The following is a 72,089-nucleotide window of genomic DNA, read 5'->3' as shown; positions in this document are numbered from 1 at the left end:
ACGTTGCAAGTCACATGACCACAGTTGTAGATATAAAGGCAGCATAACAACCTTTGGGCGCCTCCATAGCCAGGTGGGAAGGAGCAGCAGTGCATAGCACACGCTTCTTGATTAGACCGGGGTTCGAGCCCGTCACCACCAAATACGGAGGATGCGGAAAGGTCAGGGAACGACCACCGCATATCTCGGAGCAATATGGCCTTAGTTGCTAATGCTCCTAAAAACAAATTAACAAACAACAACAAACAACAACCTTTATAGTATCAGTTAAGCGTACAAACCGTAGCAAGAATGGGGAAAAGGAGTCATCTAACGGACTTTGAGCATGGCATGGTAGTAGGTGCAAAACGTGCTGGACAAAGCATCTCTGAAACGGCAGTTCTCCTGAACTTTTCACGCACCACAGTTCCAAGGGTGTATCGAGAATGATGCAACGAACAGAAAACTTCCTCCCAACGGCACTCCTGTGAAAGAAAATCTCTTGTTGATGAGAGAGGTCAAAGGAGAATGACTAAAATTGTACAAGCCAACAGACGGGCCACAATGTCGCACATCAAGTCAGAATACAACGTTGGTGCGCAGAACAAAATATCGCAACGGACCACTAGTCGCACTTTGTCGCAGATGGGCTACAACAGCCGATGGCCACATCGCGTACCTTTGTTATCAATGAAGAACAAGAGAGCACGCCTCCTGTAGGCACAGCAACACAAGCACTGGACTATCGAGGATTCGAAAACAGTTGCTTGATCTGAAGAGACAAAGTTCCTGGCGCATCATGTTCATGGAAGGCTCAGAATTTGGCGAAAATAACATGAATCTATGGACCCGTCATGTCTGACGAGTACTGTGCAAGGTAGTGGGGGCAGTGTTATGGTGTTGGGAATGTTCCCTTGGCACACGTTGGGTCCATTGATACCCATAGATTCACGTCTGAATGCCACATCGTTGCTGACCAAGTGCATCCATTCATGTTGACAGTTTATCCTCACTCAGATGGTTACTTCCAGCAGGATAATGCGCCGGTGCACAAAGCCCGAATCACTTTGGGCAGAAACATGACAATGACTTTTCTTTGCTGCAGTGGCCGGCTCAGTTCCTAGATCTTTGTTCGGTTGTAGGAAGGTGGGCGAGTTGATTATCTTCCTTTTCATGTTGTTGGAGACATGAAAGTTGGGCGTTGGGAGCTGCAATAGGACTACGATGGGTTCATGATCGGATTCAAAGTGAGTTTCAGATTTAATGTGGACACTACTGGAACCTGACGATAATATGAGGTCCAGGCGATGAAGACTTCTTCATCGCATGGACTGCAATCTTAGCCATAAGTGACTCATGGAGATTTTGGAGACTTGGCAGTAAGTTAAAATCTCCGCAGATGAGGTGGATGGCAGATGTGTGGAGTGTATTTATTAGCCAGGACGCAATGTCTTTGATATTCTGAGCATCGGGTATTGGGGATATATAGATTGCACCGAGATCTAATAAGCAGGAGTTTATCTTGACCGTTACAATCAATGCTTTGAACAGATTGGATTTGCTGGAGACTACATGCACTAACTCAAGTCTGCTGGCATTTATGATAACAGCAACACCCCACCACAGGTGTGAGATCGGGAGGTGAAGAAAGGTTTATAACTGGCAGCTTGGGCAGAGGCAATTGATTCTTGTTGTGGTTCCAGCCAGGTTTCAGACATGCAGATGACATCAGCCATTTGGAACAGTATTATCTGCTGAATTGTTATTCCGAATACTGCGAACATTTTGATAAAAAAAAGCTTGAGTGTAAAGTGACACGAAATCTTCAGGAGTGCTGATTTGAAGACAGGGTTTTTTTTCTTCGTTGGCTTTTTAGCACGGTTGGTTATAATTGTTGGTATCAGCTGAGGATGGATTTAGATATTAAAATATGTCAGTTTCTTTCAGTGAAAGTAGGGGGGGGAATAAAAGCAAAAAAAAATTTAGAATAACTGGAATGATAATTTATAATTAACATACTGTAGGAAGCGCATAATTTTTGTATTTTCATGTCTTTTTTTTTTTTTTTTTTTTTGTTGCAGCAAAAGCCTGTGGCTTCCTTGCACGATGTGGCTCATACTACTACTAATAGCCAGCCAGGGGAGTCACCCTCACTAAAATGTGCTCTTTTTATAATAAATATTACGAAAATGCACCTGGTTAAAATTAAACACCCACGATGTTGAGACACCGTGGGTTTTTAATTCACATCTTGTCTGTCTGACACATTTCATTGTGTCAGAGAAGAATTGAGGAATTTTTATGGACTTTTTCACAATATGGTTGAGTTATTCGCTCTCAGGCAAGGGTAGTGTGGTTTTTCCTCCCGAAAACTCGGATTTTTCATCCCGCAAATAGACTCAACCACAGAACATATGCAATTTTCAGATATATACGGAGCAAAATGGCCTTAGTATGTGATGCTCCTAAAACCCTATCTTTAAGTACCTTCTTCAGAGACCGAAGTTAGTCAGTCACAGAGCAAGTCTCGACTGTAGAGTGAGAGCGCTGCAGAATTTTCCACGTGTACCTATCGTCATCGCCCTGACCGCCCGAAATAAGTGTTGATTAGCACGCATGATAGCAAAATGTTGTTTTAATAAAGTAATCTTTCTCAACAAGTCTTCGCATCTAGCACATTGATTTTAATCACCATTTTATCCACCTTCATTGGAAGAAGCCCGCGTTCGAATTCAGTCATTGACATGAACTTTTTTTTCAATCCGTGGATGAGTTAATCGGTCTCAGGCGAGGATAGCAAGATTTTTTCCCAGAAACTCGAGTTTTTTGTCCAGCAAAACAGGTAAACCGACCAGAGGACATACAATTTACGGAAATAGTACACACAATAGGTGAGGTAATTATCAGGTTTCCCCTAATAAGGCAGTTTTTTTTTATTCTTTCTCAACAACGGTGTTGCTTTAACGTGTCATCAATCCTAACGATTCCTCCCCTCATTAAGATTTTATATTTTTACTTTTATTAGATTAGTTAATTAGGTAATTACCTAATCTAATAAAAGATTCGGTTTGATTAGTAATGTTATCAAGGTCCGTTCAGATTTGTGATGTCTCCATATGTTGACACCGTGGTCAATCGTCTAGTCTGCCTAGTGGGTAGCACAGCCCTTGCCTTTACCATACGATGTGTATGGTACAGGCGGGGAGCATAAGTGCAGGTGAGTCCGTGCAGTGATGGATTCATTTCTGCTACCATTCGATCCATCCTCTTGAAAGAGCACCAGATGTTCCGTGAGTAAATCCATCTGTACAGCTGTTTCATTAATAAACTTGTGCTTTATTTGGACGTGGCAGTACTGTTGAAACCGCTTTTCCGTGCAAAGTGTTAACATCGTTGCCCTCGTGGATAGCACAGTTGGTATAATCATAGTTCTTCCTGCACCGAGTGGAAAAGACCTGAGTTTGAAACCCGTTAATGACACCAGGAATTTTTATGGACCTTTTTTCAAAGTGGCTGAGTTAGTCGGTCTCAGGCGAGGGTGGCATGGTTGTTCTTTATCCCTGAAACTTGGGTTCTTCTTCCAGCAAACAGTAAATCAACTACAGAACACGCAGTTTAGAGACATACAGCGTAATATAGCCTAAGCTGCTAATGTGCCTAAAATCCTACAACAACAATAAATAATATTGGAAGCGTGTGGTATGTTTCAAATAGTCTGTCCCATACTACATGATTCATTGTGATGCCTGAACAGAAAGAACAATCCTCATAGTACTGCCACAATGTAAAAGAGTAGAGTTGTCGAAATGTCAATGTGAGGAATGGTATTCATAGTTCTAGGAACGAGAACCAGTGGTCAAAGCCAGGACTCTTCCTAGGGTTATATACAACTGCGTATAAATTTAAAAGTGGGCACTTTTATTGCAAAAAGTTTGTTATTACGCAAGTAAATTTTGCCGCCCTTGAGACAAGGGATTACATATTCAATTGCCTGCATGTTGATTACGTAGTCCTTGCTCATTTGAACGGCTGAGGGCGAAGCACAAACCGTGAGATACAACCCCATTGTTTGCACAGGGAGGATTCCCTGAGCCCGGACTCCATATAGGGAGACCTGGGTCATAGCTGTTATTCAAAAGTTATAAAGTGGGGGGGGGGGATTCTCACGATTGCTTGCCACAGGGTGTCAGGCTCTATAGGGTCAATTCTCATGCGGCTACCACAAAATGATAAATGTTCACAAGTTGTCACGCTCTGCACTCATGCTGGACACATTTAGATGTATCTATTTAAAAGAACACAGACTTGGAGTCAAAGTTCCAACTTCGCATTTAGTATCCATTTATACACTATACTGCCAAAAGTAAAAGACACTTACATTTTTCAAAGAATCTTTTATTGATACATTTAATAGCGTATGGTCCCACATATGGCCTGAATTAAACACTGCATCCTCTTCGCAGTAGCGAAACTGCTTTACCACCAGATCCAAGACGTTAGCGAGGGAGGCGAAGTATTAGAGGGAACCTGACTGTTGATATGGTATCCTTGCTAAAGATCACATATAGGTAGCGACTATCTCACGGGGGGTAGGGACCCAGAACTTACAAGGTCTGCGCTGGTAGTACAGTGGTATCGTCACTGTCCTTCTCACACCGGGTGGAAAAGGCCCCGTTCGAATCCCGTTAATGATGCGAGGACCTTTAATGGGCTTTTTTCACTCCGTGGCTGAGTTAAATAAGAGTTTTTTTTTTTTTTTTTTAGAATTTACATAGTTTTGTCTCTGCTTCGTCGCTACACTCCGAGCCAGTTTTTGAAAACAAGGCTATATTTTGATACAAGGCTATATATATTTTGATCCATTCTTCCTTCAACACAGCGGTCAGTTCATCTGCTGATAGCAGATACTTTGGCCCATCCCAAAGGGGAGGTTTCAATTTTCTCCAAAAGAGCACATGCTCTTTGAGTGGACCATGGTTCAAGGTAGTTGTTGGCGCATCGGCTTCTGTGGCCATAATGCACCTCCCAAGGTTTTTGCAGTACTTTGATCCAAGCCCGAGGCGGGATTCGAACCCGCGACCTTTGGGTTGCCAGGCAGGCACTTTACCCACCCGGCTAGCCCGGTCGACCATGGTTCAAGGCCATTAAGGTCTGTGCTCTGGGCAGACCAATGAAGCTTTTCACATCATGTCTTCAAACCAAATCAGGTTGTGCAATATGACATGATGCATTGTCATGCCTGAACAGAAAAAAAAATAAAAGTCATTTTTCATATCGCTGCTGCAATGTAAGAAGAGTAGAACTGGGCAGAATGTTAATGTGCTGCATGACATTCATTGTCCCAGGAACGACGACCAATGGTTCAAGCCAGGACCTACACTTGGGTTATATACACCTGCATGTAAATTTAATAGTGCCCCCTTTTATTCCCGAAAGTGCATTATTCTGAAAATAAATTTTGCCATCCTTGGTTCTTGACGGCTCTTTAATTACGCAATCCCCGCTCATTTGAATGACCGTAGTCAAAGTGCAAACAATGAGGAACAATCTCATACAACGACAGCATTTCCACCTAATTTCACAGGCGGGACAACAAACTCTGATAAATAGTGTTCTCCGGACACATGCCAGACTCCAACAGAGCTATCAGATCAGAAAATTCAAACTCAAACTATTATATTAGGGCCGCCCATAATTTTTTATATATGTATTATGTCTGTAAATTGTGTGTGTTCTCTGGTCGATTTGCCTGTTTTGCTAGACGAAAAAACCCCAGTTTCTGGGATAAAAAATTTTGCTAAGGAAACATTACGATCAGTCGCATATGGGACAGTTCGACGCCGTGTGCTGTGATGTTTGGTTTGTGCACTTCAGCAATTCCTTGAAGTCCAAGAATAGTTCAGCATTACACAAGAAACAGAGGGCATCATAGAGATCACAGTTCAGAACCATTAGCAGAAAATGATCGCGCAATCTTTAGTTGGGAACATGGATTTTTCACAACTAAAAGTGGTCAATTGTTTAATGTATTTAGAGGAACAATATCAAAAAAAAAAAAAAAAAAAAAACTATTTATTAGGGTCAACCGGAATGTTAATTCAACTACCCATGTATATTGTGCCTGTAAATTGCGTGTGTTCTATGGTCGATTTGCCTGCTTTGCTGGACGAAAAACCAAAGTTTTCGGGGAGAAAACCTTGCTATCAACGCCTGAGACCGATTAACTCAGCCACGGAGTGAAAAAAGCCCATAAAAGTTCCTCACGTCATTGACGGGATTCGAACCCGAGCCTTTTCCACCCGGTGTGGGGAGGACGGTGACGATACCATTGTGCTACCGCCAGTGCCGGATTAAGGTAGGGGCTAACAGGGCCCTTGCCTGGGGTGCGATTATTTAAAGTGCGGCAAATTTCACAAATCATGAAATATATATATATCCTTAGTTAAGGGGGCGCCGAAAATTCTTTCTGTCCAGGGCGCGAAAATACCTTGGTCTGGCACTGCTAGCTGCGCTCACAAACAGTATCAAAAGTGATGTCTGCATTTATCAAGTATGGAGAAACAAAATTTGATAGGACGAACTGTTGCAGAAAATCGAAGCTGACTGAAAGAGACCGCTGGACACAAAAGGATTGTAGCCCACAGACATAAAACTACTGCCTCAAAAATAACTGCAGAACTTAACGTGAGTCTCAGCAATCCTGATTCTAGGAAAACAATTCAGCAAGAACTTCATAAAGCTGAGATTTTTGGCAGAACTGCTGTTGCGAAGCTACTCATTACTGATGATATTGATAAAAAAGAATGCAATGGTGTAAGGAGCACAAAAACTGGACATTGGACAATTGGAAACGTCATTTTTTCAGACGAATCATCCACACTTTTTCCAATGTCAGGGAGAATTTATGTTTGGTGAATGCCGTAATTATTATTATTATTATTGTTAACAGCTACAAAACAGCAAACAAACGTGCCTGAGGGTGCAGCTACAAGGCATTATTACATAGCTTCAAAGCAGAAGCTTGGAGTATACATTTCCCAAAGTAAAGAAAAAAGTAAATGTACAGATAAAATAAAACTAAGTAAAAGTAGGACTCATCCATCCTATTTAAGTGAACAGGTAGGAGTAAGGCAGAGCACTGGTATTTCTTCACACACATTACACAGTCAGAGTCTTTGAACTTGCAAGAAGAGTTCATTTTAAGTCAGGTACCGGATGAGGTTAGCAATTTCAGTTGCCTCTTGAAGTGTCCGGGGGTGTCAAATATCTCAATATTTGTTTTGTTCATTGATCTTGCAGTCCTGTTGTAGAAGTTGTAGTATCCATAATTTGTTCTCGCATATGATGGTTTCAGCAGTGGATGGTTTCTTAACACTCTTGTCGGAGCGTTGAAATTTATTTGTGAGACGAGATAAGGGCAATTCAGGGTACCATTTAACAGATGGTTAAGAAGGAGTAAGTTGGCTTTATCTCTTCTTTTTTCCAGCGTTTCGAGTCCATAGAATACACACCACTCTTGGTAGGATTTCTCATTGTATTCAAGGCCACTTTTAAAGCAAACGTATTGGATTGCTCTTTTTTGAATATTTTCAATTTCTAATTTTTGATAAGCAACATGTGGGGACCAGACCTGTGAGGCAAATTCTAGGGCTGGCCTAACATAGATTTTGTAAAGAAAGATGAAGTCTCGGTTAATTCTTTTCAGGAAACCTAGTTTTTTGCTAGCTGCCTTCACAATGTTAGAGACATGGGCATCAAAGGAAAATGTTTCTTTAATAAAGATACCTAGATTTTTGGCTGTACTAACTTTTTTGATTGCCTTGTTGTTGATACAATAAGAAAAATTAAGTTTGTTTTTCTTGTGTGCATTAGCAAAGCTCATCAGCTCACACTTGTTTCCATTGACTGCCATTTTGTTCTCCTTCAGCCACTGAATAACTCGTTGAAGAGCTTCGTTTAGGATGATGCAGTCATTGGTACTGCGAATTGCTTTATAGATTTTTATGTCGTTTGCAAATACATTGATTTTGATTTGGTAGTCTCCAATGGCGCTTGGCAGGTCATTGATATAGATAAGAAATAATAGCGGGCCTAAGGATGAATAATAAGTGCATCCTGACTTTTGTACCAACCGTCAAACATGGAAGAGGATAAGGTTTGGGTAGCAATATCTTGGTATTCTTTAGGTCCTATCATCACCCTTAACGGTTACTGCCACTGATTACCTAGATATTCTGAATGACCAGGCTTCCTCTCATGGTGCAAACATTGTTTCCCACAAGCGATGCCATGTTTCAAGATGATAATGCTCCAATACACACAGGCAGATGTGTGTCCAATCTTGGTTTGAGGAGAATGAAACAGACTATTAATCTCCCATGGCCTGCACAATCACCAGACTTAAACGTTATTGGTCCACTATGGCTATTTTTGGAGAGAGGAGTGAGAAGCAAATATTCTTCCACCTATATTACTCAAGGAGCTTGAAACGTTCCTCAGTGAAGATTAGTCCAATATTCTCTTAACACAGTTCAATATTTATTTGAATCTGTTCCATGTAGAATACACGCCGTTTTAAAATCAAAGGGTTGCCCAACACCGTATTAGTCGCCTTAGTCGCTGATGCTCCTAAAATCTACATTTCTCCGTGTATACTGCTTGTAAATTGCGTGTGTTCTGTAGTTGATTTTCTGTTTTGTGAACGAAAAACCCGGGTTTCCAGAAGAAAAAAACCATGCTACACTCGCCTGAGACCGACTAACTCAGCCACATTGTGAAAAAGGTCCATAAAAATTCCTCACCTCATCGACGGGACCTGAACACTGGTCTTTTTCACCTGGTGTGTGGAGGACGGCAATTCTACTGACTGTGCTACCCACGAGGGCAGCCTGACGTAGCCAAATGGTCATGAGCGAGAGTGCAATAGCATATGCTCTTTGAGTGGACAGTTGTTCAAGCCCATTACTACTAAATACGATTATCGATTGTGTTCACGATTTATTGTAAACTTCTCTGTCGTGATGGTCGTACCGAATTATGAACAAGAATCCTCTATATACCATTAAGAAACATAAATCGGACAATGTATTATGTCTGTACGAGTGAACACACTTTTGTACAGGCATAATACTGTAGCAATATGGACGATGAGCCTAAAAATCAACAACAGCAGCATATATCAGACATAACGTGTTTTACCCGTAAATTCATATTTTCTTGTGCCATAACGTACTTCCATACAAAATTATATTGACTTGAACTTGACTGTGGAATATTGTCATGTAATTTTTAACTTCTCTCCTCTGTTTATTTCCCTATCCGTTGTATGTTGATGGTGGTTTTAATAGGAAATGGACAGTATCCTGTTAAAACTAGCATCACTATTCATTTGTCCTTAAAATCAGACAAAAAAAATGTACATGCTGTATATTTATGATATAAAAATATACACATTACATGTTGATTTTCTTAAATTAAAGTGGCCCTGCCGGAAATGCCATTTGGATTTCCTCATCTCTACAGTTTGTCGCTGATCAGATGATAGGTCCTTGAGGTTGTCACAGACATTCTCTCAGATATGCCACCTGGGAGTCTAAAACGCTGATGGAACTGATATTCGGGTGACACTCAAGTCAAGTGGACCCAATTTCGGCGAAGTCCGGACGGTCTGTGACAGCCAAATCCTCTGCTTGCACCTTCACGATGGTGGGACTGTTAGTAATCCTGGGTATAACCTCCATGCACAAGTACATGGTGGGTGACCACCCAGGTGTGAACCAACGTAAGCAGGGGTCGAGGTGTGGCGCCCACACCACATGGAGGAATGCCGCCCCTCTATGTTACCAGGCAGTACTAGGTGGTAGATGACGCTCATCAACCGGTGAAATACCACCACTTTGCGTATTGGAGGCTTGAAGTAGTGGAACCCATGTTTAGTCTCTAGAGCTAAGTTCCGGTCAACCCTTTCCTATCTCTTCTCATCATGCAGTATGATTGATGACTTTTGAGGTTATGATGAACGTCGTGGCGAGATCCAATATTCCTTACATTTCGAGGTTACAGCTCTAAAACGGTGTTCGCAGGCCGGCCGCTAGTTAGTACACCGGACTGAACCTATTGGTAACTCTCTAGGAAGCTTCTGGATCAGTTAGTGTATAATCTTGCTACCTCTACTCTGCCAGATAGTGACTGGAGGGAGTCCGAGTAGCGTGTATACGGGGAGCATTGTCGAGGCTACGTTATGTCAAGGATCTGGGTATATTCTTACCACATGTACGCCATATCCAAAAATTTCATTACTTCATACAGCATGTCCCACCTCCTTTTTCTTACTATTGAATACACCATGAATTGTCAAACTAATAGAGCAAGCTTATCTGCGAAAAGATCTAAACCTCCCAAGGACTTCCTAATTCATTTCACAAATATACGTGGTCTCAATTCTAATCTCAACGATGTCCATTTCCACTTGCAGTCTGCCAAACCCCATGTACTTTTTCTGACAGAATCTCAGTTATCGGTTGATTCATCTACTGCTCATCTCAGTAGCCCAAATTATTCGCTGTATGATTCCTTTCGCCTCAAAGGTGGTACTTGTGTATATGTCCGTTCTGATATTCCCTGTCAGAGACTTGGCAATTTGGAATCTCCTCTCTTTGATCTTCTCTGTCTTAAAATCTCTCTACCTCATTGTGTCAAATTCATCTGTTGTCTCTACCATTCTCCCAACTCCACTAATCACTTGGAGCTCTTTGACTTCCTCTCTTTGCAACTTGACTTTCTCCAGTCCAACTTTCCTAACAGTGAAGTAATTTTCCTTGGTGATTTTAATGTTCACAACTCCAGCTGGCTTCCGTTTTCTAGTCACACCGACCCAGCAGGTCGAGATGCTGAGGCTTTTGCAATTACTAATGACCTAGCACAGATTGTTCATTTACCTACAAGAATACCGGACAATCCTAATCATACAGCCAATACGCTTGATCTTTTTCTCACAAACAACCCTTCTAAGTACACGGTCGAAGTGAGAGGTCCTTTAGGCACTTCAGATCACAACTTGGTGATTGTATCTTCTCCAATGGAACCTTTATCTCATGGCTATTCACAACCACGTGTTGTTTGGCATTACAAGAATGCAAAATGGGATGACCTGCGAGACTTCTTTTCTTCTTTTCCTTGGTCGGATTACTGTTTCAAAACTTCTGATGTCAACGTTTGCTCAGATCGTGTCAGTGAAATCATTCTTGCAGGAATGGAATCCCTTATCCCACACTCCACTTTAAAATCTCGTCCTTTATCTAAACCTTGGTTTTCCAATAAATGTGCTAAGGCTGTCCAGGAGAAGAATGTTGCATATCGTAATTGGCTTGTTTCTAATTCTTCAGTTTCATTTTCTGCCTACCAAAGCTCGCAACAGTTGTAAAGCAGTTATTAATCAGTCCAAACTAGAGTTTGAACAGGCTAAGGGTAGAAAACTTGCTTCTTGCCCTAATGGTAGCCGAACATTCTGGTCTCTGGCCAAAGCTATTGGCTGCAACTTTTGCCCATCTTTGCTCCCACCTCTGTCCAAACCAGATGGTTCTGTTGCCACTTCAGCCAAGGATAGAGCTGACCTGCTAGCATCCCATTTTTCTTCCAGCTCATGTATTAATGATCTTGGTAAAACACCTCCCACCATTCCCAACACGCTCCATTCAATGCCTCCTGTGGTCTTCCGTCAAAAGGATATCAGAAGGATTTTGATGAATCTCGATGCTAAGAAAGCTCCAGGTCCTGATGGTATTTCTCCACTTGTTCTCAAAACCTGTGCTCCTGAACTTACTCCTATTCTTTGCCGCCCTTTTTCACTTTCTTATTCCAAAGGTGTTTTTCCTTCTGCTTGGAAATTTGCTCATATCCAGCCAGTTCCTAAAAAGGGTGACAAATCCCTCCCATCCAATTATTGTCCCATTGCAATTACTTCTACTCTTTCTAAAGTAATGGAGAAATCAATTAACCGCCAACTCTTAAACTACCTAGAAACCTTCCGTCTGATCAACGATCACCAGTATGGATTCCGTCAGTGTCGATCCACTGGAAATATTCTGGCTTATGTTACCCATTTATGGACTAATTCAATGGAAAGGTTCGGTGAAACACAAGTAGTTGCTCTTGACATCTCAAAGACTTTTGATCGTGTTTGGCATAAAGGTCTTCTAAACAAGCTTCCATCTTATGGTTTGCCAACTGTTTTTAGTAATTGGTTATCCAGTTTTCTCTCTGATCGCTCACTGAGGGTGATGGTAGATGGCTCTCTGTCTTCTAACTTCTCCACTAATGCCGGTGTCCCCCAAGGTTCAGTTCTTTCCCCCACTCTTTTCCTCTTGTATATCAATGACCTTCTTCCATTGACTGGAAATCCTATCCATAGTTTTGCCGATGATAGCACATTGCATTCAACTTTCCATTTTGAGAAACCTTGTCCTGCTCAATCAGCTTCAACGTCTGGAAAATCTGCTACCAATTCCTTAAATGCCGATCTTCAGATAATTCTCCAGTGGGGCAAAGACAACTTCGTTGATTTCAACTCATCTAAAACTCAGTCTTCTCTTATATCTCGCAAAAAGGATTCTTCTGCTCCTGTGCTTATCTTTGGTGACACTCCGATTTCTAGGCAAAATGATATATCTCTTTTGGGGATTACACTGACTTCTAATCTCTCTTGGCACAAGCACATTACAAATATTGCTTCCTCTGCATCTAAAAAACTTGGTTTTCTCTTTCGCTCTCGGCATTACTTTTCTTCCAAACAGCTGCTCATTCTGTATAAATCGCAAATTCGCCCTGCCATGGAATATTGTTCCCACATCTGGGGTGGTGCCCCCAAAACCTCTCTCAGGCTTCTTGATTCCATTCAGAAGAGGGCAGTTAGGTTAATTAATGATTCATCTCTAACAGAGTCTCTCCACTCGCTTTCTCATAGACGCACTGTTTCTGCTACATGCCTCTTCTACAGATACTTCCATGGGCACTGTTCTTCTGAATTGGCTTCTATAATTCCTGCTCTCTCTCTTTCAAAACAGTCCGAACACGTGCCGCCACCAGCCAACATGCATTTACTGTCCAACTTCATACCCACAGAACCAACTTTTCATCTTCCTCATTTATTCATTCAACTGCCGTTTTCTGGAACAACCTTCCTTCATACGTATTTCCTGAAAATTACAATCTACAGAAGTTCAAGTCCAATGTCAACAAATATCTTCTTTCGTCTTCTTAACCTCAAACCCAAGCACGGTACTAAGTACTATAGGTTCTAATACCTCTCGTGTTTGGGGTTCACATAAAAAAAAAAAAAAAAAAAAAAAAGGATGGTGTATTGATAAAAATCATTCTCAAAATGCATACTTTTCGAATAAACTACAGGCTCATCGATAGAACCTTTCTAAAAAAAAAAAAAAAAAAAAAACTCCTTATCAAGTGCCTACAGTCCATGGATAACGTGAATTCTGACATTTAAACTTCCTCGCAGGCAAGGCGTGTATTAAGCAGCCAAATAACTAAAGCTATGAGGACTCAGTATATTGTGTATAATGGCGTCCATTCTACGATCGGTTTGCTGTTTGCTAGACGAAAAACGAAAAATCTGTTCCGGGGGGGGGGGGTGCAATCCTCGTCTGAGATCAACAGCTACGATGTGGAAAAAGCCCATTAAAATTCCATTGGTCATTGAAGGGATTAGAACTCATGCCTTTTCCACCTGGAGTGGGAGAACGGTGATCGTAACCACAATGCTGCCCGCCAGGATTCGCAGGCAAGGTTTCATCAGAGATATATCTGGATAATCTGTTAAATATTACCTAAAATCATCGAATGATTCATATATTAATACTCAGAATTCCTCGCAGATATCACAGTGGTTATAATTACCATCTTCCCACACCGGGTGGAAAAGGCCCGGGTTCGAATCCTTTCATGTTAATGACGCGAGGAACTTTTATGGGCTTTTTTCACCCTGTGGCTGAGCTAGTCGGTCTCAAGAGTAGACAACAATTTTTTTTTTTTTTTCTCCCGGGAACGGGTTTTTCTTCCAGCAAAACAATGAAACCGATCTGGAGAACACGCGTAATTTTGGATATAAATACACATGGGCGGATACTGTCAGGTAACTCTAAAATGATTTTTTTTTTTTTTTTTGATAATACTCAAAGAATGTTCCATGGCAGTTTAATTTGTTGTACGGTTTTAGGCACATCTGTGACTTGGACCATATTGCGCGGTATGTGCTCAGTTATTACTAAATTATGACCGCCCCATACGTAATGGACTATGCCGCATAGCTCGCAGTATAAAAAGCCAAACTGCTTCCTGTGCTAGAGCAGTGGTAATTTGCATCTGGTGATGCAAGTGAAAGTGATAAAGTAGCAGTTATGGGATGTAGTAAAAATATCAAGGAATTTCAAAAGAGCATGATTGTGGGACTCCTGCGTTCATATCGCAGACTGCACGTCTTGTCGGTTGCTCACGGTCCACTGTCGTTAAACTATACAAAGAATAGTGTTGAATGGGTAAAAGCACTTCGTGCCAACAGAACTGTAAAGGATTATGCCAGGTGGACGTTTGAGGTAAGTGAAGGATGCAATGCAGTGTACGGGCTGAACGGCAGGTCACTTTGCGATAATTGACATCGCAATATAATATGGGGAATATAAGAACAATAACCCAAATGATGATGCACTGCGTACTTATGTGGTTCCACAACAGACGACCCAAGAGACACCCTCTTCTCACCGCTGATCATTGTCCATGGCGAGTGCTGTGGTGCCAAGAACACACTGGTTGGACACTGGACACGAGTATGCTAGTCCGAAAGACCGTGCAGCACGCCGATGGACGTCTTCGTGTGTAGCGCAAGCAACACCAGTCTATAGACCCATTGTACATAGTGCCCACTATTCAGGGAGGTGGTGGTGGTTGCTTGACACACATTAATATGGGACATACTGTATGCAACCGAAGCGAATTCGGTTTAATAAGCCTGATATGCACAGCACTATCGTATCCAGGTATCATCGTAAGGGGGAATAACGACCAGGTTTTTGAATGTTTTTTAGATAGACCTAGCAACACTTATACGCATGGTTAAGGAGAATATTCCCCTCCCCCTCCCCCGAATACGCCCCTAATGCATAGTATACGCTCTGCTTTTCGCAACATTCATAGAGTATGCCTTCTGCTAATTTTATGACTACAGCACTGACTGAGACCACCGATAATAAGGAATATTTATGGGCCTTCACAACGTGGTTGAGTTAATCGGGCTCAGGCAGCTTGGATTTTTATCCTGGAAACTTGGATTTTTCGTCCAGCAAACAAAAAGAAACAAAAATACGCAATTTGCAGACAATGTATACGGTGCAATACGGCCTTTATCGCTGATGCACCTAAAAACCCTACAACTACCACAAACGCCTAAGTTAAATCCAAACCTGCTTACTAGAGATGAGAAAGAAAATTCAGTTCATTCGCCTTCAAAACTTTGAAGTTGCGAGTAAATGATAAGCTACCTACCAACAAGTAGATTCAATTAAAAAAAAAAAAGAAGGGAAATAAAGAAAAAAGTAAAGGATCAAAAAAGGTTTCTCACTGCAAAGGAAAAAAATGATGAACATTTTATTAATAGTTCGATTGAAATCATAAACTTGTCCTTTAGTAGCTATAAGTTAAAAATATTGTTACTGCTTTTAATTAACTACAAATAGTTTAAATTTGGTATTCTTTTGTCCTACCTTCTCTCTTTTAATGTACAGCCCCCATTTTAGATTGCTGTTCTAATTATTAATAACTCGTGACCATGTCACTGCAATGTATGCGTTATTTTAAAAAATAAACAAGATTACATAATTTTTAATTCTTTTTTTTTTTTATCCATTGATTGTTTTCATTTATTTATTTTTAAAAGCGTTGTTTGGCCTTGAAAATATTTTTGTTGTAAAAGAATCTCTTAGCTAAATGCCCTGAGTGCGTTCGCGGCGCTTGTTTATTTACATCATTTGACAGTTTAAGTTTGTCAACGCATGCGTGTGTTTCTTGTACATAGTTCAAGGGGTCTAGCAGAGAAATATGTGAAACTTGCTTATTCGAATTTTGTAAAAATAATGAAAATAAATTTCTAGGAGTAGGGAACTCAAATAATAAGGTGTGTATAGCAAAATAAATTATTTTCTATTGCTGTGCTTTAAAAAAAAACAAAAAAAAACACAAAATTCATTTCATGTGCAAATTTATACTCTAAATTTTGTATAAACATGAAAATGGTAGAATTATTTAATCTCAGAAAATAATCGAACTCCCCAGTTATCGTGTGCATTTTTTCTTTACTTATTTTTCATAAAGGTAACAAGCGTAATCTTTAAAGACAAAGGTGAAATTGTTCAGTATGTTTCCAGAAAGCTTGACGGATCCAAGCAGAAAAGTGCTTCATCCAGCAGGTAAAAAAAAAAAAAAATATATATATATATATATATATATATATATATATATATAGTAGGTAATCCTAATTACATTTTAAAGTTTTGTGTATGTGTTTTATAGTTTTGCGTGATATCAGATGTATTTAATAATGTAATACTAATTTACAATTGATTTTAACCCTGAAGTTTGTTTTTTCAAATAAGTTAATGCTTCGTTTTCTCTTATTTGAAAGAAAGACAGTTTATAATTAAAAATTGTGTCAGGCGTTTAAATATTTTTAATATGTATAACGAAAATATGTCGTTAAAAATAAAAAAGGATATTAAATTCGGTTATATACAACGTACGTATCGTTTCCCGTCCAGTACCTAATTTCATACATACCCAAGACTGCAAAATAAAGTTAACATAAATGTCACTGCAAATACTAGAATCTCCGTTATGTTTTTCATATAGGATGTCAAAACTGCATGTAATGATTTTTATAATTATTTATATACAATTATTATAATGTGATACCTTGAATAGGTTTACTTAAAATTTTAATTTGCACCTGTAGTTCGGATGTGAAGGCAAGGAATGTACGCTAATAAATTAATTGTAGAAAAATAAAAACTGTAGTGCAATTTTAATAACATCATTAAAACCGAGTTTATAAAGTAGTAGACTAAAGACGCGAACAGAGACTTTTTGGCATAGGTAGGACGTTTTTAGTAGCAGGAGACAGTATTGCAGTTTAAGAAATCAATATCGTAGTGGCGTAAGGCACTGTCATTCTCCTGAAAATTTAATTGCAAGTACTTTTATTTTTTTTACGAGAATAACAAATGGACACGTTCTGCCAATTTTCAAATGGATTCTTTAATAAGGTTGAAGGTCTGTGATATTTATTTTAATAATAGATAAATATATTGAACTGTTGAAAGGAGAAATGTTTTATAAGGCCTACTTGGTCATCAAGAGTTAGCAGGGGACCTGAAACTGGAAAAATAACCCCATTTTCTTTTTTATAACAGCTAAGACATGTCATTTCCCCTTTTCCCTGCACAGAGCCTATTTCAGCATTCCCACACCCTCAGTACCACCAAGGTCTGGAAGTCTTCTCCTCATGCTTTAGCATGCTAAGCACATATTGTTTTAATACACATTTCTAGTTACAGAGATTTATAACTTTTTAGATGATGATTTAAAAAAGGGACATAAATGGAAAAAAAATTTGTAAGAAAGCTAAATTATTTATTACGAATGCCACATATGAGATCACTGTAGAATTCTCCAAACTTAAATTGTACTTTACGAAGAATATTTCAGAAGTGTTAGTACAGTAAAATTCCATTACAATAAATACTGTTTTACTGATAATTTCACTATAACTAAAACTAAGTCCCAGCCAACTTCTATTTTATGAATGAAAGTTTAGAAGAAAAATTCAGCACAAAAAAAATTATTTTCAAAGTCCACCTATGCCTAAAATGTAATGGTTTATAATAAAAGAAAAAACTTTATTGGAAAATTATGACTAGTGCTGCATAGCCCATATCGTAAATACAAGTATGAGAACATTTGCTTGAATTAAAAAAAATAATAAGTTTTAAAAGGTGCTGCAAAAGAATTTATTATTACACCCTTTACTATGTTTTCTACTTTTTTTTTTTTTTAACCCCTGCAGTACCCACATTTTCGTTTTCACCAAAATCGAATTTTTGTAGTAATGCAAAGAAAAAAACTTAAATATTAAAAACAAAATTTACATTATTATTATTATTAGCTGTATGGTGCAAGGAAGCCTGAGGCTTATGCTGCACCAGCCAAAAAAAAAAATTCCTGAGTTACCCAGCGCGAGAGAGAGAGAGTCAAAAGTAGAAAGGAATCACCAAGAAAGAGAAGAATGATGTTATATATCAATAATAAAATGATGTATTTCATCATTTTATTATTGATTTTAAATTCAATATTTAAGTAAAATAAAGCAGAAATTAGTACTTACATATATTAGAAGAGTGCAGCAGACTTAATTTATGCAAATAATGATTTTATTGAAATAATTTTCAGTGATATTACTAATATTCTTGTAGGCACTGAGAAAACAGGAAATGTAACTTGAAAAATTTTCTTTAGAATCGTAGAATAAAGTCCACCAATATAGAGCTGCAAAGAGAGATACTGACTTACTGGTTTTTTGAGTTATCCCTCTTTTCAAATCATTCTTTCTATATTAAGTAAACTTTATTCTACCATTTTGAAGAAAATTTTTCCAAGCTACTTTTCCTGTTTGGTTGGTGTCAACAAGAATATTGTACATTTCACTCCTCACCTCTACGTGACAGCTATTATAGTTCAGCAACATTCATTAGATCAAAATTTCATTACAATAAAATGATTCATGCATCCTTGAGAAGTTTGTTGTATTGGAATTTTAATGTATTTAATATTGGCAACATGGTATAAGAAAGCAAAACTTATAAAATGTGAACCAAAAAAAAAAAAAAATATATATATATCTTAATTTCCTCATTCCTTCCAATAATTTTTCCCAAGCTTCCTTAAATTTTATTCAAACTACTCACCTTCACAACTTTAGGTGGAAGTTTATTTCAACAATGATTCTCTTTTGCTGAATGCAAATTTCTGCATGCTTATTCTATAGTTATCCTTTTACTGTTTAAATTTATGCCCTCTTATATGTTTCATCTGAGAAAGATAAAGATGCTATCAGCATTAGTTTATTTAACCCTTTTAAAGCTTTATCTACTTCAGTTAGGTCACCACGCAAATGCCCAGTTTTTAGGGACTGCAATTTACAGAACTCATCTTTCCTAGTAAGAATATCCTTTTGTGTCAAAAACTAACCTTGTTACTTTTCTCTGTATTATCCTTTATATTAGATCTCTGTCTTTCCTAAAATGAGGTTTCCAAACCTGTATGCAGTATTTCAGAATATAACCATTGCCTTATACATTGGGATTATCACCTCTTCATCCCTACTGGAAAAGTTCCTGTATATCATTAACAGACCCCAGTGGGCTGTTCTGACAGCCTGTTTGTGGTGCTCAGGTTTGGTACCACTCAAATGGTATATTATTATGGGGTTACTACTACTCAAATGTAGTACCTTGCATTTATCACTGTTAAACCTCAAATGCTATATTCCAGCCCATCTGCTTAGCTTCTATAGATCTCCTTGAAATAGCATACCCAGATTACTCTCATTAATCACTGTGTTTACCTTTGTATCATGAAAAAACTTATACATCAAATTTGAAATACCTACATCATTATCATTAAAGCAGTAAGAGGTCCATACTGACCCCTATGGAACTCTGCTCATCACATTAATTCATGAAGAGCAGTGGTCATTTATAACCATTCTTTATCTCCTACTGATTAACCTCCCTTTATCCATCATAGTAACTTGCCCCTATATTTGTCCAATCCATGCGATACAGTATTAAAGGCTTTACTGAAATCTAAGTATATGAATTCAAAGTTATTCTTTGCATCCAGTCCCTTTGTAAAAATCTTGGATTACCTAATCATATTTGTTAACTATGATCTCCCTTATCAAGATCTCCCTCTTATCCAGATGATCTTGAATTACTTCTTTAACTGTTAATTACATTATTTTCCCTGGCTTAAAGATTTAACTTGCAAGTCTTTATGTACCCACTTCACCTTTTGAACCACTCCTGTGAATAGGAAGGTACATTTGTGCATCTCTGGTCTAGTGGGTACTTCCTCTGAATATAAAGATGCTGTGAATTTATGATGGCTAAAGGTTTAACTACCTTCTTTTATAGCTTTCCTTTTTTAGCTGCAGCAATTTCTCTTTTGTCTTACTTTCTGTGATTGTAGAATCATTTAACTCCCAACCAACATTAGGTCAACTTTAAAAAGTTCTTCATGTGTGAATGTAGTTGCAAAATATTTATTCAGTTTATCAGCAATCTGTACATGCAGGGTCATGAGTAGTGATACTATTCTTATCCAGTGGACCAATGTAATTCATCCTTTCCTTATAGTGTTAACATACACAAAGGATGGCTTGCTATTTTTCTTTGCACGCTTAGCCAAAGACTTTTTATAATCTGTCTTAGTTTGCCTAACTCCCTGAGTAACTTGATTATATACTAGTTTGTGACATCCATTTAGGTCTAAACCTGTAGTAATATCTCTTAGTTGGTATAAAACACTTAGTGGCCTATATGGTTATTTATTTTTCATTTGAAGTGTTCTTTTCCATGTAATTGTACAAATAATACACACAGCATAATATAGTCTTAGGTGATAATACTGTATAAATAATAATAACAACAATCATGACAGTAAGTGGGTCCAGTATTTGCCTCTTGTTAGGAATGGTCACAGTTTAAATCCTTTTACATTATGGAGGAATTTTAAGGCCTGTTCAATCCAACCCTTCGCCCAAATTTAGAGAGAGGGATCCACCCTATTCCTACAAATGCATCTTTGTCCCTAGTTTTTTTCCTGTTGTCATTACTTCAATCATTTGTAAATGGAGAAATTCATGGACAGAAAATTTAGGCTATCTCAAAACTTCCATCCCGAATAGCATTAGCAGTAGCAAACGAGGCAAGAAAGCAAGCTTATATGGTATCAGCAAAAAAAAAAAAAATTATATCTCCCATTTCACCTATTATTTGCCCTCCAATACTTTGTCTGCTTCTTCCTTAAATTTATTTACACTATCAACTTCCATAGCAACAGATGGAAGGTTGATCCAGCAGTCAACCACCCGATGGCCAAAGGCAAACTTCCACACATTTATTCTGCAACCATCCGTCTTCAGTTTGAATTTGTGTCCCCTCATGTGTGTGGTTTGAGCAAAAGGAAGAATTCCATCAGCATTGAACTCACTCAATCCATTCAATGCCTTAAACACCTCAATGAGATCACCTTGCAGGTGCCTAGTCTCCAGACACTGCAATATGCAGAACTGAAGCTTTTCTTGGTAAGATCACCCCTTTGTTCTCCTCACCAATTTCATTGCCCTTCTCTGTACTTGTTCCAACAGCTCCACATCCTTCCTAAAATGAGGCCTCTAGCCCTGTATGCAGTACTCAAGATGTGACCTGACCATTGCCTAATACAATGGGATAATCACCTCCTTATCTCTGCTAGCAAAATTCCTGTATATCATTGACAAAACTCCACAAGCTGTTCTGGCAGGCTGTCTGCATTGCTCAGAGAACTTCATATCTGACTGCACAATTACTCCCAGGTCTTTTGCATTTTTCATTACCTGTGTGTAGTCCCACACAGTTGGTACGTTACTCCGGGATTACTACTGCCCATATGCAGTACTTTGCATTTATCAATGTTAAACCTCAATTGCCATTTCTGAGCCCACTGCCTAACATTTCTAGATCCTCTTGCAGTAGCATACTGTCATTAACCACCCTGCCAACCTTTGTGTCATCTATGAACTTGAATATTAAGCCTCATATGCCTTATCTATATTTATCAATGATATCAATATCATTAATAAATATGGAAAACAACAATGGGCCCAACACTAAAACCTGGGGGACTCCACTAATACCACTCTCTTCTCCCACTCAACCATCCTTTTATCTATAGTAGCAACTTGCGCTTAATGCCACACTGTTCCAATTTCTACTGCAGTCTTCCATGTGCAACAGTATCAAAAGCATTTCCTGAAATGCAAGAATATGATATCAAAATTATTTTTTGCATCCAGTTCCTTTGTAACCACATCGTAGTATCTAAACAAATTGGTAAAACCAGATTTTCCCTTAACCCTCCCATGTATTAGAACCTATAGTACTTAGTACCGTGCTTGGGTTGGAGGTTGAGAAGATGAAAGAAGATATTTGTTGACATTGGACTTGAACTTCTGTAGACTGTAATTTTCAGGAAATACGTATGAAGGAAGGTTATTCCAGAAAACGGCATTTGAATGAATAAACGAGGAAGATGAAAAGTTGGTTCTGGGAATCTGAAGTTAGACGGTAAATGGATGTTGGCAGGTGGTTGCACATCTTGGAACTGTTTTGAAAGAGAGAGCGGGAATTATATATTCAGAAGAACAGTGCCCCTGGAAGTATCTGTAGAAGAGGCATGCAGCAGAAACAGTACGTCTATGAGACAGCGAGTGGAGAGACTCTGTTAGAGATGAATCATAAATTAACCTAACCGCCCTCTTCTGAAAGGAATCAAGAAGCCTGAGAGAGGTTTTGCGGACACCACCCCAGATGTGGGAACAATATTCAATGGTAGGGTGGATTTGCAATTTATACAGAGTGAGCAGCTGTTTGGAAGAAAACTAATTCCAAGAGCGAAAGAGAAAACCAAGTTTTTTAGATGCAGAGGAAGCAATATTTGTAATGTGCTTGTGCCAAGAGAGATTAGAAGTCAGGGCAATCCCCAAAAAAGATATATCATTTCGCCTAGAAATTGGAGTGTCACCAAAGATAAGCATAGGAGCAGAAGAATCCTTTTTGCGAGACATAAGAGAAGACTGAGTTTTCGAAGAGTTGAAATTAACTAAGTTGTCTTTGCCCCACTGGAGAATTACCTGAAGTTCGGCATTTAAGGAATTGGTAGCAGATTTTCGAGAAGTTGAAGCTGATTGAGCAGGGCAAGATTTCTCAAAATGGAAAGTGGAATGCAATGTGCTATCATCAGCAAAACTATGGATAGGATTTCCAGTCAATGGAAGAAGGTCATTAATATACAAGAGGAAAATAGTGGGGGAAAGAACTTGGGGGACACCGGCATTAGTGGAGAAGTTAGAAGACAGAGAGCCATCTACCATCACCCTCAGTGAGCGATCAGAGAGAAAACTGGATTGATTTGATTTAAGAATTCTTGGCGCAAGAGCTACTGCGGCTAAAATGCACCTGTAAGATTTCATATAACGGTTTTGTTCTAATTTGTATATTGCTGCTAATAATTTCCAAGAGTAACAGAGAATGACTACAGCTTGCTTTAGAGATAATATTTAGTTTTATATTTGATTATAGTAAATTATTTTCTTGACGATAAAACTGGATAACCAATTACAAAAAACAGTTGGCAAACCATAAGATGGAAGCTTGTTTAGAAAACCTTTATGCCAGACATGATTGATAGCCTTTGAGATGTCAAGAGCAACTACTTGTGTTTCACTGAACCTTTCCATTGAATTAGTCCATAAATGGGTAACATAAGCCAGAAAATCACCAGTGGATAGACACTGACGGAATCCATACTGGCGATCTTTGATCAAACGGAAGGTTTCCAGCTAGTTTAAGAGTTGCTGGTTAATTGATTTCTCCATTACTTTAGAAAGAGTAGAAGTAATTGCAATGGGACGATAATTGGATGGGAGGGATTTGTCACAGTTTTTGGGAACTGGCTGGATATAAGCAAATTTTCAAGCAGAAGGAAAAACACCTTTGGAATAAGAAAACAAAAAAAGGCGACATAGAACAGGAGTAAATTCAGGAGCACAGGTTTTGAGAACAAGTGGAGAAATACCATCGGGACCTGGAGCTTTCTTAGCATCAAGATTTTGACGGAAGACCACAGGAGGCATTGAATGGAGTGTGTTGGGAATGGTGGGAGGTGTTTTACCAAGATCATTAATACATGAGTTGGAAGAAAAATGGGATGCTAGCAGGTCAGCTTTATCCTTGGCTGAAATGACAACAGAACCATCTGGTTTGGACAGAGGTGGGAGTAGAGATGGGCAAAAGTTGCAGCCAATAGCTTTGGCAAGAGACCAGAATGCTCGGCTATCATTAGGGCAAGAAGCAAGTTTTCTACTCTTAGGCTGTTCAAACTCTAGTTTGGACTGATTAATAACTGCTTTACAATTGTTGCGAGCTTTGGTGTAGGCAGAAAATGAAACTGAAGAATTAGAAACAAGCCAATTACGATATGCAACGTTCTTCTCTTGAACAGCCTTAGCACATTTATTGGAAAACCAAGGTTTAGATAAAGGACGAGATTTTAAAGTGGAGTGTGGGATAAAGGATTCCATTCCTGCAAGAATAATTTCACTAACATGATCTGATCAAACGTTGACATCTAAAGTTTTGAAACAGTGATCCGACCAAGGAAAAGAAGAAAAGAAATCTCGCAGGTCATCCCATTTTGCATTCTTGTAATGCCAAACAACATGAGGTTGGGCATAGCCATGAGATAAAGGCTCCATTGGAGAAGAGACAATCACCAAGTTGTGATCTGAAGTGCCTAAAGGACATATCACTTTGACCGTGTACTTAGAAGGGTTGTTTGTGTTTTTGCAATTACTAATGACCTTGCACAAATGTGCAAGGTCATTAGTAATTGCAAAAGCCTCAGCATCTCGACCAGCTGGGTCGGTGTGACTGGAAAACGGAAGCCAGCCTGAGTTGTGAACATTAAAATCACCAAGGAAAATTACTTCACTGTTAGGAAAGTTGGACTGGAGAAAGTCAAGTTGCAAAGAGAGGAAGTCAGAGTTCCAAGTGATTAATGGAGTTGGGAGAACGGTAGAGACAACAGATGAATTTGACACAATGAGGTAGAGAGATTTTAAGGCAGAGAAGATCAAAGAGAGGAGATTACAAATTGCCAAGTCTCTGACAGGGAATATCAGAATGGACATATGCACAAGTACCACCTCTGAGGCGAAAGGAATCATACAGCAAATAATTTGGGCATCTGAGATGAGCAGTAGTTGAATCAACCGATAACTGAGATTCTGTCAGAAAAAGTACATGGGGTTTGACAGACTGCAAGTGGAAATGGACATCGTTGAGATTAGAATTGAGACCACGTATATTTGCAAAATGAATTAAGAAGTGTTTAGGAGGTTTAGATCTTTTCGCAGATAATCTTGCTCTATTAGTTTGACAATTCATGGTGTATTCAATGGTAAGAAAAAGTGGGTGAGACATGCTGTATGAAGTAATGAAATTTTTGGATATGGCATACACATGATAAGAATATACCCAGATCCTTGGCATAACATGGCCTCGACAATGTCCCCCGCATACACACTACTTGGACTCCCTCCAGTCACTATCTGGCAGAGTAGAGGTAGCAAGATTATACATTAGCTGATCCGGAAGCCTACTAGAGAGTTACCAATATGTTCGGTCCAGTGTACTAACTAGCGGCCAGCCTGTGAACACCATTTTAGAGCTGTAACCTTGAAATGTAAGGAATATTGGATCTCGCCACGATGTTCATCATTACCTCAAAAGGCATCAATCATACTGCATGATGGAAGAGATGGGGAAGGGTTGACCGGAACTTAGCTCTAGAGACTAAACATGGATTCCACCACTTCAAGCCCCCAATAAGCAAAGTGGTGGTATTGCACTGGTTGATGAGAGTCATCTACCACCTAGTACTGCCTGGTAACATAGAGGGGCAGCATTCCTCCATTTGGTGTAGGCGCCACACCTCGACCCCTGCTTACGTTGGTTCACACCTGGGTGGTCACCCACCATGTACTTGTGCATGTAGGTTATACCCAGGATTACTAACAGTCCCACCATTGAGAAGGTGGAAGCAGAGGATCTGGCTGTCACAGACCGTCCGGACTTTGCCAAAATTGGGTCCACTTGACTTGAGTGTCACCCGAATATCAGTTCCATCAGCGTTTTAGACTCCTAGGTAGCAAGTACAGCTTGTCTGGCATATCTGAGAGAATGTCTGTGGCAACCTCAATTGCAGCCTTGTCTAGATAATCCTGCATTACTTCTTTTAACAGTGATGCCATTATTTTCCCTGCAACAGAAGTTAAACTAACAGTTCTGTAATTACTTGTGTCACAGTTTGATCCCCCTCTGTGAATTGGGGATACATTCCCACATCTGCAATCATCCATGGGATATCCCCTGAATCCAAGGATGCTCTCATAATTATGGCTAAGGATTTGATTACTACCTTTGCTGCCTCCCTTAATATAATTGGATAGATCCCATCCACCCTAGGTACCTTTCTTATGTTTAACTTCAACCATTTCTCTTTCACTTTCCTCACAGTTATTACAAAATCGTTTAGCTCCCTGTTAGAGTTGTTCTTCCTTCTGATGTTTACATATGTAAAGAAGTCTTTGTTGTTTTTTTTTACATCCTTCACCAAAGATTTCTTATAATCTGCCTTCGCTTGCCTGACCTCATTTGTGACTTGGTTTATGTCTCCCATAGGCTTCTGTATTGCCTGAGAATTTATATGCATCCATACATTTTTCTTATCTGCCATGAGTTTATCGGTTCATCTGGCATCCATTTAGGCCTATACCTTCAATAGTATTTCTTAGTTAGTATGAAAAGCCTAGTAGCTTCTATGATTAATTCCTTGCATGCTTTCCATTCAGAATTTGTTGATGGTAATATCATTAGTTGGTCTCACTGTATAGAATTTAAAAACTGTCTTGAGACCACTGTAATCACCTTTGCAAAAGCAACAACCCCTCCCTTTATCCTTGATGGTAGTTACATGTTTAAGTAAATCTCAAATCAATGGACTGTGATCACTGCCACCCAGTGGTTCCTTTATATGCAGATTCTTAATGCATGAATAATCACTGATCGAGATAATAAACAGATCAAGAGTACTGCCTCTCTTGTTGCCTCGCTAATATGCTGCTGTAGAAAACAGTCAACACAAATTCTTTTGCTATTGTTATAAAGATAATTTTCTTATGTTATCTATAGATGAATTCTTGGAAAAACTAAATTGTTGCTGTTGGTATTTGAAAGGTATATGGTCATATTTGGCATAGTCTTTTTAAGTGAATCTCTTTCCTGTTTGCCTTTTTCCTTATGCAGTTACTGAGCTTCTTTAGTTGCCTACTACATATGCTGGGAGCTGGCTCTTCAAACTTTATATATAAGGCAGTGCCCAGATCTCTAGACAAGATAACATTTCTTTATTTGGAATAACCTTAATTTCTATCCTTTAGTGGCACAAGCATATTATAGGCCAACTAATTCCATGTTTTAGAGCAATCCTCTGTGTTGTGCATATTTCCTCAAAATTATAACTTTACAAGTATTAAAGTCTGATGTTAACCTACCCTTGAACCCTTCCTCAATATTGGAGTACTTATATTTCCACAATATACAAGTTTCAGTGGCATTACATGTTGTTTGGATTACCATTATCCAATGGTAATCTAAACACATTTCATTTACTATTGCTGTTGAATTTTCCTACATTCAATATTATTGAATTGTTTGGTACGTTACGTAATGCTTGTTATAGCTCATTCTAGTAAAACAGTCTTGTTACAATACTATCTGTATTTCCAATTATCCAGTTTAGCCAAAGGTTGGCAGAGTTGTTAACGACAGTAATGACAGTATGCTACTCCAACTGGATCTAGATAAGTTGGGAAAATGGGCTGAGAAGTGGCAACTGGAGTTTAACATTGACAAATGCAAAGTACTGCATATGGGTAGCAATAACCAAAGAGAAACATACCAACTGGGTAGTACTACACTCAGGGAAGTGGAAAGTGAAAAAGACCTGGGGATAATTGTGCAGCCAAATATGAAGTTTGCTGATCAGTGCAGGTGGGCTGCCATGGCAGGTCATGGAATCTTGTCAATGATATATAGGAATTTTGCTAGCAGGGACAGGGAGGTGATAATCCCATTATACAAGGCAATGGTCAGGCCACACCTAGAGTATTGTGTACAGGTCTGGAGGCCTCATTTTAGGAAGGATGTAGAGTTGCTAGAATGAGTACAAAGAAGGGCAACAAGATTGGTGAGGGGAACAAAGGGGTGCTCTTACCAAGAAAGGCTTAAGTTCTGCAAATTGCTGTACCTGGAGAGTAGGCACCTGCGAGGTGATCTGATTGAGTGAGGTGTATAAGGCTTTGAATGGGTTGAGCAAGCTGAATGCTGATGGGATTCTTCGTCTTGCTCAGACTAAGAACCTGAGGGGGCACAGTTTCAAATTGAGGAAAGATAGTTGTAGAATAGATGTGCGGAAATTTGCCTTTAGCCAGCTGGTAGTTGATTGGTGGAACAGGCTTCCATCTTTTGTTGTGGAAGCTAATAGCCTAAATAAATTTAAGGCTGAGCTGGACAGGCATTTAGAACAAATGGAGGGATGAAATGTGAGTGTTTTTTTTTTTTTTTTTGGCTGATGCTACATAAGCTTGCTTTCTTGCATCGTATGTAGTAGTAGTATGCCTCTACTAATGCTAATGCTAACTCTTTGTCAGTTATGTGGTATCTGACGTTCCTTTCCCTCCCACCTTGTTATTTATTAAAATTTATGAATGAAATTGTATCCTCTCACGTATCTTTTTTCACCAACTTTTTTTCAAAATAGTATTTTCTATTTTTGTTTCAATTTACCACAAATTAAGAGAGATTAATTGTTTGTTTATTTGATGTCTAATAGATGCCACGAGAGTAATGGTGTCTATTTCTTGTAATTAGTTGTGGAATGTACAAACAACCCACGTGTAGCAAATTTTATTTATCCCACCACCTTCTGGTTATGTGTATGGATGAAAACTATGCAGAAATAAAGGCAGTATTTCTGTATAGTTTTATGAAAATTACTTTTGTTTTCTTTTCAAGGGCACTTTGCAGACGAAAAACTGGAAGATTGGGGGGAGTTTAATTTAATAGAAGATGAATAAAAAAACGTATACAGCACTCAGAAATTTCAAGTAATGAAAAATAGAATAAATTATATAACTCATAATAAATAAAACGCTAATTTAAATTTAACAAAAAAAGAAAAAATTAATTTTTTTATAATAGAAACAGAATTGGAGTCCAATAGATACTCCATGTTCCTTTTAGGAGTGCAGCCACTAGAAGTACTCATTAGTTACAATGAAAAATAGTTCATTAATTATGCTTAAAATTTCAGAAAATGTTGCTAAGATAAAATAGAAACATCAAACTATTGATCATTGCCAAATTTAAGTTTGTGGAAGCTTTCATTGCATGAAACTTGTGCATTACTACAACACAGCAAACTAACCAAATATTTATGAAAAACACTTTGAAATTAAAGTGAAAAAATAAATTGCTATTAATTCTGCTTATATATATATATGAAGTATTGTTAATATGTAATTATTCATCCCTGTTTTCCGAGGTTGGTCATCTTAACATTTTCTACGTGAAAATACTGCATGACTCAAATACAAAAATAGATGGCACCACATTATTTCATGTGCTCATCTGTTAATGTGATAATTTTTTTTTACTTATGAATAATCTTCCATGCATATTACCAACAGCATATGTGTTGTTATTGAGAAATAACACTTTTGAATTAATGCTTTTTAAATTCATTAAGGAATAAAACAGTCACCATGGACCAACATATAGTATTTCACCTGATATAGTTATAGACAGCACGCAACTCATCCAATTATGTTAATCAATGCCCCCCCCCCTCCTTTTGCAGATTTGAAAACTGTGATATCTGGCTTGTTTTTTTTATCCTGCTTATCAGTTTACTGTCATCGTGCACACTAGATGTCAGAAAAGCAGTGCTTCACTATGTGAACTACCAACGGTACACGACACTACACACATACGAAACCCATACACCTTTAAACTTCTGGCATTGACAGTGTTCTGTTTCACACCCACAATGTGTACTATGCGGAGATGGGGGGAAAACCCCTGTGCCATTTGACACCAAACACACTCCACTCTACACTATGTGAACTACACTTGGCTGAACATAGTGGAGTAATATGAACAATATTGCTTGCCCTCTCAGTTACCCTCAGTTTGTACAGAGTGAACAACAATACAAACAGATAAAAGAGCAACACACAGAAGCATAAAGATACAATTAAGAAAGTACAAATAATAACCACCACTAATTTCAAATCAAGAACTCACAATAGATGTTGTCCTGCACACGTTATGCAATACCACTGTTAGGTTAATGTAATCACTTTCATCTTTTTATTAATGTTTAAATATTTTATGTACTATCTAAATTTCTAAAGTACCTTTCCCTTTGCAAGCACAAACTTTAATTTCGTGTATTCTTAACTTAGGCTAAATTGAACAGCCTTGTTAAGAAATTTACATTAAAGGTGAAAGTGTAATTTTATCACTTGTAGCCATATATGAAATTTCTGAATTCTGGTTGTTTGACTTTTGGACTTCAGGGCATTATTTCTATATTTCTGTTCTATTAAGATGGTATTGTCTCCCACACATAAGAACTTTCTAGTAGTTACTACTACATTTTTTGGCATGTGGATGTGTATAAAATTTCTAATAAGTCATAATTGACTATCAATCTACATGTTTAATAGTTGCTTTCACAATCTGTTCTGTAACAAATTCAACATAATTTTCTTTATGGTATATGGTATTCAATAATTTGATCACATGGCTGGTCTTGCAAATAATCTCCCATAAGACAAAATACTTGTTTTTCCCATAACACTGGTATTTTTTTTTTTTTTTTTTCCCAGCATCATCTCACCTCTCTCTGATAAAGTACTGTTTTGAAAAGTCTCCTGTCACTTTGCAGATGGCAGTTTTATGAAATTGTGTAGAAATTATTATTTACAAGAAAAATCTTACCCTTACTCTTCATGTTACTTCTTATTTTAATATTATTATTATTATTATTATTAGCCATATAGTGCAAGGAAGCCTGAGGCTTATGCTGCACTGGCCAAAAAAATTTCCGAGTTACCCTGAGAGAGAGAGAGAGAGAGAGAGAGAGAGAGAGAGAGAGAGAGAGAGAGGGGGGGGGGAGGAATCATCAAGAAAGAGAAGAATGATGATATCCAGCTCAGGACCCTGGGTGTGCTAAGCCCATACTTACCAGATGTGAGCCCCTTTGGCATTTAAATATTGCCAAAGGTTACCACTCTTGTTTTGTTTTTAAATTGCTTCATTTAATTTGTTAAAATTTCTTAATGTATTTATTAATAGGCAATGTTCAACAATTTTTGTTCTATTAAGATGGTTGTGTTACCCACACATAAGCACTTTCTAGTCACTACTACTACATTTTTTGGCATGTGGCTATGTAAAATTTCTAAAAAACATCATTTACTATCAAAATACATGTTTAATAGTTGCTTTCACAATCTGTTTCTATAGAAATTCAACATAATTCTTTTAATGTATATTATCCAACAATTTTATCACGTCTGGTCTTGCAAATAAAAACTAGTATCTGTTATTTAATCTCCCAAAAGACAAAACAATGGTTTTTCCAATAACTCTACTTAATTGTTTTTTGGCTGTTAGAAAAAATGGATTGTGGTTGGTTGATTGTTGGAACAAACTTTGGCTAAAATCTATTATTTGGGTACCACTTGTCTCTGCACAGTGGGTGTGGTCGTAGAATGGAGTGAGTACAGTCAAGTTATGTGATTGGGTTATTATTGTGAATGCATTTTGTTTCTGATTGTTTTGTGTCATCGAGGAGGGACAGGTGCTTAGCTTAGGTAGGTAGGGTGTTTATCCTCCCCATCCTGTTGTTTTAAAATTGGAAAACAAGTTCCTGATTTTAAAACAGCAGCAAGTTGGGGGGGGGATAAACATCCTAGGCATGTCAACCTAAGAGGACAGGGGTGGGGGGAAACAGTTAGTGGCACCTGCCAATCATTGCTCTCTTCCTGACTTTTAGTCAAAGTATGGAGAGGTAGCCAACATCTGAATTTTTACCCAAACTTCCATCTGTGGATGTGGATAGTATAGGCTTGCTTTCTTGCATCATTTTCTGCAACTAATACTAATTGAGGTACATCCTAATTACCTTTAATGCACCTAATTTTGTTCATATAAAATGAGGTGAACTAATTTAGAATAAGGTTTTAACATTCAAAATCGAAAAATAAATAAGTATAAAATTCTTAACATTAACTATTTTACAAGCCCCTTTTATTCACTATTTTGAAACTGCTAATTTAAAAATGTTACATAGAAAATTAAATTTTTATATATAGTGTGACACAAAATCAGTTTACTAAAAATGTTTGCATTTTGCAATTAAATATCAAAGCATTTTGATAGTAACCTCGACTTTTTATGATTTATATTGGCGATAAGTCTCATATTCTTGCATTCAAAATGCAGATAACTAATTACATACTTAAACCTGCATTTAAACGTGAATTAGTGCTAAACCAGTGCATTTAGGCAGCACAGACATAACTATGTATTTGAATATCTTGATAATTTGCCATTATGTGACACATGATGTGAATTCAACTGGATCATGTTGCTACTCATAGTCATCAGAAACTGAATAACATGTTTAGTGTTTTTTGGACTCAGTAGCCCTTTGTCTCCTGAACACTTCACTTCACATTCATGGAACTTTTCTCTTGGGATATGTTAAAAAACCTGTATCATTCGGTGATCTTAGACTTAATTATCTGGTGACTGCCAGCAGTACTAGCTGCTATCAGAAATTGAACTGATGAAGCATTTGGAGCACTATATTGTAGTTCATAGAAAGTTTTTCTCATTTTTCAACTGACTTTTGTGTCACACCATACAAAGAAATGCATTAAATAATAATGGCTATATATATATATATATATATATATGATTTAGTAAAAGCTGGTAATGTGAGAGTCATCCAACATAAAGGGCAACTTCTTGAAAAAACTACTGAATGCAAAGAATCGCAAGAAGGAATTATCAATGCAAGAATCAGGTATTTGACTCTTTTATAGGAAATAATATAGAAATCTGTCCAAATGATAAGAATTATGGGTTATGGCAAATCTTCTTTATGAAAACAATGGGTAGCCAGGTCGAATGCCATATACTATCAAATAAACTTTGTACTTATTGATTAAATAATAATTAATTTCTTACATTATTTTAAAGTAAATTTATTTTGCACCAATTTTCCCTGAAATCTACTTAAAAATATATATATTTTTTTATTTGTTTTTGCCATGAATGAAAAAAATGCACTCCCTATGCATTTCTATTTGTAGTTTGAAAAAAAATTGAAAACACTATTTATTAAAAAGTTTCATTATTATAAAAGCTGATTGATTTTTATTTAGTCAGTTATTTATTTTTATTTTTTTCTGTTGTTATCTTTCTTTCAATATCTTTCTCTCTAGTTAGAATCTGATTTGTTTAAACTTTTTTTTTTTCTAAAATATAGTATTTCCTCTAACCTTGATTATGTGATATGTAGTAACAGTTTCCCCTTCCCCTATAATTCCATGTCTTTCTGTGGTCATAATCTCCAAACTGAGCAGTTGTGCCATGCATAGGCATTAAAGCTCAGAAATATTAGAATTATTAATAAACTAGGAAGCTTTCTTATTAGTGTAATTTGATCTTTATTCCATAGATATGACTACATTCTATTTAGTCAATTTCATAGTCATTATTTGTTTATGATTTAAATTATCCAGAATAATCATAGAAATTATGCCTGTGTCTCCTCCTCCCATTTATACATATATTTAATTATATCTTTTTTTTTTTTTTTAAGAACCCTATTCCCAAAGTAAGGGTAGGAAAGAAAGAGTTACTCTGCAATTGCTAACATAGGTATTGAAGTTCAAGGGTTCAGTAATATAAGAGAAAAACACTACACTACATTTATAAACAGAGAATAAGATTTAATAGAAAATTGACTGCTCCAAGGAGCTTAAAAGGCTGTGGAATTGAAATCTAAAACTTCCCCAGAGATCAGCAAAATGTGAAAAAAACTTGGTATTGCTTGGACTTTCCTTCTCAAGTAATGCCCATATATCCAAAATATACTTTCATTTTTATACAGAATGGTTCATAACTTGGGCTGCTTCCAGAATTGATTTAGGGCCTGAAAACACATGAAAAAGGTTCATATTAATGCATTTGATTATGAACAGTTATGCAGTTGTGGCTGTTCGAATTTAAAAATATGGCTGTGGAATTTCGACAAGAGAAAATAGCAAAAAAATAAATAAGAATAAGCAAATGTACCTATTATGAATAAAGCATTTTACTAGATATGTGTTTGCTTATTCTTATTTTTTACCATTGCGAACTCCATAGCCATTTTTAAAATTCAGCCGTAGCTCCATAACCTTTCAGAATAGGACATACTTATTTTTATTTTTTTGTTTTTTACAGGTCCTGAATTGATCCTGAAAGTATTGCCCACATTTTATGAAACATCTGTATATTGAATTCCCTCTGTCTGTATGTATGTATGTTGGTTGGGGTTGCTGTGGAAATGTAATTTGGCCAAAAACCTTCCTAGGAACAAACAAAACATTCTGAAAATTTAGTATCAATATGAATTTCTCTTGAGTGATGTTCAGAATGCTTTCATTTATATATACATATACAGGTTAACACTATTATGCTCAAAAGCCTTTAGCCTTCACTATTGACATTAGACCAGAGATCAAAACATCCGAAAGTTTGAACTCAGTAGGCATAAATTCAGACCTGATAAGCATTGGGTTGGTTGGTCAAAATATGTATTGATATATTTGATCAACTTGCTCATTCTACCTGAAAACCATTTCAGTCAAAGCCTGCAAAATCGAATTTATCAACAAACCCATACTAAGGAAATATTTTATATTGTTCCTTTCCAGTCTATAAATAGTAGTAGTGGCACGTGATGCACGAAAGCAAGTGTATAAGCTTATGCAGCATCAGCCAAAAAATCACACCATTCCCTCCAAATGCCTGTCCAGTTCCTCCTTAAATTTATTTAACCTATCCACTTCCACAACAACAGATGGAAGTTTGTTCAAGCAATTAACCACCTGCTGGCTAAAGGCAAATTTCCGCACATCTATTCTACATCTGTCTTTTCTTAATTTGAATTTATGCCCCCTTAGGTTCGTAATCTGAACAAGTGGAAGGATCCCATCAGAATTCAGCATGCTCAACCCATTCAAGGCCTTATACACCTCAATCAGATCGCTGTGCAGGTGCCTAGTCTCCAGCCACTGTAATTTGCAGAACTTAAGCCTCTCTTGGTAAAAGGATCCCTTCATTCCCCTCACCAATCTTGTTGCCCTTCTCTGTACACACTCAAGCAAATCGACATCCTTCCTAAAATGAGGCCTCCAGACCTGTACGCAGTACTCAAGGCGTGGCCTGACCATTGCCTTATATACAGTGACAATCACTCCTTTTCCCTCCTAGCAAAATTCCTATATATCATTGGCAAAACCCCGTGACCTGCCCTGGCAGCCTGTCTGCATTGCTCAGAAAACTTCATATCTGACTGCACAATTACTCCCAGGTCTTTTTGATTTTCTATCACCTTAAGTGTAGAACCACACAGTTGGTACGTTTCTCTGGGGTTACTTCTACCCATATGCAGTACTTTGCATTTGTCAAGGTTAAACTTCAGTTGCCCCTTCTTAGCCCATCTGCCCAAATTTTCTAGATCCTGTTGCAGTAGCACACTGCCATTACTGTCATTAACAACCCTACCAACGTTTGTATCATCTGCAAACTTTGACACTAAGCCTGATATACCTTCATCAATATCATTGTTAAATATATAAAACAACAATGGACCCAACACCAAACCCTGTGGGACTCCACTAATAACATTAGTCCACAAAGAGCAGCACTCATTGATTATCACCCTCTGTCTTCTGCCACTCAACCATCCTTTTATCCATTGTAGCAACTTACCCTTAATACCATTCTGCTCCAATTTGTACAATAGTCTTCCATGTGCAACAGTGTCAAAAGCTTTCCTGAAATCCAAATATATGATATCAAAATTATTTTTTGCTTCCAGTTCCATAATAATAGCCTATCAAATTTGTCAGACAAGACTTTCCCTTAACAAACCCATGCTGTGTCTGAATTATTGTTGCAGTCTTGTCTAGATGCTCCTGCAATGCATCTTTAACCAGTGACTCCATTATTTTACTCGGAACAGAAGTTAAACTAACTGGTCTGTAATTACTCGTCACCTTTCGATCCCCCTTTGTGAATTGGGGATACATTTGCACATCTCCAGTCTGTGGGAACCTCCCTTGAGTCCAAGGATGCTCTCATAATTATGGCTAAGAGTTTTCTTAGTTATTTTCAAACCTTAATAACGCCTCATGTGTGAATGTAGATGCAAAATACTCAAACCTTAATAACGCCCCATGTGTGAATGTAGATGCAAAATACTCATTCAGTTTGTTTGCTATCTGAGCAGGACCATCAACAGTCGAACCATCGATATCAAGTGGACCAATCAGATTCATCCACTTCCTTTTAGAGTTTATATAAGTAAAGAAATCCTTGCTGTTTTTCTTAGCATCCTTTGCCAAAGATTTCGCGTAATCTGCCTTCGCCTGCCTAACCTCCTTTGTGACCTGATTACAGACAAGCTTATATCTGAGTCGCTTGATAATTTATATGCATCCCATGCATTTTTCTTCTCTGTCACGAGTCTCATTAGTTCATTTGATAAACATTTAGGCCTAAACCTTGAACAATATTTCTTGATAGGTATGAAACTTTTAGTAGCTTCCACGATTAATTCCTTGAAGGCTTACCACTTAGACGATTTACTGTTGGTAACATCGTCAGTTGATCCCACTATACAAAATTTAAAAACTGTCTGAGACCACTGTACTCACCTTTACGGAAGCAAAAACCCTTTCCTTTACCCCTGATGGTAATTATATCTTTAAGTAAATCCCCCATCACTACACTGTGATCACTGCCACCTAGTGGTTTCTTTATCTGCAAATTCTTAATACACGAATGATCAATGTTGATAACCAGATCAAGATTACCCTCTCTGGTTGCCTCTCGAACATGCTGCTGCAGAAAATAATCATCCAATAAATCCACAAAAGTCTTGATAGCGTGTGAGTGACCAATCCACAAGTTCCAGTCAATATCTGAGATGTTAAAATCCTCCATTATAAGACATTCTGATTTACTAGCCCACTCTATTTCTCTGTACAATTGTTCATTGTACTCATTCGAGTCATTAGACCTATAACACACTCCTAGTCTTATTTTTGCTTTCGTAGTGCTTATGTCACACCAAACTGACTCAACAGTGCACTGTTCATCTATATCAACTGGATGCACTTCTTTTGATTTTATGTTTTTCTTAATTAACAGCATGACACCTCCTCCCTTCCTATCCTGTCTATCCTTTCTGTACACATTGTACTCCCCAAATTCCAATTCTGCATTCCTAATATCAGTGTGACACCACGTCTCTGATATCCCAACAATATGCGCCTTTGATGTCTTGACCAACACTTCAAATTCATCAAATTTATTTACTATACTTCTAGCATTGATATACATGCACCTATTCCTAGTTACCCTGACACATCCCATATACCCACCTGTTTCACGATGACTGCCATCAGTCCCTGAAATCCCCAGCACCCCTTGCTCCAGGTCGCTACTTATTCTAATAGAAGTTGTGCAAGAATCACTTTCACCTCTGCCTGCGGCTACTTTTAACCTTTTAGTCTGTGAATCCCCCCCAAGCTAGCAGTTTTCCAACCCACCTAACACTGCCTCGATAGCATCAGCAAATATTCTTGCACCCTTTCTATTTAAGTGTATCCCATCCCTGTAGAGACAGTCTCTCCTGTTAACATACACAGACCATGCTAAAAAATATTCTACCCCTTGAGCCTTGCACATTACCTCCAGGGCCGAATTGATTGACAAGTCTCTCATCATGTACTCCCTCCTATTGTGTCTCGGCAGAATTGCAGACACTTTCAAATTTAACCCTGACTCACGACTTTTTTGCAACATTGACCTGTACTTGTTAAGTAAATCTGCAGATCTCCTATTCTTAATGTCATTTGTGCCAATGTGTACAACAATATCACCTTTTGTGCCCTTAAAAGATGATATATGCTTTACAACATCATAAACTTTTGTCCCTGGCAGACATACCCTGGTCCTGTTCCATCTATCCTTTTTACACAATATATTCCCCATCTCCCCGACAATAGAGTCACCAACAATAACTAGTTCCCTTGGGACCAGAGCATTCTGCCTTGGAGATTGCCGTTGAGTTGGGCAGCTGAGAGCTTGACGGGCCCCTCATATTAATTTCTTTGAGGGCATCTACCCTACACCTCAACCTCTCATAGACGCCCAGTAGAATGCTGAGTTGATGCCTAATTTCTAGACACTCTCTGCACCTGGCACACACAAAGACATCCTCCTTGGCTAGATCATGTTCTGTTCCAGAGAGTTCGGCAAACATTTCACAAGTTGCACATTTTGCTTTGCTTGCTTTGCTGCTCAAGATCATTTCCCCTTGCTTTGCTGCTCAAGATCAATAAATTTAATTAATTAATTGTCAATACTACTCTATCTAATAGAATCCTAAATGCAGTGATGCGTATTACGCTATATAATTATACGTTAGAGCTACCTAGTTACCACAATTAAAAATTTGAATTCCCTACTACTCTAAGGCATCTCCGTAGCCAGGTGGGAAGGAGCAGCAGTGCGTAGTACATGCTTCTTGATTAGACCGGGATTCAGGCCCGTCACCACCAAATACGGAGGATGCGGAAAGGTTAGGGAATGACCACCGCATATCCCGGAGAAATATGGCCTTAGTTGCTAATACTCCTAAAAACCAAATAACAAACAAACAAACCCTACTACTCTATACAAAAACAATGGCTGCAAGATTCGAATGGAATAACAGTTTTGCATATATTAAGTAGTAATCTACATAAACTCTTTATCTAAATTAAAAATAACCAGCGTAACTATAACTATAAGACTACATATAAAGTACAATATAAAATAACAATTAGGTAAATAAAAAGGCAAACACTTATTGCATTTTCAGAGCCTGTAATTCACAGCTGTAATTTTTAAAGAGAGTCGGCGCCCTCTGGACCTGACCTGACCATTGCCTTATACAGAGGGACAATCACCTCCTTTTCCCTGGTTATTTGGTTTTTAGGAGCATTAGCAACTAAGGCCATATTGCTCCGAGGATATGCGGTGATTATTCCCTGACCTTTCTGCATCCTCCGTATTCGGTGGTCACAGGCTTGAACCCCGGTCTAATCAAGAAGCGTGTGCTACACACTGCTGCTCCTGCCCACCTGGCTACAGAGGCACCAGTTCTGGTCTGTACTGGACTTGTTTGGTTAATAGATTCATAGCAAAAGGACTGCATGGTTTTGTGTTCCCAACTTGCATTTATCAGGTAGTCTTGATACTATGACCAGTTCAAAATGTTGCATCAGTCTTGCTGTAGCATTTTACAGTACATCTCAAAATAAACTATGCAGAAGTTCATCATCAAAATGTTTTTTTTGAAACCACCTCCAACAAAAAACCTTTGGGATTTTGTACTTTTTTTTATTAATTTATTTTCACAGCACTGACTCCATAATAAAGAATATTTGCAATGCCCATATTATTATAGATATATTTATAATATATAATGCATGTATAAGTTTTAATTATAAAAATTTAAATCAGGTTCAAGTATTATTTTAATCTGCATCCTTCTCCTGTTATCTTTATTACTTTTGTTTCTGTTACTCCTAATTATATAAATTTATAAAAGAATACTGAACAGAAAAATATATGGAATAAACATTGATTTTATGAACCTTTAGGATAAAATTTCATAAGTGATCAAACTGTTCATTAAAGAATCTGGAGGATGCATTAGTTATTTGGATTGGTCAGGTTAATGCAAGAAATGGAATAGTAACTGATTAAGTAATTAAGGAGCAGGATGAAATTAATGGTAGAATAGATAGGAATCAGACATTTTGTGTATAGCAATTGTTGCTTGCATCGTTTTAAGGAGTGCCATCAGTTGATTCAACAAAACAGATATGGAGAAACAGCTGAGGTTGACAAGGAATTAGTGGAACGATATCATCAAAGAATTTTTGATATTTTTTAAAAATACGATTGAGACATTTATAACATGGATATAACAGCTCTTTTATATAATTCAACCAGCCAAAAGAATATCGAGTGGTACTGTGAAAGGGTGTAAAAAAATAAAAGCAAGAGTCACCCTTGCATTCTGTAGAAATGCAGACAGGAATGACAAAGGGACTGTTGTTGTATTTGGAAGGACAGCAAAAACTTGCTTCAAGAATTTCAACCATCAATTTACGTGAATTATAGATGTAATAGTAAAGCATGGATGACTTCAGTAGAATTTTGTGAGTGGCTGCAAAATTTCAACAAAGAAATGAGAATTAAAAAGTATAATGTGCTTTTACTCTTAGATAATGCTCCTTGCCACAAAGCAATGGATCTTATTAATGTGGCAATTGAGTTCCTGTGCTGTAGAAAACCTGTGCAATTAGGAGGTTTCCACAGGTTTCCAACAGCCTCCCGATGATGGAATTATTAAGAGTTTTAAGGCACATTATAGATGACATCGGGTGAAGAAGAAGAAGATAGTAGAAAGCATCAATAATAATTGTTCACCTGAATTGATCTTGAAAGACATTGTATATGATCAAACTCACTCTGGGCTTATTGGAAAACTTCATTTAGATGAAATAGAAGATAATCCTATCTAGGAGTTGCAAATAGCCATGGATGATCTTCCAATTGTGAGTACATTTATGTCTCCTGAAAAATTTCTTGCAGTTGACCAAGAAGAATCTGCTTTTGGAGAAATGACAGCTGAGGAAATTGTGGAATTAATACAAAGAAATGAGCTTCATTTGACAGTGATAGTGAAGATTGTGACAGTGAAGACAGTTTGTGAAAAAGTGACATCTAAGGTATGTCTTAAAAAAAAAAAAATTGTCAATTCCTTGAAAAGAACTCATATAAAAAAAGACCTAATGAAACATGTAGCTGTGGACATTTCTATAAATAAAATTAATGGAAAAAAAAATTCAGACAAAACTGGATAAAGTACTTTGAAAGTTTGCATTCTAAAATCCTGTATTACTCACATTTTTTTAAATATACTAGATAATTATTGTAAATAAAGCAAGTTTTATTTCTTGTAATGATTATTAACCTTTACTTTGCATAGCCGGGTAATCCCTAAATATTTTTCTATCTGCATTATATTTCTTGATATCATTCATGTGCACAGATATATTTTGATTTTTCATTTTTCCTCTAGAGAAAATGTCATAATTCTTCAATTTCTTAATGCCAAAATAATTCCTATGTGTAGTTCTTATTGTTTGAAGTACCTCGATTTAATATCAATGTCAGTGGCAAACAAATGGTAGTGATAAATCAAGGTGTGACTGTATAATTTTATATATTAAATTTATTTATGTATAGTCAAATTCAGTAATAGTGTCATTGAAGAAACCAATATTCTTGACGTAACCTCCAACCCCCAACATTCTGTATTTCTGTCAGTGATGTTAGTATAGAAGAGAAGTTGCCAGGGATGCAGCTGTGGTCTGTTTTAGAAAATTGCAATGAATCTTTATGGCAAATCAGTAGAACTCTATCCTGAGAGGTGAGTATGTGAAATTGTTGAATTAATGGCAAAAGTACCGAACTGATGTCTCACAAGCTTCAGCAGACAGAGTGAAAAAAGAACTGAAGAGTAAAGGTGAATTGTTTAATTTCGTTGTTAATTAAATTATACTTAAACAGAATCGTGACCCGGACTAGAACAGCCAAGCAGCGTTCACAGAATAGCCAGAGTGCTGTGGCTCGCAGGAGAACCAAAGGGGGCGATTCTCCCATGCATCACAGTCTAAAACAATTCGTGAAATGTGAAATGTTTGCAGACCTGTCTAGAACAGGACATGATCTAGCCAAGGAGGGTGTCTTTGTGTGTTCTAGGTGCAGAGACTGTGAAGAAATTAGGTGCCAACTGAGCATTCTGATAGGCATCTATAAGAGTTTGAGGTGTAGGGTAAATGCCCTTGAATAAATTAATATGAGGGGGCCCATCAAGCTCTCAGTTACCCAACTCAATGCCAGAGCTCACTCCTATGCATCAGGTAACACAGCGACAATCTCGGCGCCTCCGTAGCCAGGTGGGCAGGAGCAGCAGTGCCTAGCACACACTTTTTGATTAGACCGGGGTTCGAGCCCATGACCACCAAATATGGAGGATGCGGAAAGGTCAGGGAGTGACCACCGCATATCCCCGGAGTAATATGGCCTTAGTTGCTAATGCTCCTAAAAACCAAATAACAATAACAACAGCGGCAATCTCCAAAGCAGAATGTGCTGGTCCCACAGGAACTAGTTATTGTCGGTGACTCTATTGGCAGGGAGACGGGGAATATTGTATGCAAAAAGGATAGATGCAACAGGACCAGGGTATGTCTACCAGTGGCAAAAGTTGATGACGTTATAGAGCAGATATCATCTTTTAAGGGACAAAAGGTGATATTGTTCTACACGTTGGCACTAATGACCTTAAGCGTAAGAGATCTGTAGATTTACTTAACTAGTACAGGTCAATGCTGAAAAAAAAGTCGCGAGTTAGGGTTAAATTTGAAAGTGTCTGCAATTCTGTGCAGACACAATAGGAGGGAGTATATGATGAGAGCCTTATCAATCAATTCAGCCCTGGAAAGATTGTGCAAGGCTCATGGGATAGAATTTTTTCAGCGTGGTCTGTGCTTGCTAACAGGAGAGACTGCTTCTACAGGGATGGGATATATTTAAATAGAAAGAGTGCAAGGATATTTGCTGATGCTATCGAGGGAGTATTAGGTGGGTCGGAAAACTGCTAGTTTAGGGGGATTTACAGACCAAAAAATTAACGGTAGCCACAGGCAGAAGCGAAAGTGATTCTTGCACTGCTTCTATTGTAATGAGCAGCAGCCTGGAAAGCAAGGTGATGGAGATTTTCAGAACTGTTGGGAGTCATAGTGCAACAAGTAAATACATGGGCTGTGTTAAGATAACTAAGAGTAAGAACAAGTGCATGTATACTTTCATGTACACTAATGCTAGAATTATAGTAAATAAAATTGATGAATTTGAAGTGCTGACCAAGACATCAAAGGCAGATATTGTTAGGATATCAAAGACATGGTGTCACACAGATATAAGCAGTGGAGAATTGGAATTTGGGGAGTACAATATGTACAGAAAGGACAGACAAGGTAGTAAGGGAGGAGGGGTTATGCTGTTAGTTAAGAAGCACATAAAATCTAAGGAAGTGCATCCAGTTGACATGGGAGGACAGTGCAATGTTGAGTCTGTTTGGTGTGACATAAACACTGGGAAAGGGAAAATGGGAGTAGGAGTATGTTATAGGCCTAATGACACTGATGAGTACAATGAACAGTTGTGCAGAGAGATAGAATGGACCAGTAAATCACAATGTCTTGTAATGGGGGATTTTAACTTTCCAGATATTGACTGGAACTTGTGGATTGGTCACTCACACGCTATCAAGACTTTTGTGGATTTATTGGTGGATTGTTTGCTACAGCAACATGTTTGAGGGGCAACCAGAGGGAGGAATACCCTTGACCTGATTATCAGCAGTGATGACGCATGCATTAGGTATTTGCAGATAAAGGAATGACTAGGTGACAGTGATCACGGTGTACTGATGTGGGATTTACTTAGATGCAACTATGATCAAGGGTAAAGGGAAGAGTTTTTGTTTTTGTAAAGGTGACTACAGAGGTCTCAGACAGTTTTTAAATTCTATAGAGTGGGATCAACTGATGATGTTACCAACGGTGAATTCTAAATGGGAAGCCTTTGTGGACTTAATCTTGGAGGCTACTAGGCTTTTCATACCAACTAAGAAATACTGTTCAAGGTTCAGGCCTAAATGGATGTCAGATGAATTAATGAGACTCGTGACAGAGAAGAAAAATGCATGGGATCAGGGCCGCGTTTACCACTAGGCAAAATAGGCACGTGTCTAGGGCCCACTGAAAAGAGGGGCCCACACAGAGGTATTTGTCATTACTGCATGAAATAAATAAATTCACTGGCTTCGACTTCTAAATTTAATTTAAAAATATATACCAATAATAATACTTATTGCAATCATCCACAGGTTCAATATCTACAGTGGTATCATTATATGATAGCATAAGCAACTTTATTAAAAATATGTGTAACAATTTCAAGGAGTTTGAAAATGAAGCTGGAAATATTCCAATTAAATATAAAAAAAAACGCTAAATTACAAAAAAAAAATATTTTTCGATGATAACAATGAGAACAGCGTACAATTAGAAGGAGGTGAAGCTTTTAGTGTGAACGTATTTTTAACCATTTGTGATAGAATAGTTACTGATTTGTGTAGAAGAGGTGATGTATATAAAGATATAAACAATAAATTTAAATTTATATATGATTATAGTGAAGAAGCATTCATGCACTGTAAAAATTTTTTTTTTTTTTTTTTTTGGTAGTTGTGGCGCATGGGCTTCTGTGGCCATAATGCACCTCCCAAGGTTTTTGCAGTACTTTGATCCAAGCCTGAGGCGGGATTCGAACCCGCGACCTTTGGGTTGCCAGGCAGGCACTTTACCCACCTGGCTAGCCTGGTCGGCAAGTAAAACTTATATTGAGGGAATTTATAGTAAAGATGTAAATGTTAATGAATTGAAAGTGGAAATGGAACAGTTTGATATATTAAGTAAGGCTGAGAATGTAGTCACTGCTTCTGAAAAATTGAATTTTATAATTAAAAACAAAATTATATCCACATTTCCTAACGTCCGGAATAATTTAAAGATTTTTTTTAACATTACCAATGAGCAATGTCGAAGGAGAGCGTTAATTTTCTGTACTGAAACTGGTAAAAAATTATTTATGCAGTACTCTTTCAGAACAAAAGCTTAATGCACTTGCAATACTGTACATAGAAAAGGATATTCTAAAAACTCTTTGTTATGAGGATATTATTAATAAGTTTACAGATGTCAAAATTAGAAAACAAAAATTTTAAATTTCTTAAAATAATTTAATATTGATTTTTTATTTTCATTTTATATTTTTTTTGTAATCTCACACTAATAATATAAATTAACACAACTTTAAAAATTGTGATTTTTTTAAACAAATATCACCCTCATTCTTGTTTATATAAGAAGGGCCCCGATTTTCATTTGTATGCCTAGGGTGCGAAAAGCTCTAGACGCGGCCCTGCATGGGATGCATTAGCATTAGTAGAGGCATTTGATGCAAGAAAGCAAGCTTATGCAGCATCAGCCAAAAAAATTAAAAAATAAATAAATAAAAAATAACCACTTCCACTTCACCCCTCTGTTCGTTCGAAATACCTGTCCAGCCGAGCCTTAAACTTATTTAGGCTATCAACTTCCACGACAAGGGATGGAAGTCTGTTCCACCTACCAACCACCCGCTGGCTAAAGGCAAATTTCCGCACATCTATCCTACATCTGTCTTTCCTCAATTTGAATTTATGCCCTTTCAGGTGATTATTCTGAGCAAGAGGAAAAATCCCATCAGCATTGAGCATGCTCAAACCATTCAAGGCTTTGTACACCTCTATCAGATCACCTCGCTGCTGCCTAGTCTCCAGACACTGTAATTCGCAAAACTTAAGCCTTTCTTCGTAAGAGCACCCCTTTGTTCCATTCACTAATCTTGTTGCCCTTCTCTGTACTCGTTCCAGCAGCTCTACATCCTTCTTGAAATGAGGTCTCCAGGCCTCTATACAGTACTCTAGGTGTGGCCTGACCATTGCCTTATACAAGGGAATAATCACCTCCTTATCCCTGCTAGAAAAATTCCTATATATCATTGACAATACACCATGAGCTACTCTTGCAGCCCGTCTGCACTGTCCAGAGAACTTCATATCTGCCTGCACAACCACCCCCAGGTCCCTTTCATTCTCTACCACTGTCAGTGTAGTACCACAGAGTTGATACGTTGCTCTGGGGTTGCTGTTTCCCATATGTAGTACTTTACATTTGTCAATGTTAAACTTCATTTGCCACCTCTCAGACCATCTGCTCAACCTTTCCAGATCCTGTTGCAGCAGCATAGTGTCAGTAGTGTCCTTGACAACCCTGCCAACCTTCGTATCGTCTGCAAACTTGGACATTAAGCTTGATATACCATCATCAATATCATTTATAAATACAGAAAACAATAAAGGACCCAATACTGAACCCTGAGGGACTCCACTAATAACATTAGTCCACGATGAGCAGTGTCCATTGATTACCACTCTCTGTCTTCTCCCCCTCAACCACCCCTTTATCCATAGCAGCAATTTGCCTCCAATGCCACACTGCTCCAATTTGTGCAGCAGTCTTCCATGTGCAACAGTATCAAAAGCCTTTCTAAGATCCAAGTATATAATATCAAAGTTATTCCCTGCATCCAGTTCTTTTGTGACTGCATCATAGTATCCAATCAAATTGGTCAGGCAAGACTTCCCCTTAACAAAACCATGCTGTGTCTGAGCTATAACTGAAGTCTTGTCTAGATGATCCTGCAGTGCTTCTTTAACCAGTGCCTCCATTAATTTTCCGGGAACAGAAGTTAAACTCACAGGTCTATAATTACTTGTGTCACCCTTTGATCCTCCTTTGTGAATTGGGGTCACATTTGCACATCTCCAGTCCATGGGTACCTCCCCTGAGTCCAAGGAAGCTCTCATAATTATGGCTAAGGGTTTGCTTACTTCCATTGCTGCCTCCTTTAATATAACTGGATAGATTCCATCCACCCCAGGTGCCTTTCTTGTGTTTATCTTCAACAATTTCTCCTCCACTTTACTCTCAGTTATTACAAGATTCTCTAGCTTACTGCCAGAGTTGAATACACCTCTGGCATTCCCCTCGCAGAATAACTCCTCATGTGTGAATGTCAATGCAAAATATTCATTTAGTTTGTTAGCTACCTGAGCAGGATCATCAACAGTTGACCCATCGATATCAAATCATCAACAGTTGATCCATCGATATGCCTATAAATTATCAGGTGACACAGAAGCCTACAACAGATATAAGCTAGTCTGTAATCAAGTCATGCAGTAAATGATGCACATAGCAGCAGTGCATCATTTACTGCATGGCATTGGCTTTGTATAGTATACTAATACCTTTCAGTGCTTGGAGTCACCATTAAACACACACAAGGTATCTGAGCATACTATACAGTAATTAACATTTAAAATACAACACCGATGGATACTGAATGAATGTTCTGCACAGTATAAACTATATATTGCTGATGCCTAGTTTTCAGAATTCAAATCTTTCCTAGTAAGAGTACTATTTTTGTGCCCCTCACTAATCTCATTGCCTGCACTCATTTCAGCAGATCTGCCTTCTTCCTAAAATGAGGCATTGAAACTTGTATGCAATACTCAAGATGTAGCCTTATTGTTGCCTTATACAGTGGAATAATCACCTCTTTATTCCTGCTGGAAACATTTCTGTATATCATTGATAGAATCCCATCAGCTGTCCTAACAGCTGCTGAACTACTCAGAGAACTTCATATCAGATTTTTATTATTCTTTTCCTTTTTGTAATGTCAAACAACACGAGGTTGAGAATGGCCACGAGAGAAAGCTCCATTGAAAAAGCGACCATCACCAAGTTGTGATCTAAGGAGCGTAGAGAACCACTTACCTTGACCACGTACTTTGAACGGTTGTTCAAGAGAAAAAGATCAAGAGTGTTGGCAGCCATGTGGTTAGAATTGTCTGGTATTCTCGTAGGTAAATGAACAATCATGGTCATTAGCAATTGCAAAAGCCTCAGCATCTCGACCAGCTGGGTCGGTGTGACTAGAAAATGGAAGCCAGCTGGAGTTGTAAACATTAAAATCGCCAAGGAAAATTACCTCACTGTTAGGAAAGTTGGATTGGAGAAAGTAAAGTTGCAAAGAGAGGAAGTCAAAGAGCTCCAAGTGATTAGTGGAGTTGGGAGAACGGTAGAGACAACAGATGAATTTGACACAATGAGGTAGAGAGATTTTAAGCCATAGAAGATCAAAAAGAGGAGATTCCAAATTACCAACTCTCTGACAGGGAATATCGGAACAGACATATGCATAAGTACCACCTTTGAGGCGAAAGGAATCATACAGCGAATAATTTGGGCAACTGAGATGAGCAGTAGTTGAATCAACCGATAAATGAGATTCTGTCAGAAAAAGTACATGGGGTTTGGCAGACTGCAAGTGGAAATGGACATCGTTGAGATTAGAATTGAGACCATATATATTTGTGAAATGAACTAGGAAGTGTTTGGGAGGTTTAGATCTTTTTGTATTATAAGTATGTTTTGCTCAAAGTACAACCCTTCAAAGTACTACTAATGCTAATAAGTTTGACTATTCATAATATATTCAGTAGTAAAGAAAAGGTGGGGGCAGACTATGTATGAAGTAATGAAACTTTTGGATATGGTGTACGCATGGCAAGAATATACCCAACTCTTTAACATAACATGGCCTTGACAATGCTCCCCCCCCCTGCAATACGCACAACTCAAGACTCCCACCATTCACTATTGGCAGAGCAGAGGCAACAAGATTATATGCTAACTGATCTGGATGCTTCCTGGAGAGTTACCAGTAGGTTCAGTCTGGTGACTATCTGGTGGCCGGCCTGCAAACACCATTTTAGAGCTGTGCCCTCAAAATGTAAGGAAGATTGGATCTCGCCATTATGTCCATCACAACCTCAAAAGAATCAATCATACTGCGTGATGGAGGAGATGGGGGTTTACTGAAGCTTTGCTCTGGAGACTAAACATAGGTTTCACCACTTCAAGCCTCCAATAAGCAAAGTGGTGGTATTGTACTGGTTGATGAGTTATTTATCCCCCTGCTTATGTTGGTTCACACACTTAGGTGGTCACCTCCAGTATACTATGTGCTGTATTTCAGGATAGTGGGATTACTAATAGTCCCACTATTGTGAAGGTGCAAACTGAGGAGTTGGTTGTTGCAGAATGACTGAATTTAGCTGAAATTTGGTCCACTTGACTCAAGTATCACCTGAATATCAGTTCCATCAGCATTTTAGACTCTTGGGTCACAAGCCCAATTGTGTCATGAACCTCTCAATATCTGAGAGAATGTCTGTGACAAGCCTCGAGGTTTTAAAGTTTTTTAGAATTTGGAAACATAGTTTCAGGATTGTAATCAAATTCACGTATTAAAATAATTCACTTAATAGGGAGAATGTACGATTTTGTTTCACTCAAAAGTCAGTTTTCTTGCTTAATATATAACATTTATATCAGCAAATAAGTTCTTGGTTTAAATCATGTTTATTCATTTAGGAGCTTGCAAGAAGGAAGAGAAGAACTCAAAGCATTTCCAATGCTTTTGTATGTATGCAAATATATATATATATATATTACTAATTTATAGTACTATTCTTGTTATGATTCTTTTTCTCTTATTATTCTGTAACATTGGAAGCAAAATTAAATCATTTATGTACAGAAATATTATATTGCATAGATGGTAATCTTGATAAAACTCTGATGTCAATAATTTATAGGAAGTTATGAAACTGCTAGCATTTTTTCTGAAAAATTTTAATGTGAAATCTATAATAATAATTCTATATAATTAAAGTTATATAGATTTATCATAACACAAAGTAAGTATAAACTTAGATGCAAAGTTTTTCTTGAAACTTCATGGTTATAAAACTTTGCATAACTGACACCTCTAATAAACATCATTGACAGCAATCACAGTCATATTCATCAAGGTCAGAACCTTGATGAATATGACAGATCACAGCATAATTACCTGAGGTAATTATGCTGTGAATGCAAGTGATTGCAAATGCTGTAATCTTATTTTCAAAAACTAGTGTAAGGAGAAACAATAATAAATGATAAAATAAATACCCTTTTTTTTGGCTCCTGTCTAATAGATGATTCGGTATATTTCATTAGCCTAATAAAAGTGCAACCAAAACACTTCATACCTTATACAGCTATAGTAATTATCAGAAAGTTACTAATTACTACCTTTCCAAAACATTTAAGAATAAATGCTTTGGAAAACATGAGAATGTAAATCTTTTTTGTAATGGTTATATCTGTAAACATGTTACACGTTTGTTCCTGTTACTTGATGGTTATCAGTATTTTTGTTGAATTTTTAGTAGCAAACCAGTCTCTTTGTTGAAAGGTATTGTGAGTTAAAGCTGAATGGACTATTTTGTTAGGAAACAGGAAAATGATTTAAGTTGCTGCAGACCTATAAATTTTGGAAAGAGAATTAATTCGAACTCAAATTAAAATAAATGACTTGTATAGAATAGTAAAATTACCCCATTAGTAGGCATGTATATCTGCAGAGTGCTAAGGCAGCCATTTTTTGTCAAAAAACAAAGTATTAGAGTGATAAAACTGACAATTTTGCTATTCCTTGATTATTGCATTTCTTTTTGATCTACATCATAATGCCACCTATCCTTTCAATGTGTTTTTAACACATCTATGAACAACCTATTTTTTCCATTTTTTTAAATTAGAAACTTATATTTTAAAAAAAATTAAATAACACCATTGGGGCATTTGCATTTGTTTTTTTGTTCAAACCCACTTCCCTTCTTTGGACATGGTGTAAATTTTTGGTGTGGGAAGAAGCCCTGAGCTACTAAGTTTAGCAGAAAATGGCACTTGTGAAAACAAAACTACTGCTTTCTTCATAACTGGTGCTGGAGTTGTAAAGTGCCACTTTTTGTTTTTACAGGTGAAAATGAAACTCCCATATTCTTTGATATTGCTTATATAAGCCAGCATATTGTTATAATATAATATATTAATATATTATATTATAACATATTAATATAATATAATAAGCCAGCACATTCTTTGATATTGCTTATATAAGCCAGCAAAATAAGCATGCATATTGTTTATATAAGCCAGCACACATCAATTTGAGCTGCTTCTAAAACACGTGATGATAGCATGCTGCCAGAATTGGACAGAAAGACCCACTAATTTTAAATTCATATTTTTAATAATTGCATATATTAAGTTTAATGAAAACATGTTCTTTTATTTGTTTATGGCCAAAGTTCTTCATTAATAAAACAATTAATTAAAATGTCAACAATTCTGATTTTCCTTGTCCATTTTAAGGTAAAAAAAAATAAATCACATTACAGATGACATGCCTGCTTGTGTAACAGCATTTATGTACCCTCTGTACTATAAGAGAAGCAATAAGACTAGCTCACAACAAAAAAAAAATTAATTTGAATATTATACCCAGAAAAAAATGTTAATAAATTGAATCTGCTATAATTTAAACTTTTACTGCTAAAAGTATGAAAGTGAGAATAACTTAAGGAATAAGAGGGAAATTAAAATTGATTGATTGAGATAAAATAATTTTTGAAAATTTCTGTAGTAAAATCCTTAGAGGAAAATTCAATAAAAAAGATTATTAATGTTTGTAATTGACTTGAAACAGTGCCATATTGTCGGCACTGGGAGCCCCCTCACCAAAATTAAAGGTGGAATTCATAAAATTGAAAAATAAAGGAAATGCACAAAAATTATTCAAATCATAATTATTTATTTAAACTTTAATAATGACTAGTACATTATTTATATAAACTTAAAAAAGCTTTCAAATCATTACCTTATGATATTTACTTGATATAAGTTAGCCTATAATGTCTGATATTTTTATATCTTTTAGTACATCTTGTTCAATTGACATAATGGCCAATCCATTAATTCTTTTTTGGCCAATTGTTGCTCCGGAATACATTTTAATCATTTTGAACCTTAAACTCCTCTCTCCAGATGCAATTGTAATTGGCAATGTTAATAATATCCGAAGAGGAATGGTGATGTTGGGATATAATTCAACTAAGTTTTTCTCTTGAATAAATGTCAGTGATTCTAAGCAACCAAATTTTTTTCCTTTTAAAACATCTGCAAAGATTGGATTTCTTGACATAACTTTTTGGCATCGATGTGACTGCTCCCGTCTTCCCCACTGAGAATTCCTGTAAGGTGTTGACATTTCGTTTCTATTGCACTTTCAAATAAATTCATGGAGTTTTCTGATTTTAGAATAAGATGAAAAGCCAAGGATATTTTATTCATCTGGTAAAATCTTTCTTGAAGCTAACGATAGCTACATGGCTCATTATATTAAATTCCATTTTAAACCTTTTGGTTGGATCAATAGAGCATTCATCTGATGAAATTTCATAGGTAAACTCTTGTTTTTTTCTAGAAACTTGCACTTCTGGTAACACTGATGGTACTTAGCATTAGTAGAGGCATTTGATGCAAGAAAGCAAGCTTATGCAGCATCAGCCAAAAAAAAAAATAAATAAATAAATAAAAAATAACCACTTCCACTTCACCCCTCCGTTCGTTTGAAATACCTGTCCAGCTGAGCCTTAAACTTATTCAGGCTATCAACCTCCACCACAAGGGATGGAAGTCTGTTCCACCAACCAACCACCCGCTGGCTAAAGGCAAATTTCCTCACATCTATCCTACATCTGTCTTTCCTCAATTTGAATTTATGCCCTCTCAGGTGATTATTCTGAGCAAGAGGAAGAATCCTATCAGCATTGAGCATGCTCAAACCATTCAAGGCTTTATACACCTCTATCAGATCACCTCGCTGGTGCCTAGTCTCCAGACACTGTAATTTGCAAAACTTAAGCCTTTCTTCGTAAGAGCACCCCTTTGTTCCATTCACCAATCTTGTTGCCCTTCTCTGTACTCCTTCCAGCATCTCTACATCGTTCTTGAAATGAGGCCTCCAGACCTGTATACAGTACTCTAGGTGTGGCCTGACCATTGCCTTATACAAGAGAATAATCACCTCCTTATCCCTGCTAGAAAAATTCCTATATATCATCGACAATACACCATGAGCTACTCTTGCAGCCCGTCTGCACTGCTCAGAAAACTTCATATCTGCCTGCACAACCACCCCCAGGTCCCTTTCATTCTTTACTACTGTCAGTGTAGTACCACAGAGTTGATACATTGCTCTGGGGTTGCTGTTTCCCATATGTAGTACTTTACATTTGTCAATGTTAAACTTCATTTGCCACCTCTCAGACCATCTGCTCAACCTTTCCAGATCCTGTTGCAGTAGCATAGTGTCAGTAGTGTCCTTGACAACCCTGCCAACCTTCGTATCGTCTGCAAACTTGGACATTAAGCTTGATATACCATCATCAATATCATTTATAAATACAGAAAACAATAATGGACCCAATACTGAACCCTGAGGGACTACACTAATAACATTAGTCCACGATGAGCAGTGTTCATTGATTACCACTCTGTCTTCTCCCTCTCAACCACCCCTTACTTCCAACTCAGTTGCAATGTCTATGGCTTTATCCATACACAATTTAAATCCTGATGTTCTAAATTTGTTCAGTTGACTAAGAGCACCTTGTATCAATATAATTGCAGTGTTCATATCAGTTGTACTACTTTGCATGGCTTGACTTACTTTATTTATAATGCTCAATATTTCATACCAAACAACTACACTTATAATAAATTCAAAAGAAGTAATTTCTCTTAACAAACCTTGTATTTCAGACTGCAATTTTGCATATTTTCCTTTGGCCTAGTCCTTGATTTCATTTAATGCAGTTGTAATATCCCATAACTCATATCGTACTGCTTCAACAGCTTTTATATTTCCTTCCCATCTTGTTTCTGGTAGAGATTTCACAGTAATTTTCACATGCCTTTTTAAAATATCTCACTTACTTGGTGAAGCAGCACAAATCACGTATAATTGTTGTAATGTTCCAAAAAATAATTCTGCTAGGTTGTTGAAGAATGTGCTGCATCAGATACAACTAAATTTAAATTATGCACGACACACAGAACATATAAAGCTCTTCTACAAATTTCTTTTAATACCATTCCACCAATCATTTCAGTTAATTCATTTTGTGTTTGACTACTCAAATGATGTACATATGTGCAATATTTACTTTCTACTCAATGAGCATGTTCATTAAGTATTGGATCAAATTTAGACAATAACTCTATTTGTCCCAAAAAATTTCCATTATTTGGTTAAAATAATATTTCATTGCTTCCTCTCAATGCCAAATTTTGTGAAGCTAAAAATTTAATTATCTCAATTATTTGTTCCAACATCATTCTCCAGTATTTTTTTCTTTCTCTATCAAATTTTGATTTATAACATCCATAATTTTATTGGATTTTAAAATAAGCTCTAATTACTTCCACTGTTGCATGCACATTTTATGATTTTGAAAGTTCTCATGTGAGCTTAAACCATCTTGTGACACCAAGAACGGAACCCAGTAGTTTTCAAGAGAATGTTTGCATGACTAAATAATCTGCAGCAAAAGCAGAAAATGGTGTCCTTTTTTTTTTCTGAATATATCAACGAAGTCCTTTCAAGCTTTTCGGCCATTTTTTAAGGTCTTGAAAGAATGCTCAGTTGTAAACCGTCAGCGATAAGCGTCAATGGGATAAGGTTTTGATTTTTCTATTTTGGGCGGTCTCATTCGAACTAATTCACCTCTTATAGAATCTTTTATTATCTTTGGCCAGTCACTGGGATCATTTAAATTGTAAATTATATCTTCACTTTCCATCTTTGACTTTGCAGTTGTTGATTCATTTTTATTCTGAAAAACTGAAGTTAAAAATAAGTTAACTTCTGTGGCACATTCTTGGGCTTCCAGAACAGATACACTATTTTCTTTCATCACTACATCACTAGATACATTTTCTTTTCCATCATGGCTTGTTGAAGACACAGGTACACCACTGTTATTCACTTGTAATAAAAATTTATCCATAGAAAGAGAAAGTTTTTCTTCACTAGCTTTCTTCAATTTTCTTTTTTTTCGCACCAGACAGTTCTTTTTGTTTATTATTATTTATTATAGCCCACAATCTATTATTCCTTATTTTCTGATGATAACAAAAAAATTTTAAATTTAATAATATTATAAACGTGTGACTTATATTACAGGTAAACACTCAAATTGATTTGATTTGTATGAGAAATATTTACATAGTAATGCGCTCTACTGTCTGTTTGCGAATAGAATATACTTGAGGCCGTGGCTATGTAAGCACTTGTATCCTCTGGAATAGGGGTTAGGAAGTAAAGAGAGCATGCATAATTCTTTTACCAGCGTGACCACAGGCCATCACTACAGATAATCCAACACTTCCAAAAAGTTAAATTACTGTCCACTCAGGTTTCATCTAAAAAACTAGGTTCTTCGCAGTAATGCATAATTGCTCGTAAATACAATTTGGATCTCTGTTTAACAAACTTTTTATAGTGAATTTTTTTTCAATTCCCCTTGGTCATTACATTTAAAATTGCTTCTGTAGAACAAAGAAAATTTCCATATAACAAACGAATTACGAGAGACCAACTGGGTATGCATTGTTTGCACCTCTGGCCATTAGGCAATAGAACTGATGCAGTAGTAAGTGCAAAGGGATACCGTTCCCCAATGTAGTGGTGCTTGCTACATCTTCAAGGTACATACTAGTACACGTCATATGTACTACTCAGTCGGGTGCCTCTTTACCTTACCCTTCTGCAAAATGGTTTGATCCAGTTGAAATATGTTCCATTCGCCAATAGACAGTACTGTGCCCTAGTACAGGTTGCAACTTGTAACGTACTGCGTTAGCTCGCATGTATATTCCATTTCATTGTAGGCAATATGATGTTACGTTCATAGCAAAGCAAACAGTTTCAATGTGAATCTGCATAATTGTGGGTTTTGTTGAATTAAAACTAGGTTTAAATAATGAAAATAGGCAAAAATTAATTTCTTTTAACATCTGATTATGAAATAAATAAATTTACTATAATATAAATAGGTAAATATTGAATTTTTTTGTACAATTAAAGTACAGCAGACTCTCAATTTACCAGGATCGGATTAACCGGGACACTTCAAGATGCCAAATAAAAAAAAAAAAAAACCAGAAATCATAAAATTCAAGTAATAAATAAATAGGTATAAACAGATGTTTTGCAAGTCATAAATAAGCGACAAGCGGCATTATAAGTCATCATTGGGATATTAGTATACCTATTACCTTGCAACCCCACTGTCTTCACACTCGCCGCTCAAAAAAAAGAGAGAGAACAAATGTTTAGTTTGTTTTAGTGCGTTGCGACGATTGTTGTGTTCGGTTGCACTGCAAAAAGACAACTTTTGTTTCGTTATTTATATCAGGGATGTAAATTTTTTTTTTTTTTTTTATAGTAAAAATTTTTTTTGTTTATAAATTGCAAAAATGATGGGTAAACGGAAAAGAGTTGCGCTTTCAGTTAAACAAAAATTTGAAATTATTCAAAAGTTTGAAAATGGTGCATCCATTAAATCTCTAATGAACCATTATAGTGTTAGTGACCAAACCATACGCAACTTCATAAAAAACATAGGAAAGCTATAGACTTAAAATCGACATCGCAAAAAATAAAGGGAAGCATCGCATTGGACACGCCAGTAGTGCGTGGTAAGTTTATCTATCGTCGTATTTTTTTACATAGGTTGCTGAACATTTTTTGATACAGTAAGTCCCCAACTTAAGCAACTACGGATTTACACGAGTAACAAGCAAAAAAAATAGGAAAGAAGATAAGATTCTAACAATTTATTTATGGATTTTTTTTTTTATATGACTGAAGATTTCAGTTAAGGGGCAACACATTTCACCATAATAACGTAAAAACACACAGAATTCCAGCTATCGGTATTATTGCAAATACAATAAGATCGAGTTTACTACCCATTTATAATTAGATGCACGAACAGAAAAGTCCAATAACATAGAAAGTGCAAATTGTTTTTATTGTTTTATGGTAGTGACCTCCAGAAATGTGCTTTAGCAAAATGTGAGCTCTTGCGGGGTGATAATAGTGAGTTTTTGCCTAAACCTTGTGAAGTTCTTTACAGAAAATTTCATTTTGACTGTTATCGTGGTACCGACAATGAGAGAATAAGTGATAGCGCTACTATTAAATCTACCAACAAAAGGAAAGCGATCGATTTTGATCAGAAAATTAAACTAATAAAGATGTATGAAAATGGTCAAACATTAACAAATATTGTGCGGAATTCAGATTTGTCAATAATAATAATATAGTAGCAATATGTTACTAGTCATTCCTGAGTTATGTAAAACTCGATGAAATAAGAAGTCCTGGAACGTATCTCTTACATATATCGGGAACTTCTGTATTTTTGGATTAACCGGGAAATCGATTATCCGGGATTTGTTTTTTACCATCTATCCCGGAAAATCGAGAGTCTACTGTATTATATTAAGAAACAACCTTTTTTTTTTTTTTTTTTTTAAATATTTAAAATAAAATTAAAATATCATCGGAATTCAGGCCCCCTACATTCCTGGGTGGCTGCCCGGTCTGCCCATACCCAGGTACACCACTGACTTGAAAAGAAGTGAAAGATAAAAAATAAATAATTCTATGATAAGAAACCCAAAACAGATCGATTCAAAACTATTTAAGTGGGTAGTAAAATACTATATTATCCAAATTTTAAAAAAGATTATGCGACATATTCCTTTTCAGAATAATGTAGGGACAGTTTTATGCCATAATAGTGAGTTAACAAGAAGCAACAGTGTAATATTATTACTCATTCTCATGAGCACATTGTTTTTTTAATAGTGTTGCAGAGTGGCATATCAAAATATATAGGTGTTTGTTGTACATTTAAAATCCTTGATAGAATACGTGAGCGCTGATTTTACAAATGTATGATTAATTCTGAAAACAACCACTTTCTGAGGGTGTTAGGTTAATGATTGTGAGAAGCCCTGTGACCAATACTGCTTTGCAGCATTAATCCTTTCTTCTTCTTCTTCTTCTGTCAATTTATGATACAACTTGCATTTTTCATCCTGTTTTATGATTTCAGGTTGTTTGGTGTTTTTAATTGCCATTGGGGTTTCATTTGTAGTCAACTTGATGGTCACTTTCTCTGATTCATTACAGACCAGGGTGTTCAATCTATATTTCGAATCTGTGATAGGATATACTAACACTGACACAAGGATGTTTCAGTTACACCCACATATAAATTGAAATATGAAAATATGTTACTGAACTTTCTGTTAATGTGGCATCTTGGTTTCTTGATGTATATCAGCTATCCTTATGCATATCCCATACAAATCTTTGTATGGGATATGCACAAAGGTTTTCAATTTAAATTTTTGAGGAAAGAAGTATATATAATATTAGGATAAATTCTATAAAAAATTTGTTAAAGCATATATATAAAAATAAAATTACTTGTATAATTTTCTCATTAGGGAACTTTTATTTTTCAGGCAGCAGTTTAAGCATCCATTGGTCATATCTGGAACTCCAATAAATGTAAGGAATATTTGAACTGTGAACTATTTTCCAGTACTCATATTGTTGCAGTTAATTTTTAGAAGTGTATATTTTTTTATATCTACTTAATAACGTGGTTGTCAAATCTGTTTACACTTTTGCCATAATGTTTTGTGTAGTGTACCATGATGCCAGTTGTAATGCCATATAGTACACTTAAGGCAGCGTCAATGAATTAGTGCCAAGATTAAAATGGAAAGAAAAGTTCTATGACCTTAGCAACAGCCCAGATATTATCCACAGTGTGTTCATGTTCCAGTTCAACCTTTGATTTGTAGCGAGAAATTTATGGCTATTTGACAGGTCTGTAGATTGGTAGTGAGGTTAGACTGGGAGAAAAATGTCCCACTGAAAATAAAAGTATTTTGTCTAAACATGTAAGTGTACTAATGAATTTAGCAAAGCACCAGAACAGCCTGAGGCTCTCAGATTTTTCTTAATATCTTTTCAACTCAGTCCAGTCATAATTGGCAGCATGAAACTTGAGGCTACTATGTTGGTAGCTTCAAATGTAACTGAATTAGTAACAATAAAATTGACATTGCTATTCAGCAGTAGCTAAAAATGCTTTCTCGTACAAAATCAAAGTGTTTCCTATATATATGTTTTCCATTACTGAGATTCGTGTCACTTAGTTTTGAGTCAACAAGAGTTTCAGCTTTTTTTTTTAATTTTTTTTTTTGTAAACAGTGAAGGATTTGGTGAATTTTAATAAAAAATATAATTACAAATGATAAATTGATTTGCTATAACTAATAAGCAATAAAAAAAAATTTCTCCCAACCATGGTAGAATGGATGCTGCAACAATAATCGGTGATTATAGAAAATGTGTTAATTGGATCTTTATTGTGGCAGAATTAAAAACCTGAGGCTGCAATATGGAAGCATTGGCAAATGAAAATATTTGCTGATACCAAAGACTGTCTGCACATGCTTTGATTTAATCCATTAGTATGCATCAGAGACAATTTTCTGAGCTTCAGAATCACTTGAATGATCAAAAAGTTGATTCCAATACATTTACATCAGGAATGTCTAATTTAAAATTTTGGAAGTGAACTTTTTAGTTATTTGGTCTCTGAAATAGAGATTCTAATTTCTCAACTGAAATCTGGTGAAATCGAATTCATCTTAATACCTTTGTTTTAGGAACTTCTGCGAGTAGCAAAGATGTAATTATCTCTACAGCCATTTTAGCCTGGTACCTTTGATCATTGTTTAGAACCCTCGACAGGGTCCTTCTCATATATAAATTCAAATTCCTGGAACGAATCTTAAGGTCCTAGATTTTCCAGGTATGAATAGTACTTTAGAACTTGATACCTCAAGTCCAGTACATAGTGATCTCTTCTTCTGTTAATAAGCACAGTTTAGTTGTTCTTGTGTTGGTCTAAAACTTCAAGCTAATTAGAGCTGTAATTTTTATATTATTCTGGGTATTTTTGGTTGCTTTTCACACAAATTAAGATATCTTGCCACATAAATAATTATTAAATAAATTATACTCATATACATGATACATGTTCAAATTCATGTACCATTGTGAAATACAGTAATATTCTTGTAGTTTGTTTTCTAAACTCTTCAAATCTGCATATGACTGGCCTAGAATATAATCATGAAATTTATTGTACAGGTAACCCTCGTATAACGCGGTACCTATACAACGCAGTTTCGATATAACGCAGTTTATAAATTGTGGCTGTCTTTGTATGACACGGTCATGTTCGATATAACACGATCTACAAATTGTTGTATCGCTTCTTTTCACACACTTTTACCACGCGACTTAAAAATCAAATTTTATGTTCGTTAAATTTGTCTGCTCATATAATGGGTGTAGTTGCCAGAACCGAATTTATATAAGGGGAAACGCACTAGTACATACATATTTTTTTGCGTAGTGCCAATTTTTTACCTTATGAAGAGTTAATTTTTGCTCAAGTAGTTATAAATAGTGAATTTATTCAGGGAATACCCCTTGGCATGCACATACAATTTCTTTTGTGTAAGATCAACTGTTTAACGTATAAAGTGTTTCTGCCAGGAAAGTACATTAAAAATCATAATTAGTTGATCTTAAGCTGAGCATTTTCTTTTCTGGTAACTTACATTCGTAATTAATGCAAAAAAAATTTATGTAAAAAATTTATTTTTTATAGTAATGGCCACCAAAACTGCAAAAGAAGGAAAAAACCCAACATTGAAAAGAAAATTCATTTCTCTTGAAGAAAAAATTAAAATCTTGGATCGGTTGAAAAATGGAGAAAAACAAGGAGTTGTTGCAAGGACTTTGAATTTAAATGAATCAACAATTCGTGCAATCAAACAAAATGAGCAGAAAATCAGAGATAGTGTTGTTGCTGGGTCAATGATAACTGCAAAGCGTGTTGCTCGTGTACTTGATATTTTAATGGAAAAAATGGAGAAATCTCTAATGGTTTTGGATTGAAGATTCACTCACAAGAAAATGCCTTTTAGTGGAAATCTTATTAAACAAAAAGCCCTCAAAATTTATCAATATTTAAAAGAACTTGAACAAGACTTTTCAGAAGAAAGCTATCAGCATGAATTTTGTGCCAGTAAGGGCTGGTTCGAAAATTTTAAAAAGTGATTTTCTTTGCATAATCTTCAGCTCCAAGGAGAATCAGCATCAGCAGATGTAGATGCTGCCTGAAAATTCCCCGAAGAACTTTTAAAAATCATTGAAGAAGGTGGATATAGTGCTGACCAGGTATTCAATGCAGACGAATTTGAAACTGGAAAAAAATGCCAAAACGCACTTATATATTGAAAAATGAAAAAACAGCTCCTGGATTCAAAGTTTCTAAAGACAGAATTACTCTACTGTTTTGTAGTAATGCGTCAGGTGATTACATGACAAAACCAATGTTAATTAACCGATCTTTAAATCCTCGTGCTATGAAAGCAATTGACAAGTCCACCCTCCTTGTTTATTGGAAAGCCAACAAAAAGGCATGGCTTACAGCTAGCATATTTGAAAATTGGTTTTTTAACTGTTTTGTGTCTGATATAGAAAGATACACAAAGAAAAAGAATATCGACTTTAAAATTTTACTAATTTTAGATAACGCTCCAGGGCACTCAAAAAATGTAACCCATCCGAATATTAAAATAATTTATTTGCCGCCTAATACAACGTCACTTATTCAACCCCTTGATCAAGGGATAATTTTAACATTTAAAGCGTATTATATTCATCAAACATTCAAATTAATTTTGTAAAAAATGGAATCTAATCCAAACATGACACTTCCTCAAATCTGGAAAGAGTTTTCAGTATTTAATTGTGTAAAAATTATTTCTCTATGTGTAAAGGAGTTAAAACCCTCTACACTGAAAGGTTGCTGTAAAGAAATATGGCCTGGTGTCATCCTTAATCAAAATTTCATACCTCCTGTGGATGCTGAACTAAGTCATATAACAAACCTGGCACACATTTGTGGTGGCAAGGGATTTTCCGATATGGTTAAAAATGAAATTCGTGAATTAATTGATGAAGAAACAGATTTAAATGAAGAGGAATTAGTTCAATTAATAGAAGACGGCAAACCAAATTCTAAAGAAATTAGCAGAAGGATTAAATTTGGCACAAAAGTTAGGAAGTTATTTTATGGATATAAGGTATGTTCGTGTCAGATGGCACCTGGGATTTCTCCCATCTCCGCGTGTGTTCGCTGTATGAGGACAGTACACTGTCAAGCCAGAGACTTGAAAGTGTGTAGGCCATGTCTGTGCAGTGTGATGTGTTGTGCCCATTGTTTGTCCAGCTTATTGGCCACCAGGCCCCTAATGAGGCCCGACGTTGCCCATACCTCGCCACATGGAGGCTAGCCGGGTGTGTCCAGAATCATGACAAATTGCTCTGGCAGATCCTGCCACCTAGTTTCCTGGGATTTCAGTGGCTAGGACCTAAAAAAAAAAAAAAAAAAAAAAATCCAAGCGTTTGACGTTAATTCTTAATGAGATTGCTGTTAGGAAATCGCTGGTTGGGGGTTGAACGCTAGAAAGCTGTGTTAAAAGGCCTAATAGGTCGGGAAAAATTGTTGTTATTAAATTTAGATGTGTGGGCTATACACTAGATGAAAGATAATAGTGGGAGGGAGGGGAGGCTGAATACTGAGGGGTAGAAGTAAGGGGTCAATAGAGGAGATGACCCCTGCTGAGTAGTGTGGCATGCCCATGCCACACCGGAGGGAAGTTTGGATGGCAGGTGGGGGAGACGAAGAAAAGTTATCTCCCCCTGCCATGGATAGGGTATACAGGTAGAGTGGGGGAGGCTGAAGACTGGGGGGGTGAAAGGCAGAAGTATAGGGACAATAGAGAAGGCGACCCCAGATGGTCAGTGAGGCAAGCCCATGCCTCACCAGGCAAAGAGATGGGGAGGGAGGAAACAGTATGTCTCCTCTCCCTCCTGCCGGGGATAGGGAATTAAAGATGAATAGGGTTAGAGTACCCCACTCAGATTGCCATATAGCATTTGGCAGCGGAGCTGCTGGTGATCCTAGTCCGTTCCCGACACAGATCAGACCAAAACATGATCATTCATGGGATGGTTCCCGTCTGGGTTTGCTTCTCGGCGTTTGTGAGGTCTTTCTTGTGTCATTTCTGATCCATGTGGTATTTGTGTCACTGCTGTTTATAGAGTAATTTCTCATTGATTTGACTTTAGATCCACTTCAGGGTTTAGTGCCTTTGATCATCGGAGGTCATTGGGTTCCAGGCGTCTTCTGTGGGACGATTGCCTTCGAGGTTTGTTCATTTCCTTATTGTGTCAGTGGTTGGTTGCGGTTTGCTGCGATAAGAGTTCTCCATCTTGTGAACAGGGCCAGTGCATAGTTGGAGAAAGCCTAATATTCCTCCCTGGTGTCCGAGATGTGGTGCTCCTGGCCGTATGGTAGATACTGTATTTTTGTGATGAATGCACTGCGGAGGTTGTCATAGAGCTGGCAATCATGCATGAGGTGCTGCCAGCTTTCCAGCTCCCCGCAGGTGCAGGTGAGATCTTCCTGTATTCCGAGTAGGGATAACTTTGCATTCAAAGCTCCATGTCCTGTCAGAAGGTATGTTACTTGTAGGCCCAGGGAGAACCAGGGTGGGGAGTTCGGAAAAACCCGGCCAATGTTGGGCAGAAACTTTCTGGTGATTTCGCCTTTTTGTGAGGTGGCCCATCTATCCTGCCACACCTGCAGCTGGTGAGCATGCAGCTTTTTCTTCTCCATAGTCTTGCTATTGATGATGTCAGTGATGAATCCCAAACATGTCTGTGGAATACCCTTGTCCAGGTGGTGCGTGAGGCCCCGTTGAATGATCTCTAAGTCCAGTGGAAGGACACCAGCAAGGACTTGCAGGGCATGCGTGCTCACTGTACTGCAAGCTCAAGTAATGGTCAGAAGAATTGATCGGTGAATAGAGTCAATGATTCGTTTATTGACAACAGTTGTGTTGCTTTGTGATACCACGCGCCAGATGCATACATGACTATTGGGGTAAAGATGATTTTATAGAAAAGACGTAGCACCCGTCTGTCTAGACCCCAGTCTCTGCAAGTGACTCTGGTAACCAATGCAGTGTACTGTCTGACTTTTGTGTGCAAGTATTTCAGGTGGTCCTGAAATGATAGATTCGGATCTAGGATGATAATGATCCCTCAACAGAGAGCTCGGAAAAATTCAAAAGACAATTGGACAGTTGTTTAGCTCCATATTATGAACTTAATAAAAAATTGCAGCATAGTGGTAAGCAAGGTCTTATTACTAACTTTTTGATAAGAAAACCAGCTGAAGTACCCAGTGAGAATTATACAAATGATGTCGAAGAGATTTCAAGTGATAATGACATCCAGCCACTCGTAAATAAAGAATATCTATGAAATATTTTTTCTGAAGACAGTGATGACGATTAAAATATCCATTTCTTTAATTTTGAAATTTATACATTATGTGCAATGAAATTTATGTACAATTCCTAATTTTTATAATTTTATGCTATGTATTTGTTAAATAGTTAGTTACATGAATTCTTGAATGAATAAAATATGTTTTTGTTGAATGTCATTGTTGTTTTTATAATTAAAAAAACACTACAGAACATAACCCCACATTTTGTATGAAACCCGAACCTCATATAACACGTGATATTTCTGGAACCTAACCTCCGCATTACACAAGGGTTACCTGTATTTGGTTTTTATTATGGGGAATAGCAACCCACAAAATTGAATTAAGAACAGTGGAGGAGGAAAGGAATCTGGAAATTACAATACGGGCAGATATGAAGTTTTCTGAACAGTGTAACCAGGCAGCTAAGAAAGCCATGGTGTCCTATCGATCATTTATCAAATGCTACCCTGTAGAGATAGATCATAATCCCATTGTATAAAGCAGTTGTAAGACCACATTTGGAATACTGTGTTCAAATATGGAGACCTCATCTGAAAAAAAAAAAAGACATTGAACTTCTTGAAGGGTCCAGACAGGCAACTCAAATGATGAAATTGGCAAAAGAACAGCCGTATGAGGAAAGACTCAGATTATGTGGGCTACAGAGCTTGGCAACTATGCACCTCAGAGGAGACCTGATTGAGGTTTATAAGGCTCTGAGAAGGATTAGTGTAATGAATGAAGGTGGAATTCTCACTGTTCTAAAGAATTCCAGAACTATGGGTCATAAATTCAAATTACAGAGCTTGAGATTTAGATTAGATTATAGGAAGTTTTCTTTTAGCCAGCGAGTCATTGATAGCTGGAACAAGTTGCCCTTATAGCAGGTAGTTGAGGTTGACAGTTTGAATAATTTCAAAGGTCTACTGGATACTTACTGTTTGAAGAGGGAAGCATATAATTTGTGTTTTATCTACTTGGTTGGTTTTTTTTTTTTTTTTTTTTTTTTTTGCCAGTGCAGCAAAAGCCTGTGACTTCCTTGCACTATATAGTGAATACCATTACTAGATAGAGTGCACTACAGACAACAGCCTTTGCCTTCAGTATCCCTCTCTAAGGTATTTGCAGTTGTTTCAGTTAGTCTGTGTTGTGATTTGTGTCTCTCCATACATCTGTTTTCTTGTGGTGAATGTTTCAAACTTCATTACTGGGTAATTTGCAATTTGCCACCTGCAGACAGTCAAAGCAATACACTGTAATTATAAAAAAAAAAAATCTGTATTTAGTGCTTAGGTAGAGTAATGTTATTTTTAAATCAATATAAAACCCTTCTGATATTCCTGTTTGGAGGGTAAATGTTGGGTGCAGAACTGCAAGCTAGTGTTTTTTTATTTTGCAATATCGGTTGAGCAAACCGGCATAAATTTTGGAAAAACTTTTAACAGCATAAAAAATGCATTTTTAGTTCTTAAAAACTAAGTGGTAATTTTGCAGGCTTCTTTTTTATGCACATTATAATTTATGGTGAAAATTTTTAACAATACAAGTTTTCATTATTCAGTCTGATTTCTTGCGGTGTCCTCTCTTTTAATTCAGTGATATTCACAGGGAAATTATGAAATTCAATGCAATTCCTGGAGAATTGCATAAAAAATTGTTATAGAGTCCTGATGTTACAGTGAGGTGCAGAGTTGCAGCATTTGAATCATAGGACCTCATTTTTTTGAGGAGGATCAAAAACACGGTGAAGGATTATACGTGCATGTTTGCGGACATTTTTAAAAAAAATTTAGTTATGAAATTAAGACCAGACGAGAACAGTATTTATTTTAACAAGACCTCATAACAGCCCATACTCCCTGTGCTCTTATAGAAGTCAGTATAACGTGTATCCCAATCGGGTTGTTTTGAGATTTTCCAACATTACATGACCTCTGAGGTCCCCAATACTAACTTCAAATGATGAATTAAAAGAGATTCCACAACAAATTAGTGATTGATAAAAATTTGTAACTTTGTGAAATGGAAAATTTTTAGCATAGTTTAGAAAGCTGCATAACATAACGAGAAAATAGAACTTTTAGTTTTTAATAATCAAAACTGCATTATTTCTACCGTTAAAGATTTTTCTTGACAAAGTTATGCCAATTTGTTCAACTGATATTGCAAAATAAAAACCACTAGTTCGTAGTGCCATACCCTATATATATATATAATGTTGTAATTTGCTTTTTGATTAATAAAATTATAAAAATAATGAACAGGAAGCTTCACTATACACAGAACATGAAAACGTTTCGGGATGAGAAAAAAACAATTAAAAGTATAATGTTTGTTTGTAATTATCACAAGTTTTTTTAGAGTTATAAAAACAAATCAAATTTCTGTTATTACAAGAATTAACAATTAAGTTCCTGGACTAAGTCCATTGCTGTGATGCAGCATGTTGTGGTTCACAGACTAAAAGGTTAACAGTGGCTGCAGGCAGAGGCAAAAGTGATTCTTGCACTACTATTAGAATGAGCAGCAGCCTGGAAAGCAAGACATTGGAGATTTTCAGGACTGCTGGGAGCCATTGTGGAACAAATAAATACATGGGCTGTGTTAGGGTAACTAAGAGTAGAAACAGGTGCATGTATACTTGCATGTACACCAATGCTAGGAGTATAGTTAATAAATGTGATGAGCTTGAAGTGCTAGTCAAGACATCAAAGGCAGATAGTGTTGGGATATCAAAGACGTGGTATCACACAGACATAAGCAGTGCAGAATTGAAATTTGGGGAGTACAATGTGTACAGAAAGGATAGGGAAGGGAGGAGGGGTTATGCTGTTAGTTAAGAAACACAAAATCTAAGGAAGTGCATCCAATTGATGTTGGTGGACAATGCAATGTTGAGTCTGTTTGGTGTGACATAAGCACTGGGAAAGGAAAAATGAGAGTAGGTGTGTGTTATAGGCCCAATGAATCTGATGAGTATAATGAGCAATTCTGCAGAGAAATAGTGGGCCAGTAAATCGGAATGTCTTATAATGGGGATTTTGACTTTCCAGCTATTTACTGGAACTTGTGAGTTGGTCACTCACACACTAGCAAGACTTTTGTGGATTTATTGGATGACTGTTTTCTACAGCAACATGTTCGAGAGGCAACCAGAGGGAGTAGTATTCTTGATCTGATTATCAGCAGTGATTATTCATGCATTAAGAATTTGCAGATAAAGGAACCACTGAGTGACAGTGATCACAATGTACTGATGTGGGAATTACTTAAAGATGTAACTACCATCAAGGCTAAAGGCTTTTGCTTTCGTAAAGGTGACTACAGAGGTCTCAGACAGTTTTTAAATTCTATACAGTGGGATCAACTGATGTTTCCAATGTTGAATCCTAAATGGGAAGCCTTCAGGGACTTAATTTTGGAAGCTACTATGCTTTTCATTCTAAGAAATACTGTTCAAGGTTTAGGCCTAAATGGATGTCAGATGAACTAATGAGGCTCGTGGCAGAGAAGAAAAATTTGTGGGATGCATGTAAAGTATCGGGTAACACAGAAGCCTATAGCAGATATAAACTAGTCTGTAATCAAGTCACAAAGGAGGTTAGGCAGGTGAAGGCAGATTACGAGAAATCCTTGGCAAAGGATGCAAAGAAAAACAGCAGAGTTCTTTACTTATGTAAACTCTAGAAGGAAAGGGATGAATCAGATTGAACCACTTAACATAGATGGGTTGACTATTGATGATCATGCTGAGATAGCTGATAACCTGAATGAGTGTTTTGCATCTACATTCACACATGAGGAGTTATTCAAAGAGGGGAATACCAAAAGTTTATCAAACTCTACAGGGAGCTAAGTGATTTTGTTATAACTGAGGGCAAAGTGGAAGGAAATTGTTGAAGTTAAACATAAAAAAGGCACATGGGGGTGGATGGGATCTATCCAGTTATATTAAAGGAGGCAGCAAAGGAAGTAAGCAAACCCTTAGCCATAATTATGAAAGCTTCCTTGTACTTAGGGGAGGTCCCCATGGACTGGAGGTGTGCTGTTATTTGGTTTTTAGGAGCATTAGCAACTAAGGCCATATTGCTCCGGAATATGCGGTGACCTTTCCGCATCTTCCGTATTTGGTGGTGACTGGCTCGAACCCCGGTCAAGAAGCGTGTGCTACGCACTGCTGCTCCTTCCCACCTGGCTACGGAGGCGCTTGGAGGTGTGCAAATGTATCCCCAATTCATAAAGGGGGGTTCAAAAGGTGACACAAGTAACTATAGACCTGTTAGTTTAACTTGTGTTCCATGGAAAATAATGGTTAAAGAAGTTTTGCGGGATCATCTAGACAAGACTGCAGTAATAGTTAAGACACAGCATGTGTTTGTTAAAGGGAGGTCTTGTCCGACCAATTTGATCGTATACTATGATGTGGTCACCAAGGAACTGAATGCCAAAAATAATTTTGATATCACATACTTGGATTTCAGGAAAGATTTTGATACTGTTGCACATGGAAGACTGCTGTACAAATTGGAGATATATGGCATTAAGGGTAAGTTGCTACAATGGATAAAAGGATGGTTGAGTGGGAGACGACAGAGAGTGGTAATCAATGGACACTGCTCTTCATGGACAAATGTTATTAGTGGAGTTCCCCAGGGTTCGGCCCATTGTTGTTTTATATATTTATCAGTGATATTGATGAAGGTGTATCAGATTTAATATTCAAGTTTGCATATGATACAAAGGTTGGCAGGGTTGTTCACGACAGTATGTTACTCCAACTGGTTCTAGTTAAATTGGCTGAGAAGTGGCAACTGGAGTTTAATATTGACAAATGCAAAGTACTGCATATAGGTAGCAATAACTGAAGAGAAATGTACCAACTGTGTGGTACTACACTCAGGGAAGTGGAAAGTCAAAAAGACCTGGGGGTAATTGTGCAGTCAAATATGAAGTTCGCTGAGCAGTGCAGAGCTGCCAGGGCAGGTCATGGAGTCTTTTCAATGATATATATAGGAATTTTGCTAGCAGGGACAGGGAGGTGATTATCCCATTATACAAGGCAAAGGTCAGGCCACATCTAGAGTACTGTGTACAGGTCTGGAGGCCTCATTTTAGGAAGGATGTAGCGTTGCTGGAACGAGTATTTGATCATGACCATGTAGATCAGAAGAGCTTACATAACCAGTTATTTAACCAGGGTATTATCATTAATCATATTTAGCCAGACCACTACTTATTTCCCAAAACAAATCCCCAGCAAAAGGACAATTTGTTTATATAGAGGACATTAAAAGAAATATAACAAAGGAAATGGTACTGGTTACTTCAGATGCATTTAAAAAATGTTTCCATAATTCTGAGTGATGTGATAAATGTGTAACTGCTCAAGGTTGATTACTGTTAAAAATATTGACTTTTTTTTTATCATCCTGAGATTTGGTTTTCTTAAAATTAACCCTATCCTGGAACTTAGTTATCAAACCATGTATATCAACTCAAACGTATTTTCACAGCTGTGAATTTTTATGTTAAACTAAGTGGGGAGGGGAAGTTTGGCAAGTTTAAACCCACAAACATATGTCTTGCTCATGCATTTTTAATATTTTGGCATTTTTACTATATTATTATATAATTTAGATGTGTTTTACTTCTAGGGATATTCAAATTTTCCAGCCAAAGCACTTCAAGCATTTCATGTAAAGCCAGTGCCATTACACCAGTATAGACCTCTGCCAATTAAGCATGTCATTCATCAGCCAAGGAAGTGAAAACATTATTTTGAATTTTGCATACTTAAGTTGAAAATATACTATGTAGCAGAAAAGCTTCTGTGAACATAACTTTGCTTTGCATTTTGTATTGATATATCTGCAGAATCCATTATGTGAAGTTACATTTAAATTTAGAGATATTTATTTTAGAAAATAAGTATATGAAAAATATATATTGACTTTATCCCTGCAGAAGATAGGACAGTGCATTGCAAAAATATAATTGGTTACTGTAATGTGTTTTCTGTTATAACCAATCAAAATTTGTTAAAAAATAAATATTTGACTCCCATAATAATTGTTTGATGTTGATTTTGAATCCAAAGTGCTGGATTAGAAGTTCGAAGCCATTAAAATGTGATTATTTCAAAATATGATATTGGCATTGTATCGTTAGTACAATAAAAATTTATTTATATATTAAAGTGTTTTCCTTGAATTGAGTAACATTTTGTTTGTTTCTCTTGCAGTTTGTGATTTTTTTTTTTGTTGTTGTTGAGTAAAATGAAGTCCATTTGGTTAATGGGGTAAAATGTTACTCTGTTTATAACCTTAAAAATCGGCAAGAAATAATTCAAAATTGCTTCCTTTTTGATTCGGGCTTTATTTTTAAGTTTGAAAAATTCATTATTTTTTTAATTAAAAACAAATATTTTTAATTATTTTTTGAAAATAAAACACCTCTGCAGCACTTTTGCCATATTTTTGTCCTTTATAATTTGAATAATATCTACCATATTAACCTTGACTAACAGCGAGAAAAACATCAATTGGAAAACTTGCATGCCTTCAACAATTGGAGTGTGATATTGGATACCTTATTGCTATGAAATGAGCACTGCTCTTCTTGGACTAATGTCATTAGCAGAGTCCCTCAGGGTTCAGTGCTGTTTATCACATTTATTAATGATATTGATGAAAGCATATCAAGTGCAGATGATAAAAGGTAGGTAAATTAGGCAGTTGGGCTGAGAAGTGGCAATCGGGATTTAACACTGGTAAATGAAAGGTACTGCATATGAAATCCTCGCAGTAATCCCAGAATAATATACCAATTGGGTGACACCACACTCAAGGTGGTGGAGAACAAAAGAAACCTAGGGGTAATTTGCAGTCCAACATGAAGTTCTCTGAAGCAAACAGGCTGCTAGGACAGTTTATGGGGTTCTGTTGATGATATACAGGAAATTTGTCAGTAGGGATAAGATGATTATTCCATCGTATAAGAGAAGAGCAACCATATTAGTCAAGAACACAAAGAAGTATTCTTATCACAAAAAAGCTTTGGCACTGCAAATTGCAGCATTTGGAAAGTAGGAAACTCAATAGAGACCAGATTAAAGTGTTTGACTTTAAATAGATTAAGTAAAATAAATTCTAATAGCAACCTTACTCTTTTTCAGAAAAAACACAAGGGACATATATTTAAATTTAAAAAGGATGGATGGATGTAGAAGGGATGTGTAAAAATTTGCTTTCAGAGTGATTAATTGTTAGATCAAACTTCCACCTGGTGCTGTTGTTTATTCAAACTACCCAATAGGTAGTTTGAATAAATTTAAGAATTAGACAAATTGTTAAAAAGGATACAGTTGAGGTGGGTAGTGTGTGCACTTTTTTTTTTTTTGGCTTAATCTGCATCTGCTTGCTTCCTTGTATCACTTTCTAGTACTAATTGTACACAAACCACTCTTCCATGACACTGTCAGA

The 72,089-nt window shown here is 36.9% G+C and overlaps 1 protein-coding gene across 1 annotated transcript; it reads left to right on the top strand.

Moving 5' to 3' along the window:
* Window positions 1–16,046: 16,046 nt before the first annotated feature.
* LOC150086667 (uncharacterized) lies at window positions 16,047–70,665 on the top strand. The gene is made up of 6 exons (XM_090371506.1): window positions 16,047–16,156; window positions 16,354–16,448; window positions 32,973–33,075; window positions 49,574–49,621; window positions 58,637–58,682; window positions 70,263–70,665. Exons 2-6 carry the CDS (start codon window positions 16,397–16,399, stop codon window positions 70,374–70,376), a joined length of 363 nt encoding a protein of 120 aa, XP_090227632.1. The 5' UTR covers window positions 16,047–16,156; window positions 16,354–16,396; the 3' UTR covers window positions 70,377–70,665.
* Window positions 70,666–72,089: the final 1,424 nt, after the last annotated feature.

Source organism: Mastigoproctus giganteus, chromosome 4 (assembly GCF_048544385.1).
Source record: "Mastigoproctus giganteus isolate SK-2022 chromosome 4, ASM4854438v1, whole genome shotgun sequence".
Taxonomy (NCBI): Eukaryota; Metazoa; Arthropoda; class Arachnida; order Uropygi; family Thelyphonidae; genus Mastigoproctus; species Mastigoproctus giganteus.
Note: the sequence above shows the minus strand (reverse complement) of the source record. Positions and strands in the feature narration are given on the sequence as shown.

Bases quoted from the DNA above. Each gene is read 5' to 3' on its own strand.
- LOC150086667 (XM_090371506.1), top strand. From the start codon at position 16,397: ATGTTTCCAGAAAGCTTGACGGATCCAAGCAGAAAAGTGCTTCATCCA. The intron at 33,076-49,573 runs GTATTTGACTCT...TTATTCATTTAG, and splicing joins ATTATCAATGCAAGAATCAG to GAGCTTGCAAGAAGGAAGAG. The intron at 49,622-58,636 runs GTATGTATGCAA...TTTATTTTTCAG, and splicing joins AAAGCATTTCCAATGCTTTT to GCAGCAGTTTAAGCATCCAT.